Raw genomic sequence first — 71,411 nt, forward strand, 5'->3', positions numbered from 1 at the left:
ACAGATAGCTGAACATCTCACTACAGGAGGTTATTGGGTCTGTGACTCAAAAGCACCAAGACAACACTCTAGAGGAACAAGACTGAAAAATCCAAAGTATTTGCTTTCAAACCATGTTACCCCAAACCCTGCAGCACCATGCCATTTCTACAGCTTGGGGATTTTCCTATTCTTGAGGTTTTTCTATGGCACCCACCCTTTCTTTTGACTTAGTTCAAATTGTGTCTTACTGCCAACAAATCACCATGAGTTATAAAATCTCACCTGGGCATCATTTGTAATGCTGAAACATGATTTTCTTAGAATCACTGAAGAGATGTTGATTTTGCATCTTGTTTTAAGATGGCTCCATCATGACTGTCATGCATCACATACCTTTGCCCTACTTACTTGCCTACAGAATTCTTTCTCTGGCCTGTATCAAGAATGCATATGACGCATGGATACATGACTGGCATGCTCCAAGGATGTGAAAATTCTGTCACTTAGTTGAATTTCTGTTGCTTATCAAATTTGATTTTATGTTTACTGAAGAATCAAAGGACTTTTAAATGTCAGAATCTATATTTAAGAAAACCATACTCTCTCTCCTTCTCTCTGCCTTTCTCTGCCTCTGCTACCTTCTTAACTCCCCTCCCCATGCCTTAAATAAACTCTGTTCTATAAAAAAAAGAAAACCATACTCTTTAATATTATTGTGTTATCATTTCTATCTCTTATTATAAATCAATTAATTTCACAATGACACTTTGTAATCATAAAGGCTCATTTGTACTTTCAGAATAATTTACAAAATCAATGTTTTTTCTTCCTAAGTTAATGATAATGAAAATTTATTATCTTAAGTTACATAGCAAAACAGTAAAAAGGAATACAAAGAATACTTCATCCTAATTGTGAGGCACTAGCAAGAACCCCGAAACCCAGGTGACGGCTCCTGGTCCCCTGTTCATCATTGCATGACCCTATTGTCCGGAGAGAGATCTAGGGCATATGCATCAAAGGTCATGCACACAACACTGCCCCTCCCAGGCTTCCTGCCATCCTCCCAGTGAAACTGTTAAAATGTTCTTATTAATTGAATATTTTTTATTAACTGTCACTGTGAGGCATCCAATGACCAAGATAATTATTATTTCACTGAACTGTTTCCATGTTGTGACCTGGGTCTGAATATGAACATTCATAAGATTCTGATATCTGTAATTTACCTTCCCAAGTCCTAGACCAGGGAACATACAATGAAGATGAAGATAGAATATGAAACCATGCTGACTCTTATATTGGGGAAGAGTACTAGAGATCCTTGGCTTATGTTTGATTTCTGATCAACAGTCAAAAATTTCAAGGGTCAAAAGAACATGAGATGTATTGAAATTAATAAGATAAATTATTTGAAAAGCAATGAAAATTCTTTCTGAAATTAAAGTAATAAAATTAAATTCTTGAATGATGTCTTATCCTCTTCTTGTTGTAGCTGGTACTTATACTGTTTTCTTTTTATTGGACAAGTTGAAAAATCACAGGAAGGGTATGAACAACCAGCATCAAAAAGGTGTATATTTGGGGAAATTTTTAGAGAATGCATAATTGAGATCCATTCATATATATCCCCTTTAATCAATATTTTCAAATATCTGCTGTTTCCTTCACTTACTGGACAGTAGCAGAGAAGAGCTTCCAAAGTAGATATGTTAATAGGGGGTTCAGTGAAGGAACAAGATTCTCATTCCTGAGCTCTTGACAAGGCTGCTTCAAAGCAGAGGCAGTTGAGATGTGTATGGCTCATGCCCTTTAACTGCTGCCTTCCTGAGAAGAGCCACACAACCCTGGCTTCCCAAAGCCTTTCTTCCCCTGTTTCTCTGTTTACACATGCATCATTTTCTCCATCATTTGCCTGCCTGGTACAGGATGGACAAGGGATGGCCAAAGAGCTGAAGGCCAATCAAATACTCTGGAGTAAATTGTTAACAGACCTAGACTAAGATCAGCCAAGAAACATTTATCTAAAATGAGGTTTGGGGGGAATCTGTGGATTTCATTTAAATCATGTTTACTTGACAACAAAGCCTGTGGTATATTTAGTGGAAAGTGGACAACTAACTCGTTTTTGCAGTTGTGTGGACAAATCCACCAGCTGATCCAATGGCTGCCTTTCAAATGTATTAATTCTGGCTTTTGTATACACTACTCTGGCCTAATCGTGACTATTTAAGAGTTGCATGAAATAAATCATTTTATTCCTTTTCCTTGATAGATTGAGGTTTTACTTATGACTGAGTCTTGAGTATTCCTGCACTGTGGTTATTGCTGTTGTTGTGGGTATGTGCTTGGGAATGTTGAAAACAGTGAATTTTAACAGTGTTCAGTCAAATGACTGCAGGGTTTTTTCAAAAACTTTCTTCTTATTTCCTTATTGCTTAAAAAAAAAAGTACTACTTAAAACAGGGTTTTTCAAACCAAGACAGATTATTCTTAAACATATATTTCAAATTTTTCAAAAAAATGTTACATATTCCTCTCTAATATTTAAACTACATTGGATGTGCTATCGCTTGGATCTAGATGTTCCACAAAGTCATATATGGTAAAATGCCCAGTTTTTATTTTGTGACACTATCAGTAAATGTAGTATTTAAGAGCTGGGTCCACCTTGGGGACTTTCAGAGACTGAACCACCAGCCAAGTGTGGAATGGACCTAGCTCACACACAATTGCTGCAGAGGTAAGCTTAATCTTCATAAAGGTCCCCCAACAACTGGAGGTGGGACTGTCCCTGAATTTGTTGCCTGCCCATGGATTCCATTCTCCTAACTTATCTACCTTGTTTGACCTTAGTGAGAGAGTATATGCCTAGTCCAGCAGTGACTGATATGCAGGGGTGGGGAGGCGGGTAATACCCAAAGGAGGCTCCCCCTTCTAAGAGGAGAAGGGGAGAGAGAATGGGGAAGAAACTGTGAGGGTAGAACTGGGAGGTACATTGATTAGTTAATTTTTAAAAGAGAGATGTGTCTACTAAAGGTTATGGAATCGTGGAAGAGATTGTTGGTAATCTACCCTCTTCATTTTTTTTTCTTAGGACAGGTTACCTCCCCACAGTGAAAACAACAGGAGCAGGTAACTGTGAAATGCAATCTCTGAAAACCAGGAGCCAGTGCACCTTCCCTTCTTATAAGCTGATTATCTCAGGTATCTTATGATAACAACAAACAACTAACTACACAGTAGAGTTAGGATATAAACTAATGTTGGAACAGAAATTGAATCTTGACTTGGGGAGAGCTATGGTCTATTACTAGGGTTTAATTTTTAGTTAAGACTTGCTTCTTTATACTAACACTGTTGACGTAGCATGAACAAATAAGTAAATGTAGGACCAACAGATGCTCTCAATTTGAGTAATGCAACTTGTTCCTTATAATAAAGAATTTTTGGGATACCAAACAGGTGCCAGAATTCCTTAGAGAATGATTTCACACCAGCTCCTACTTTGCTATTTGACACACTCTCTAACCTATGTGTCTAACCTGTGCTGTCATTCTTTTTAGGCTTCCGAGATCTGTTATCATAGCATGTGCCACATGTTCTTCTTGCTCCTACTTGGATAACAGCTTACACATACATCGTTTCTTACGGTTTGTCATCATATCCTACTGGTCGGTGATATTACCAGGCATCTAGACAATGAGATCTAACATCAAGGATTGTTTCCTTAAAATGATGTGTCCATTCAGTGTCTGGACTGAAGATATTAGACAAAATTCTTGCTTTTGTTTCAATGAATCATAACTAAAAATTCTTAATAAGAAAACCTAATCAAGGAAACGAAAACCAAAGCTACTTTAGATCAACTTTCCTTCCAAATAATTTTAAAATATAATTACAAGTATTATTTCAACTGATACTCTTGATGTGCAAATAAGTTATAAATCATATTTTATTTACTCTTGTGGTTATATACCTGTGATCTGGGAAATAGCAACTGTGATAAGTCCAAAAGCTACACTGCTTACAGAGACTCCACGGCTCATGTCAGCATCTGGGATTCCCCACTTCCTGACTTCTACAAGGATCTGGGAAATGTTCAGTTGAACATTGTCATTATCTAGGTTCAGAAAAGTATCCTTAGAAAAGCAAACAGGAAATGATTTGTTTGGGAAAGCAACCTTTTCTTTTCCCTCAGCTGTCTATGAAGAATCAGATTGAGTAGAGAAGAGCCCTATTGCACAAGTTAGATTTGGAAAGGACAGGAAATTGTATCCTTTAAAGCAGATAAAAGTTTTCCTTCCTATAAACATATAATGATGGCCTGCTATCACTTGGGTTAACATATCGCCTAAAATAAATTGTCACCCTGAAGTCTTTCTATAATTGCCAAATGACAGAGTGCACACTACAAAAGAGTACAAGGTCAGAGTGTGTCCTCCAACTTTATGTAATATGAAACCTTCGTATTTTCATACACAGACTTTATTTTGTTGCTATGCAACTTACATGCAACAAAGTGCATGTAAATAAATTATGGATTTTACAGAGAAAGAAAAAGCCCTTTCTTCTTCTTTGAGAACAAGCCACAACTTCCTTTCATGCTATCCTAATGCACCACAGCCTTTTCAAGCTGTTTCACAAACACCAAGGTTTGGGCCAGATAAACAATCAAATGAATAACACAGCTAGGATACAGATGCAGTTTGCAAACCTCACGCTAAGGAGCATCTGTCCCACTGCATTCAGCCCTACAGGCCTGAGAACTGGGTACCTAAGCCTGGTAGTGAGGAGGAAGTTTATTTCACACCCACACTCTTCCAGATAGTAGAGTGTAAGCAAGCTTAAGCAAAGGAAATTCTGGAGATGTCTATTGGCAGCCATCCCAAACTATCCAGGCATAACTCTGTATCAGGTGGAAGAAGGATTTCGGCCCTGAGGAATACAAACAGCTATGACAAGAAGATGTTATGGAGAGGGGGGACTTAGTGATCTTGAACCAGATGTAGGCCATATCTACACAGAACATGACCATCTCAGTGTTCAAACTAAATAGCTCTTCCTGGGAAAAGCATAAACTAATAATGCATGTGCTTTAATGCAAGGCAGAAGCTGCTCCAAGGGGAGAAGGAGAACATGTAAATAACCCAGATATCAACCAATGGAAGATGATCCACTGTGGCAAAGCCTTACAGTGGATCAGTACATGCTACAGATCAATAAATCAAACTAACTGCTGATAGATTCAGCGTGAAGGAGTTCCACATGGAGTGAACAGAAGACCTCAAATACCCAAGCATATGCCATACAGTTTGCATCACATGATCTTCAACAGTTCTCATCAGCAATCCCTGGCCACAGACACCAATGATGTTTGCTTCTGAAAGGGAGGGTACTATGAGGAAGATGGAAATTTTCTATATCAGGATCTACCAGGGACCCTATGGTTGTATAAAGTGTATCCACCCACACACTTGGTCTTTACAGTTTTACATGCTTCGTGTAAGCATTTGATGCCTTAGTAAAATATAAAATAAAACAAGAAGAGTCAATTGTTAAAGAGTACCTGGCGTTTTTTGGTGGCATATGATTGGTCGCTACAGCTCACAGTCATTGAGCTGGTTGGATGAGAAGCTGCTGCACGTGGACACAGTCATCTGCTTTAACACTTTCAAGTTGTGCTGATGCAGGTTATGATTTGTAGAACACTACCCTACTATACTGTGGTTTAGATGACACAACAGTCAAGGGGGCAGCCTAATGAAACCATCTTTTCTTTCTTCCCCAAGATTTACAAAATCTGAGATATCAGATGAATATTAAACCATATGTACACACATGTATATACATAAGTGTTAAAAAACCTCCAGGGTACACCATGATTGTGTATGATGTTTGTGTTTTGTGTACTTGTTTAATAATAAACTTAATTTTTTAAAAAAAGAATCAAAAACAGAAAAGACAACCAAAATTTAATGGCAGGGCTCCTGGGAAGGGATGTGTAATGGACACACTCCATTCTCACCTCAATCATTCCTTTATCCTGTTTGTTTCTAGTGGATCTAATTCCTCTATTAAAAGGAGGAAGCAATTATATCTTTTTTGGTTTTAAAAAAGTTGTCCAACATGGAGTTTTAGACATACTCTAACTCTGAAAACATAAAAAGAAATCTGCATACCATAGTCCTGAGCTTACAAAAAATTATAGGAAATTTACACATCTGCAGCTATCCCCATGGTAATTTGAACAACCCCTTCTTGTGGAGCTTCACTTCCTGAGCTACTGTCAACATCTTAGGATGGCATCACCCAACAATGTAGCTACGATGAATATTACTCACTAACAGCAAGGGTATTTACGAATCAGTTGGGAGAACTTCTTCACTGATTAACTAGCAATGACAGTGTGATGTGAAAGAAATATGGCATTTACCCCTCACAGGAAAAGATGAAAAGATGATAGCTAACTACCCCCATTTTTTCAGAGGACATGACTGCGTGTTGTAATCTAACACACATAACTTCAAAAGGGAAACCTCTGTTTCCATTGTTATCATTTAGCAATGACCTGAGATTCAGAGGCTGGCGGAGATCAAACCACAGGACAATGAACACAATAATAAAGCAATAGCCCAGGCATCCTTTTTAAAGGTGGCATCATTCAATACTCCATGATGGTTGAAAAAGGGACTTCAGAAGCCAAGTGTAGATCCCATTGCAGAAAGCCCTCTGGGACTAAAACTAACAGTGCAGTGCTGTTAAACTCACTGTGTTTGGGGTTCCATATCCAGAAGGATTCTCATCATGTTCAGGGTTTGATGCTCTTGGCTGCTACCTTTTAAACACTAACAATTTTATCTTTGAAATTATGTCTCTTTTCTGCTTTTCTTCTTTAATTTATTTATTCCCTTTACATCCCAATATCAGGCTCCCTCTCCTTCCCACACCCCCTCACACAGGTCTTCCCTATATTCCACCCCCACTTCTCCTCTGAGAAGAGGGAGCCCCCATGGGTATCACCCCACCCTGGCACATCAAGTCACTGCAGGGTTAAGTGCAACGGCGTCATGGTAAGCCATCACTGCAGTTGTTGGGAAAATCTGCACGAAGCCCAAGCTGTACCTCTGCTACCTATGTGCAGGTGGGCCTCTAAGGCAGCCGAGGTCCAGCCCATGCTTGCTCTTTGATTGGTGGTTCAGTCTCTGGGAGCCCCCAAGGCATTCAATAAGACAAGTGGAGTGTATACTGAGCCAAGCATGGCACACTGTCCCTTCTGATACCCCTCCATGCTCCAGGAATAGGCTCTTGGCTGTTGGATCAGTCACTCTGTGCAAGTCTTGGGCATTGGTACTAGCAGAGCAAATTACAGGGAGAACCACAGTCACTTTATAGAGTCTTCAATTGGTAGAGTGCCTCCAGTAGCCCATGCCCAAGGAAGAATAACACTAAATAGATAAAATCTTTAAAAAGATAAGAAAAAGAAAACACAGACAATTAAGAAAATTACTGTGATAAAGCAAAAGGCTTTTTTTTTTTGCCTTCCTTCTGAACAAAAATTTCAAATCTTTATTCACCATGAACCCCACAAAATATATACTTGACATGGAATGTGACTATAAATGAGGAGAAGTGAGAAAAATCAAAAAAGATTCAAGGGGAATTAGGAAGTCAACACTTACTTTAAAAAATGGGAATGAAGAGACAGAGTTCAAAAATAAAAATAACTCCATGTGGTCCCAAGTGGACTAGACATATCCCTTTCAAATGCGGTGACTACCACAAAACATTCAGACATATTCAGACATGGGATATATAGCTAAAAATCCACCTTCAAAGAAATAGGGTGTTAAAAAAATGAAAAAATCTCTAGAAAAAAAATCACAAATTACCACCATCCATTTCAATTCTACCCGGTGCTATTTTCTCAACACAGCAAATCTGAACCTCATGTTTCTCTGGGCATTTCAGCATCTCAAAGCCCAGTGCACACTGTAAGAGCCACTGTCTTAAGGAAATCTAAACAGAAGACAGGTTAATAAACAATGAGGTCAGTATCTTTCACTTCAGCATGCTACCTTCAATCTCACCAGAGGATATCTTTTGTTTCCCGGCACTTTAGCCTGCCAGGGGATGACGTTGCCCAAACACATTTTCAATGTTTTCTTTTTAACAGTTAATATATTTCCAGGATGCAAGTCTATTTCTTTCTAGAAGGTTCCTAGGACACCCATTGAAAAGTCAAAAGCAATGAAGGAGAAGGGGTGGCTATTTTGTTGGAAAAGAACGACACCCTTTGTATCGAAGTGGGGAGTTACAGTCTGTGGTCACCCTCTGCACAGTGTCTCTTTGTCAAGTAATCCACACTGGAAAAAAATAATACAGATGGGAAAATATTGTGCACTGTCAGATCTTGGAAACAGCCAAAGGATTTTTCCTCACCAATGTCTTGTCGATGACTTTCACATTCTGGCACCCTGAAAAAAATAATGCGTACATTTAATATGAGATGAATGCAATAATAATCAGGCAGGTAATCGTTTTCCCAAGGAATGTAAAACTTGACAAATGTAAGGTTTATGATTCAAGGTAGGCTTGCCAAATCTTATGTGGCATGAGACCATTTTTATTACCTAAACAGTCCTTAATACAAAATGACTGGCACATATTTTTATTAACACAAAGAGTGTATTCTTTCTGCCACATTTAATAGACAGCCAGAGGCTGAAAGCTCTCGTTTAGGAGATGTCTGCAGCAAATTAAAATGTGTAGTGAGGATTCACAGAATGGCATTCTTCTCTTGAAAGTTCTGACAGGTTCGGGCTGCACAGTAGCAGGGAGACAATTCATCTAGGGAGTTGTAGCCATCAGAGTGATTTGGACTTTGTGGATCATATAAAATGAATATTGATTCACCTTCAAATGGGGAAGCTGGTAATTCACTCAAAGATTCCCCTCCCCTCAGCATAAGGTCCATTTTGAGTCAAACTCTAAGCAATCCTCAGTAAACACAACACTTACTAATTCTTTTAACAAACATTTATTGTTTGTGTGCCAGGCACCGTTTAAACACTGCAAGCCCTACAGTGAGATAAATGATGGAAAGGTCCCTGGCCATGCATTTTATATTCTAGAGAGGAACACAAAATACATAATATGTGTTGTCTTAAAAATAACTTATGTGACAGATGACTTATGAACAGTGATGGATTCTAAGGAAAGGGAATGCAAGAACAGGGACAGAAGGCTGGACTATGGGGAAGGATGAGCAACCATGGGGGTCCTTCTGTGAATGAAGAATTTACATGAAAGCATAGAGGGAGGGTAGAGGAACCTCTTTATGCAGACGCCCAGGGAGCATCGGGGATCAGGAAAGACCTGGCACACAGGCCATGATGCACGAGCTTATCTGATAGTCAAGAAACTTTAAAGACAAAAAAGACTCTTCAGTGCTGCAGCAGGGATGGCAGCAGTGACAGATGTGACTTGAAAGGGTAACAAGGGACAAGGGCCTTGTAAACTACTGTAAAGACTTTGGCATCTATGCTAAGTAAGTCAAGAGTTGTAGCCGTCCAGCCGCCAAGGGCTAACTGGGTTTACCTGAAAGGGGGGCTGGAAATGAAAAACAGGCTGGGGGTGAGAGAAGAGTGAAGCCAAGACAAGGTTCTGATCTAGGCTTCCAGTTTAATATTCAACACTGCATTTATATAGGGGACACCCGCTGAACCCATCCTTGATGTTGCAAAGCAATATCAATGCAAAATTCTATTCTTCTAAGTTCCTGTGGGAGTCTGCACCTGCAACCAGGGCAGATGACTCCACCAAGGTCAATAAGGTCCAGTGCGGCAAGTGCCCAAGGTCTGTTCAGCCTGCTCAAGGCTAGGAAAGACCTGCTGAAGGCTGGGCAGGGCCTGCTCAAGGCTGGGAAGGCCACAAAGAGTCATTGGTGGGTACTGATGACAAGAAGAACATGAGCTAAATCAATGTTTTAAATAGCCATCCTGGCTTCTGTGATCAAAGGAGACTGAGGGAAGTCAAGGAGACAAAGTTAGAGAGGCAGACCTCCAATACCCACTGCAAAAGGAAAAAAAACTGATGGTATAGCCAAGTGGTGGTGGTGCTGGAGGTGGCGAAGCGGGTCACATTCGAATTATGTTGTAATGAGCAGACCCTATGGGTGGCAAGATGTGAAAGACAAGGCAAGTGTCGGGAGTTTGGGCCAGAGCAAATGAACGTTTGACATGAGAGTGAACTGGGAGTGAGAGTTGTTGGTACAAGACATATAACAAGAGAATTGGAGACTTGGTTTTAAAAGGGTAGAGTCTGACTTCCCACTTAGTCATGTGTTAAAACTGACCGGCCAGTTGGCTCTATCTACTCATGAATTAAGCAGTGAGAAAAAAAAATGAAGCTATATTTATCTTTAAAGTACTCCTGCCCACCAAAGCATCCCTGATGGGATGGATGGAAGGCTTGAACCTGAAAGCTAAGTAACTAACACAGACCTATGCACAATGGAACACCCTCAGGTCTCCAGGCTGTAAGTATAAAGCCTACTGAATTTTCAGTGCCTGTTGTCCAGGGCTCGTGCCACGTTGGAGACTCTGGAATCTTTAGGAGGTGGGGCCTAGACAGTAGAAGTAGGCACTAAGGCCAAGCCTTACAAGGTTATATTAACTTAGCCCCTAGTTCACTTTCTGCCATGAGCTTCACAAAGCCTTCATCATGATGATGGACTGAAAGTCTATGAAATCATGACTCAAATAATTGCTTCTTCTGGTAAATTTGGTCCATCAGCTATTGTGTTACTGTGACACAAAATGCAGCGAGTGCCAAGCCTTACCACTCAGAGCCATGGCCAGCCGGAATTCTTCCTTCAGTATCTCAAGGACATCTTGAACACCTTTCTCCCCCTAAGCAAGTAAAAGATATTAAAGTATTGAGTAAACTTGTCAGGTGCTATGCATTCACTTCACTATTTAATGGTCTTATTTTATTTACTTATTCCTTTGTCTAATTACCTGGAAAGCCAAGCCCCAGATGATGGGTCTCCCCACAAAAACAGCCTTGGCTCCCAGGGCCAGAGCTTTGAGAACATCGGTTCCTTTCCTTACTCCCCCATCCAGGAAGACTTCTACCCTCCCTTCCACAGCCTCAACAATCTCTGGCAGGACATCAATCTAGGGAGAGAAGAAGGACAATGTTACACTGTGTGAAAAACTCTGCTCATTACCACGTGCAATGACTTCAAACCCACCCAACCAAGGCTACGAGAGGAAAAAGGCTTAAAGGAGGTTAAAATGAGATAAGTAGATTTAAGATTGGTGGTGGAATCAACTTCTCCTGGGAGAATACATACAAATGCTAGGAACTACAAGCTCACATGAATTTGGAATTGACTAGCTTCTATGTTTTCAAAGCCTGGCATTGATTTTTCTGTTTCTGATATTTAAATGCAAATATTGTATCTAAAAAATGACAAACATAATTCTAAAGCACTTGGTCTTAAATACTTACTTTTCTTTAAAAGTAAACGAAGTTTCTTACTGGTATACATTATTCTGCATGTTATTTCCCAGAAAGCAATGGTTAAAATTAGATGTTTTAAGCAGTGCTATAGAAAACATGCATGCTTAGTTCCTCTCTAATTTCCTCTTCAAACACACTTTACATCCAGATAAGCATTAGGTGGCTGTGAAAGCACTTTACTCACTGTGCTAGGAATATGACCATGTAAACCCTGAAGAGCCCTGTCTTAGTTGCCAATTGCCAATGGGCTTAGTTTATCATAGAAAATATAAGAACCTCACAAGAGTGAGGTGTTTGCTTTACTGTGCTTCCTGATGCTTCAGACTGCTCTAAATGTATTGCCTTTCTACCACATCAATATAGTCTTCTCCCATTAAAATAGTATACTTACCCACTACTTGACACTGGTTTTGGCTATATGATCCACTATGGCCAATCACATGTGTGCACAGAAGAGCCTGATATAGTTGTATCCTGAGAGGCTCTGCCAGTGCCTGACTAATACAGAAGTAGAGGTTCACAGCCATCCATTGGACTGAGTACAGGGTCCCCAATGAAGGAGCTAGAGAAAGGACCCAAGGAGCTGAAGGGTTTGCAGCCCCTTAGGAAAAACAACAATATGAGCTAACTAGTACCCTCAGAGCTCCCAGGGACTAAACCACCAACCAAAGAGTACACATGGTGGGACTCTTGGCTCCAGCAGCACATGTATAGCAGAGGATGGCTAAGTCAGTCATCAATGGGAGGAGAGGCCCTTGGCCCTGAAGGTTCTATGCCCCAGTGTAGGGGAATGCCAGGGCCAGTAGGCAGGAGGGGGCAGGGTTTTTGTTTTTATTTTATTTTATTTTATTTTTGAAGGGGAACTTGGGAAAGGAGATATTGTAAATAAAGAAAACATCTAATAAAAAAAAAGAAGATAGAGGAGGCCATTTCTGGGGACAGACATGAAGCTATGTTGGTATTTCTGCTTAGGTTTGTACTTCCACCATCTGTCATGAGATAAGGGTCCCCCAGGATTTGTTTTCACCAAGCTTGGGTCCCAGGATGACTACTCTGGAGACAAAGCTATCTGAGCCTCAATCAGCTGACCCTAAAACTTCCAACCCAGCCCGCAGGCTCGTCCCAAGCCAGTGTCAGAAGACCCAAGTAGCAGAATGATTCAAGGGAGCAATTGTCAGTTAAAATCACTGGGTTTGCCCCTAGAGCTACAGTAGTCAGTGATACAAGTGGATCATTAGATGTAGGTGAAAATTGGTAGAAATTATCTACATTTGTTCCAAAAAAATGTTTAGATCCAAAATGAAGTCCCAACTCCATTTACGTATGCTATGAAAGCCACCACACACTTAAACTGCACTTTTTCCAGAAATAATTGTGCTGAAATCACTCAAAGGCTTTCCTCCTTCTCCTAGAAGTTTAGTGGCTCAACTTAAATAGAGTTTTATGTAAAAGGCTGAAAACCAAACACAGCTACAATTTGGAGGAAGTGGAGGCAACCCTTGGCAAGTGGCCCCTAAATGTTTGGCAGGTAGTGTAATTTTCCCCTTTCCCTTTTGGCTTCCATGCCTTGCCAAACATGCTTCGGATCCATTTACATACGTTCCCTTACCTATACATAGTCCCCCCTTTTACATTCAGGCGAGTTACATCAACATATAAATGCTACAATTTCCAAGCCATGATGCAAGCCGTAATTAAGCATATTTCCCCATTTGAAACCAGAACCAAAGAAAAATATTAGCTAGCTTGGGTTCAATACACATTTTCAAAGTCACACAAATCAAGTCTGTTTAGGTTATTTCCAGTGCCTAACCCAGCCTAAAAGTACACTAATAAGGACACTTAAGATATGAATCCTAGAATATAAAACAGAGCCTGCATTTGTGTCTCTGTGTCTATGGACAGGTACGTCTCATCCAACACTGCACAATTCTAACTTTCCTCCCTTCCCAGAGCTGCTCTTTCACTGGGCACACATTACATAAAAAAACAAGTGATCCCTGCAGATTGAATAAATAAATTGGGCAGACAAGCCTACTAGGTACGACCGTGTTTACGCTTCCTTTTTGCCTTTCCTTCACTTCAATGAACTCCTCATAGAATTCATTGTTACTCTATTGAAAATGAACACTCAAATGACCCAACCAAAGAAGCTGAACATTTAACGGAGCTGCTGCAATTAGAGCAGAGGAGATCCGAGTCCTAGCTGCTGTGGTCAATCCTCAAACTCTTTCCTGGACCACACCCCACACCTCACCTGACGTTCCACCCAGCCCAGTCAGAAAATCACCATCCCAGAGATATAACAAGTCCCAAAATGGCTCTGAAGATTTCTGCCTCAGTCTAATTCTTGGGGGTGCTGTGCCCCTGTGGCATCCTTAGAAGCATGGTGGGGTTCAGAATTGTGTTTAGCAGTCCCCAATGGAGCAAGAGAGATTTTAACAATGTGTTACTTCTGTGTATAGGTCACAAGAACTGGATGACACTTTAGGAAACTGCCCTCTCCTGAAAACAGACCAACCTGATACACTAGGAGATGTAAGACAATGAGATTATCCTACACCAGGCTGATCTACGGCACAAGCAATTGACTCCATGCACCCAGGACTGGACCCAGCCAAGACCAGAACACAGAACCTCACAATACTCAGGCCAAAAAAGCAAACTTATAAAACTGGCACATAAACAAATGGGAGTTCTTTTAGTGAGTAAGTTCAGATTTATTTTTATACCACAAAAGCCAATTAATATATCAAGTACCTCTCAAGGATGACACATATAAAGCATACTTTTACATTTTACTTTAGCCTTTTGAGACACTCCATGCTGCAGATTCAATTTAGGGGCTCCTCTATGCTAAGCAAGCATTTTAGCATTGAGCACCACACCTCGCTCCAGGGACCCCCTTTTAAAAGAAAAAAACCCCACCTCTTAGATGGTACAGAACATGCCTAAGGACTCAATTTGAGAGTTAGCAACTTAACAGCACAAACACTTATTCAGTGCAAGTGTTTGGCAGATGAGAGATTTACCGTGGAAAAGAACATTATATCTGTAAGTCTGAAGTACTTGGGGTCTCGTTGGCATCAAAATGAAATGAAAATCTGAAGACAAATTTTTAAAAAGAGAATGTTCTATGGACTCAAACAAGCCAGGGAATAATGTGTCAAGATAACCAGAAGTCAAATTCCTACTCCAGAAATTCAAGCAGCAAGTCTTTCTCTATACAAGGGAATGCTATGAACTAGAGAAATGTACCGCTATATGGTCCAGACACATTCTTTATAGAACCAACACAATACCAGAAGCTCAGGCATAAGAATCTGAATGACTTGCTGCTCTGTCTCTCATATATGCTAGACACAAGAAAATAACTCAAACCCAAGCCACCTATTTGAAAACCCCTCCCATGATACCATGCTGCCCCTGTGCCCTGGCTTATGATGTAACCAATTCTGCAGGACAGTAAGACCTTCTATGCAGCTAGCATAGAGACTTAGACCCTACCCTCCTTTTAAGCCTTTGACTACTCACCTCAAAACCCATACACCCACCAAAGGGAGAAAACACCAATTGCCATAGACTGAGTGCTTTCATACATTTTCCTCATCATCACGGGCCTTAAATTTGCTCTAAGTACGAGGCAAAACATAATCAAGTATAACCTCTCATGGACATAGCCTGCAAAAGGGACGATTACTATTTCCCAAACAGCCTCAGAGACCACAACTCAAAAAGCCCTTTTAGATAAGTTTCCATATGTCCTAGGCCAGAAGGAAAGAAACCATGCCATTTAGATATTTTCCCCTTAAAGTCAAGTTAGATTTTATTTCAGAAGATTTATAGTTTATTTTTAGAAAACAAAGTTAATTTGTCCTGCACACAATGTCTATGTCTCTATGCACAAGTGAGGCATAAACCTGAAGAAACACTTGGAGCTGTGACCAGCTTCTGCACTCTGCTTTAAGGGGGGGGGCATCACTTTTCACCTCTTTCACCTGTGGGCAACATTTACTATCCCCTAAGCGCTGTATCTGAGGGATCAAGGGTGTATCAGATGGGGCTCGCAACCTCCAGCTTTATGATTTGAAGTCATGGGAAGCTAAGCCCATTGTGTACAGACTCGCTTTGCTGCACTCTGCTTTGGGAATGCTGTGTGAGTACCTATGCATGCTAGTCTTCCTTGCTGGCTTGGACTCCAACCCAAGTACTCTGCAAACTTCGCCACTTCATTTCCTTTAGCTTGCCATGTCTGAATCTTCTCTCTCCTTCTTCACCTCATATAACACCTAAGTGTACCTGCGCTCACAAGAAAAATGCCTTGCTTACCAGTTAACAAGGCCTCCATTCACAACTTTATAAATAGACATTTGGCTAGTTAAAAATAAATGTATTTGCTAATTTAGATAACTCTGTACCACTGAAAATCTAAGATATCGCATAGCACCACACATTTGCAATAAATGATCATACACACACACACACACACACACACACACACACACACACACACACACACACGGTAGACATGCATAGAGTGGATAAATCCCAGTGGAAACTCACAGTAGCTGGCACCCCATCCAGTTGTCGAGCCCCATGATTCGACACCAAGATCCCATCCACACCGTGTTTAACGGCTTCTCTGGCATCATCACCTGAAAAGAACAAAACACCATCCCATGAAAACAGCCTGTGGAGAAAAGGCTTGGACTTCTAATCTCCAGCATTCCAGTAAAGGGAGGAGAACCTCACTCCCACCTATTCTGTTTAGTACTTTCACCACTAAAACACACCCAGTAATTACATGTAGGATATTAGTAGTGGTTTCTTCATCCAAAATTAAGAATTAGAGCAATGTAATTATGTGGTAGAACTGTAAGTAGATAGTAAATTATCATTAATAATGAATTTGTCTTTGTAAAGACATACTCCTGTTAACTTTACTTACTTATTTATTTATTTATTTATTTATTTATTTATTATATAATGTTCTATTAGTTCTTTGATAATGCCATACAATGTATTTTGGTCATAGTCATCTCAGTCTACCAACTCCTCCCAAATCCTTCCTTACCTCCATCCCTTCCAATTTCTTCACTTCTGTCTCCCTCCCCACCTTTCTCTCTATCAGATCCAGTTTGTATTAGCTGACTATTTTCTGAGCATGGGTCCTGCTCTGGAGTATGGTCAATATATCAAGTATCACATCATTAAATAAAACTTACTATAACTGTTAGTGATATAATTTAAGATTGATTTGTTTGTGTGTGTGTGTGTGTGTGTGTGTGTGTGCTTGCATGAGTTAATGTGCACCATGTCAATATGGTAACCCAGAGAGATCAGAAGAGAGTGCTGTTGACTCTCCTGGAAGTAGGGTTACCAGGATTGAACTCAAGTTCTCTGTAAGAGCAGTAAGCACTGAGCCATCTCTCTAGCCCATATTAGCCATTTTAAATTAATAAAATTATATCATTTTTCCATTTAGCATAACTATTATCCTACAATATGAAAAATAAAATAGCATGTATGTGATGAGCAGTATAAAAGCAGCCACCAATGAATGTATTCTAAACCATATTTAATACACTGATGTTTTAATTTTAGTAACTATATTATCTTTACTATATAGTTACATTTTGCTCAATGGAATACATTATAAACATGATATTAAAATTATAAGATAATTCACAAATTGTGCTTCAAATATATTGATTTCTTAAAATCTAATTTTTAAATAGATTAAATTTTTAACTGTTAAAATGATTGTTAAATTTTACTTTCTAAACTACTATTTCTAGGATGCCCCTATTTTCTTAGCTCTTAATTGTAATATTAGGTAAAACTAATTTGATATTGTCTTGAAAATCAGATTTTGAAGAGCTCAGCAGGAAGATACATAAAATGCACAAATCTATCAACCCAGTAATAGAGATCAAAGGCAGACTTAATTAAGAATAATTATAAACAATGTGCAACAATTTGTAATTCTGATTATTTTAATTTTTTGTGCTACATCATTTTCCACTTTATGTCATGGAATACTAAAATTGAACTCTTTTAAGAATGATAGTGGTACTATTATTTTTAAATTCTGGGTGCATATTGATGTTCCACCAACATGCTAGGGTCTGAGCGCCTCTGTCCTCTCCAAATTCTTCTGAAACCTTAGGGTGGTACTTTGAATATGCTTGTCCCAGGACATGGCGCTATTAGGAAGTATGGCCTTGTTGGAGTAGGTGTGGCCTTCTTAAAAGAACTTTATCACTGTAGGGTTGAGCTTTGAGATCCTCCTCCCAGCCACATGGGAGTCAGTCTTCTCCTGTTATTTTTGATCAAGGTGTAGAACTTTAGGCTCCTCCAGCCCCACATTTGCCTGAATGCTGCCACGCTCCTTCCTTGATAATAATGGACTGAATCTCTGAGCCTACAAACCAGGTGCAATTAAATGTTGTCCTTAAGAGTTGCCTTAGTCATGGTATCTCCACACAGCAATGGAAACTAAGACACTTAGTGTCTGATATGATAGTATTTCCAGATGGAATCTCTGATAGGTAATTATGATTGGATACATTCATGAAAGTGAAGCATAATAACAAGATTTTTTGTTTACTTTATTTACTCTTTGAGGGAGGTTGCAAGGGCAAAGGGCAAATACAAAGGGATGGGGAGAGGAGTAAGATTGGGGCACATAATGTGAAATTCACAAAACATCAACTAAACGAGAGAGAGAGAGAGAGAGAGAGAGAGAGAGAGAGAGAGAGAGAGACAGAGACAGAGACAGAGACAGAGAGACAGAGAGACAGAGAGAGGGAGAGAGAGGGAGAGAGAGAGGGAAGGAGGGAGGGAGGAAGAGAAGGAGAAAGGGAGGGAGAGAGGGAAAGATTTTCCTTATAAGAAAAAGCTCTGCTTTCTTGTCTCTTTGAAGAAAGAGAGGAGGTGAGCCCTCACCAGAAACCATCTATGCTAAGCCTTGGCTCCAATCTTCTGGAAACATGAGAAAAATTTCTATTGTATACAGCATTTTGTTGAGCCTAATACTATTACCACTGTGACTATTGTTACTACTAGTGGGTATTTGAGACTCCAACTTAAGAATTGCTACGACCTGGAGAATCATCTTCCCAAAAGTGGAAATCAAGGGTGGGGGGAGCCATGTAACAATAACAAGGGATCACCCCTAAAAGAATTGTATATGAAGAACAATAAAGGGATTCAGCAAGTTGTATTTATAAATTTATTTATAACATGCATGTGTGTATGTCTATGTCATCTGTGTATTGGCTAGTTTTATGTCAACATGAAAAAAAGCTAGCTTTGTACAAAAATAAGGAACCTCAATTGAAAAAAAAAAATACCTCTACCAAATTGACATGTAGCTAAGCCTCTAGAGCATTTTCTTGATTGATGATTGATGTGGGAGGTCCCAGCCTTTTGTGGGTAGTGATATCCCTCAACAACTGGTTCCACGGTATATAAGAAAACAGGGTAAGCAAGATTTAGGGAGCAAGGCAGTAAGCGGCATCCCTCCATGGCCTCTGCATCAGTTCCTACCTCCTGTTTTCTGCCCTGTCTTCCTTTCATGATCTTCATGATGAACTGTGATATAGAACTGTAGGTTGAATTAAAGCCTTTACACCCCAAGTTGCTTTTTGGTCATGATGTTTTATAACAGCAATAGAAACCCTAACTAAAATTGTGTGTGTGTGTGTGTGTGTGTGTGTGTGTGTGTGTGTGTGTGTATGTGTATGTGTATGTGTAACATTACTAATTAAAGAAAAAGAGACCATGAATTTGAAAAAGTATTCAGGTATTTGGAGAGAGAAGAAGGGGAAATTATGTAAATATGGTACAAATATATGAAATAGAAAAAGAAGAATTGCTTTTCTATCCAGTAGCTTTTAAAAGAATAAAATAAAATTAGCAAGTATAAGCTCTGATTGACAGCCCCAAAGATATTTTATAAAGAGAAATGGTCTGTTTTCTTTTCATATGAGAGACTGGTTTATATGTATTACTTTGATGGAAGGAACTTAAGAATTCTAACCATTTGACATTGCTAGATTGGTCCTCTCAACATAACTGGTGCATTATTTACTATGGCAGATTATTGGCACTGATAGAAACTGTCAATCTTTTGGATATAAAAAGGAAAAGACTTGATCTGTTCATAATTTAATTTCTTTAGCTATATTGTTTTCAATTTTTTAAAAGAAATTTGTTAAATTTGTGGAGGAAAGGGGATGGCAAGATGGCTTCCAACATCAACCATTCCTACTTTGCATTTTATTGTTGCTTCATGTTTGGACTTACAGACTTTGGTACATGACTTGACTTACACATAATTTTAATTGTCTTTCTTTTGTTCCAGCTATTATGAGACTTCAATATCAAAGTCTCAAACCTTTCCATTATTCCAGCTAACCCCTCTGTGTTACCTCCTCTCATCCTTGACAGCTGCCCAGAGCCCTCTGCCTTCTTACTTTGCTCTTCATTGGTTTCTCTCTGTCCTTGCTGCCTATTCTGTTTCCTCTTATAAATCTCTTACAAACAGAAGAATGTAATCTCTCATTTGGTTTATGATATTGTTTGTAGTATGCTCATGAATAGCTGCCCAAAAAACAGTTCAATGAGAAACAAACTGGCAACCTCTGACTGATCCCTTTGTTTGTGTGCTTCCCTAGATCAGCTATAACACACTCAAGGTTGGGCAATTGTTTTTCCATAGAACCTTACAGATTTCTCTCCTTGTTTGATGGAAACCATCATTGACCTGAAGACAGATGACAGTCTTGCCTGTAGTCCTTCCTAATATACTCTTTTCTTGATTTTTCTCACTTTATATCCATTTTATTTTCCTGCCATATCATCTATGATAAAGTATGATTTTTTCTTAGTCTAATGACTTACATCATGAAAATTTAGATGTCTTTAACAATGTCTACCTGTCCTTTCTCTGTGTATTTTCTATCTAAAAAGTATGTCAGTTAGATATTTGGTATTTTAAACCCATCTGTGTATCTGACGTCTACTTGGCTATAATGTTCTATTGGTCTTATTTTCATTGTTATTTTGTTTATTTAGGGAAATGTCACTGACTTTTGTTCAACTGCTCAATAATTTCATGTTCATTTTAGTTTTAATGTTTCATACCTCTTTCTTATGCTCTACTTTTCCTCTTAAGCAATTAAGAAGTCAGGATGAGCACATAGCTCAACATATAAAGCATTTGCTATACAAGACTGAGGACCAGAGTTCCCAGGACCCATGTAAATGCCAGATAGATATGGTGGCCCCCCTTAGTCCCAGGGAGGTGATAATCATAAGGCTTTCCCAGTAAGATACCTAGACTAGCTGGATCTAAGTGTGTATGTATGTGGTTCAGTAGAACTTTGTGTGGTAGTGAAAATGTTCTCACAAATATGGCCATTTAATGCTAGAGAAAGGACCGTCTATCTAGCAAATGGTACTGGGGACATTGGGTATCCATAACAGAAGAACAAAATTAGATCCATATATCCTTCCCCGCATGCAGTAAATAATTCAAAGAGAATAAAAGAGAAAAGAATAAAAGAAAAAGTTAAAACCAGGAATACTAAACTGCTATAAAGAAAAACAGAAAAACTACTTCAGAATTTAGAAACAGATAAAGATTTGGTGAAAAAAGACTTCAATTCCTCATGAAAAAGCCCAGGAATTAACAAGTGCTAGTACATGAAATTATCAAGTTTTTATACAACAAAGTAAACTACCAACCAAGGAGGGGAAAACTCATAGAATGGGAGAAAATATTTGTCAGCTATACTTCAAGCAGCATGTTAATATCTATAATATGCATTTTTTAAAAACTGACAATTTTAAGTACCATGAGCTGGAAAGATGGCACACCCCATTTGAGAGCACTGGCTGTTCCTCCAGAGGACCTAGGTTGGATTCCCAGTGCCCACTAACAATTGCCTATGATTTCAGTTCCAGGAGATCTGACCCTTCTTCTTGCGTCTACATGAGGTACTGTATGCATATATAATGCATGTGGTAGACAAACATACATACAGGTAAAACACCCATACATATAAAACACAAATCCCATATATATAAAATACAAATTTAACTATAAATGCATAATTATTTTTAAAAAGTTCCACACAAACAAAACTACCAGTCAGTATAGGCTATTAAAAGGAAGTTGCCTTTCTCAAGAGAACACAAATGCTCAATAAATATTTTAAGTTGTTCAAAACCTTTAGTCTACAGGGAAATGCAAATAAATATTACATGGTAAGTCCATCTTACTCCAGTCAACCAGACTATCATCAAGAAAACAAAGGACAGCTAGTACTGAAGAGGATGTGAGGGAACAGAAACACTTGTTTGCTGCTGGGGTGAGGTTGGGGGTGAAAACAAACACAGACCCATGGAGGGCAAGAGTGACTTCCTGAAAACCAAAAAGGGAACAAATGGAACCACCAGGTGACCCTGCTAAACCACTCAGACCCATCCCCAAAGGGCTCAACACACTCACACAGATAGTTACACATCCATGTTGATTGCTACTGTATTCATAGGAGCTGAGAAATGGGATCAACCTAGCTGCTTGTCCACTTGTGAGTGGATAATGAAAAGGCGGTTCATATACACAATGGAATTTTATTCAACCACAGAGAATAATGTAATTTTCATGAAAATGGATGGATTCTAAAACTATTCTTAACTAAGCACAGTGATGTAGACTCACGAAGACAGACATGTGTGTTCTCTCTTAAATGCAGATACTGGCTTCTGTGTTCACATATATGTAACTGTCCATGTGGGTTTAGGTAACAAAAATAGAAAGAAAAGCAAGCATAAGAGCAGGAAATGGAAGAGCTGAGGAAGAGAAGGAAAAAATAGGACATGTACTATGTAAACAGAAAGGAGGGTGGTAGTCATACAAGGATAGAAAGGAGGCCAGGGTGTGGGGGACAAAATTGGGTTAGAGACTTAGCCAAACAGGTACAAATTAGGTTCTAAAATCCTATAATGGAACTCAATACCTTGCATGCTAACTAAAAATTAAAATAGAAAAGAACTGAAATGTGGCTTCCTGACTCCGTAACTGAAGTTTTAGTTTAATCTTTATTTATTTATATAGCCACCTGTGATTGGCAGATGCCACCACGCTTGACGTTGTAGCCATATGGAGATATGGTATGGCATGGTGTTTAAAGTATTGATGTAGCCAAAAATACATTTTGACATGCTGCAGATGCCTCTGGCTGTCTAGATATCAAACCAAACGTATATAAAACATATAACTAAGACTCTTTAAGTCCAGAGCTGAGCATATGGACAGTCCCCAATTTGCCTTCAAGTAGCCCATCCACTACGTGAGCAGAGAATCCCTTGCCTTCTCTGGGCCAATGTCTTAAACCACTTAGTAAGAACAATGATCCACATTATAAGGGCTTGTGGAGTGAAGAAGTTGGGTGTTCAGAAAGTGCCCAACATGCTGGACCCTCAGATACAAAGGAACTGCTGTGTCTATTTCTTAGGATGAGAAGGAGAAGGTGCTACTCCATTGAACAGATAGAGAAAGCTGGTCAAGACTCGCTTAATGTATGTTTTGAAACAAGGAAGTCATAGGTTAGTCATGATAAGCTTAGAGAGGCTCTTCCATTTGAAGAAATGACATTTCTAAAAAAAAATTATGTCATCCAGATCATTGAGAGTCGCTTTCCATGTTCTCTAGGCACTGTGGGGCTGTTGGGCAAATGACAGAATGGCTTGTTATGATGGAATTATGAGTGTGTGAGACAGGAAGAAACACGGTCAGATAAAAGGGTTTCTTATTTGTTGACTGCTTATAAAACCTGCTCATGAGTTTGTGTTTTAATTTTTAATTTAATTATTTATTTTATAACTCAGACCAAAAAGCTTCTTAAAGGCTCACAATGTTCTGGCTTGGCAAAATATTTACAAATCATTGACATTTTCACTAATCCTCAGAGAACATGATGTGGCCTTCCAGTTTTGTGCTTTTGTCCTTAAGTCAATTGAGTCTTTAAAAAAGGACAATCATGAGAGGGTAGTACACTGCGTGCTGTCATGCCATGCATCGCTTTATGTATTTAAACTACCAAAGACAAGTTTAAATCCCATAGAGCTAACCTCAAACACAGGGGACTCAGTAACTTGCATAAGTTTAAGAACTAAAATATTTTGCAAATGCATCAATACTTTTGAAATTAACCCAGGGATAAAGAAGTAATATGTGTTAAGAATTTTCTAACCTAGTATATGTGAAAAGCTCTAATTAGAGAAGTGTTTCTTCAAAGCAAGAAACTCCTAATGAAAGTGAAAAAGAACAGTTTAAAAAAAAAAAGAGAAAGGAAACTCCAAGAAGCACTATGAATTTGCTCATAGATTCTATTGGTTTGTTAGTCTGAGTTTAAGTGAAGACAAAATCCTGTCTGAGGCTCATGGCTGGAATATGGTTAATGTTCTCCCAGGGCACATTTTAACCACAACAACAGATTACATCTCTCATTCCAATTTGCATTTGTGAAAATGCAATTCTCAAAATGGTAGTAAGGGTGGATGCTTCTAGAACTTCCCAGCTACCCAAGGTTTCACATTCCCAAACCATAATCTCTGTTCTGCTAAAAAGAAATCAAAAAGGAAAGGACAGAAAAGGAGGGGAGGGGGCAAGAGGGGAGGGAAGGGGAGGAAATGACCTCAGTCCACCCACGTGACTTCTAGGTGAAAGCGTGTGAATTGATGAGAACTGGGCTTCTCAGAACTACCTTAGCTTTTCCTGTAGCTCAGGCTGAGCATATGTGTTACTTGATACACTTGTCACGAAGATGATTTCTGTTTAATAAATATGTGGAATAAACAGTTACAGGCAAACTAAACAGTATAAACTTTACATGTATGAATAACTTCCTTTCCACCCCTACTCTCTTCATGTTGCCTTTTGAGCTTTCTCTGATTAAATAGACTCATTGTTTTCACTAAGCATTTTTCCTAGTAAACACTGTATCTATTATATGCTAAATATTGTGAAAGCCTGGAGAAATTAGCCAGATGACTCATTTGCATAAGAAGAGATGTAGGGTTGCTGGATAGATAGAGTAGGGGCAGTCCAAGGTACAGTGATTACAAGCTACAGATCTAGATGTGCAAGTGGCTTTCAACTGACCACTTGTTATCAAACTTAAGTTAGTAGATTTGCTTGATTATGCCCCAGGATAAAGTTGTATGGAATGTTATAAGTTTAGAATCCAAAACTGTGATGCTAGTTAAGTGAAAAGATTTCAGAAATGTCCTTGTTACTTCATCTGTACCCTGTCTAATTGAGTCAATCTGAGAACTAGAGTAAAATTTCATTCATCTTTATGTATTTAAACCAGTTCCTCTAGAATCAATTGTATTAATCTTCTAATCCCTTGCACATGTCAAGTCTCTCACTAGCATTATTCAAAGTTTATACACAATCAACCCACGAGATAGCTGTATTCCCTAATTTCAGAATGGTGACTGTATATGGTGTTAGGGCCATTGCAGAAGGCAGGAATGAATTAGGATGCTAATTACTCATTAAGTCTACATTCTTTAGTTTGAGTACATGTTAACTAAGTTGTTACCTACAGCTGCTTTATTCTACTAATATTTCAGTCTGGAATAGTCTGGCATTTTGATTAGATTGCAAAACTTATCCCATCAATTTTCACCCTGAAATAAGATTACTTGACTACCTTTAAAATTGCCTGATACCAATTTATATCTACTGCAGTCTACTTTATAGATTCCTATCTCACCATTAGCATCTTTATTTTACTATACTCCAACACTTGTCCATATATTTGTCTCCTGTAAAAACATTTAAAATTATGCTCAAGGCCATTAAGTTGTTATATTTCAAAAGTTAGTGCAGAGCCAGGTTAATAAATGCATAACTAAGTGGATGAATGAATGGCGCAGAACTTCCAGGTTGAATTTCTTTGCTTATAGCTCTAAAAATTAGGAGTAACAGTCATCTCTGAGAATGTAAATGCACTTCAAGCAGTATGTGATGCAGGATGCACACTGAGGTATAGAATCCATAGTAATTCTGTTACTACAGTGCTCAACGGGGAAGAGTATAACTTTTTCTTTTTAATTCAAAAGCAAACATTAACACTGAGCTTTGTTTAAACACTTCTCCATTACTCTAGAGTAGTGGTGGACTTATTTTCTTCCTTTAACTTTTACGAGCTTCACTTCTGTATACACTAGGTGACAGGATCAAAGTAGATGACATGCCCAGAGCATTAGAATAAGGACACATGACTTGAATAGGGAACATGACTTTTCTTGCAGAAGACCCAAGTTTGGTTCCCAGGACCTATAGAGGCTCACAAGTGCCTATAACCCAGTTCTATAAGATCTGATTCCCCTCTCTGACCTCCGAAGGCTCTATGCACATGTAGAACATATATAGACACAAAGGCATGTGTTCAAGTTAAATCTGTATCTTTAGATTCTTCCCACTCTCATCGCAAAGTTTATTACTCAAACTCCTTACTTTAAACTTATTTTTGGTAGTTTCTCTAGGACCATATCTTTTTAAGAGGTGTTTAAAGTATTTTTAAAGGTAAGAAGACATTTCCAGGGATGAACACACTACGGAACAGTCATTATCATTTTTGTAGTTACCAGATGAACTTAAATAAATACAAATGGCAAATTCAGAGCTGGATTTCTTAATACCCACAGCTTAATAACTTGGAATTTTACAACCTTCTACCATTATCCAAAGAGAGACTCTGTAGAATATGACACATTCAAAAATTAGTCAAAAATTAGTCATGGGAAGGCAGACAATAAAAAGCAAAGGGTTCTCCTGAAATAGTTGTGATGACCACAGTGCTATCCTTGGGGCTTCTCTTCTGAGATTAACTACGATTGCCTTCAGATAAAGCAATAAGCTCATGATGCTCTGTTTAGGTTCTGTCAAGCTCTGTGACTCAGTAACAGCTCCAAAATAAGGCAATGACCTTCCCATATTTCAGAAAAAAATTACTTCCCATTTAGTGGGAGTCCAACTCTGTTACAGAATATTGCCCATAAATCAAGAGAGCTACTAAAACCAAAGGAGTGAATTAGATGCCTAGAAAGATTACACTGACTACTCTTGCATAAGGTCCAGGTTTGGTTGCTAGTACCTATAGTGGCTTTCAAGTGCCTATAAGACATTTCCATAATATCTGATGCCCTTCTCTGACCTTTCAAGGTTCTATGCATACTTAGTGTACATATTGACATGAAGGTATATGGACATACATAAATGTTTTGAGAGAGACATCTTTCAATTTACAATATCATTTGTTTTATCAGATTATAGGACATCTGCCATGACTTTATCCATAAATGATTGTAAAAATCAGTGTGCAGCAAAGTAGAGAAATGACAAACCTCTCAAAATGCCCTTTACGACAATAGGCAGTGATGTCAATCGTCTGAGCCATTTAATATCATCCCAGCTGAGGGATGGGTCTATAGCCTGTGCCACATATTCAGCAAGTCCACTGTTGTCTCCAAAATTCCCCTTAGGAGAAAACGCCAAATCATTGGTTTCAAAGTTTTTCATCCTAGAATAGATCATAGGAATTAGAGACAGTTTATATCTGACTTGATACATAGAATAGGAATTAGAGACAGCTTATATCTGACTTGATACATAGAATAGGAATTAGAGACAGCTTATATTTGACTTGGTGAAAATAAGAAAGAAAAAAAGAAAAGTCCCCCTTTCTGAAATGTCCTCAGTCACTTACTGGTTAGTTGTCTGCAATTTTTCTAGGTTGATGTAGGAGTGTGTTCTAACTGTGATCATCCAGTGATTTCAACTAGTCACCTAGAGTTTACTTTATGTAAGTGTGTTTTATTCAGACAAATCAATTTTGATTATCAATATGTGGCCATATCCAAATGTTTCCTGTTTCAATCAGTTTACAGCTACAGACAATAGACTGGATGCTATTTTCAGCCAGCCATGCAAATTCAGCATAATAGAAACCATTTGCTTTATGGTTTACAAAGGCCTTTTATATACTCATATTTGCACATTTCTCCTTTTGAAAATCTCTTAGAAGGTAACATTGAATCACCACAATTCCTGTTTTATACAGAAAATAGTAACTCACAAGCAGACTGAGGTGACCAAGAATAAAACTAGTTCAGGACATTATTGGGGATCTGGCCTGGATTATTTGATTGCTAACTATATATTCTTGTCTTAGATGTGTTGTAATTTGATGGGGATCAGAAAGTGTCCCTCCCCCACATCCTCTCTGGTTGCCTGGTTACTGACTTAAACTCTGATCTCCCAGAGAACCTTGAAAAGACCCTGGCTTTCAAGCGATCACCAACCATCATTCTTTCTTTTGTGTGTGAGTGTGTGTGTGGGTGTGGGTGGGTGGGTGGGTGGGTGGGTGGGTGGGTGTGTCTTAGTACCAGACTTTCATTACCACCCAGCAAACTGGAAGTGCCATCTCCTGCACCTCTGGGTAGACTCACTCTGATATGTATTATGCATATGATCCCAGAATAGTCTCGCTGGATTAGGTGCTTCAGTTGCCCACAGTTTAATCGGTCTTCACAAAATTCTCCCTTTTTTTGACTTCTCTATATACCAACAATCTTCACTTTCCAAAATACACTTGGCCAGTGGCTATTTTGTCCCCAGGGAGTCAGTTTCGATATGCTACTGCTGAGATGTCAACTTCTCCTAGTTTAACTTGTTGATCTAGTTGACCAAGTGGTTCTCTAACTCATGACTAAGACTCTACTAATGGATCCCCTATGCTTGATATCCTTTCCCTTGCTCTAGCATGCCCTTCTTAGACATATTTGGACAGTGTCCCTTAACTCAAGACAAAGGTCACTCTACTTGCAGTTCTGATCATACCCCATGGATGATTGGCAATGCAGATGTGCAAATGGCCCCTCATGCAGCTTAGCAGTCTACAATATCCCAATTTATTTGCAAACTAATCTCATGAAAGACTTCTCTTGAATGGCTGAAACTCAGCTTGCTCTCCTACATATGTTAACTGAGCTGTTAGCCACTCTTATGTGACAACACAACTGTTGGATTCGTCCCAGCTCATTTTCCCCTCCACCATCTCTGCCACTGAATGTAGAAAAGATCCTAGAGCCGTAATTAAAACTTCATGCCTGCAGATGGAAGTATCTAAGAAGTTTCTATTTTCAAATCATTTGTAGATCTTCTTTTCATACAAAACTGGTTGATACTTAGTTTACATTTTGGGACATTTTAGCTAAAATGACTAATGGAGTAGTTAGGGACCACAGACCACCCCATGGACATTAATTTTCAGTTCCAAACAACCCTAACCAAGCCATTGCATCATGGCAGTTTCCTCTGCAGGACTGAACATACTTCTGAAGATTCATGGGTAGAAAGACATAAAGCACCCACAAATACTTGACGCCCATCTAGTTATTGGCTTTTGATGAAATGCCTGAGCTTTTCCATTTGTCAAAGCACTTAGGGTTATACAGTGTGTCACAGGCCTAGGTCTTCTGTGGTCTCCTTAATGTGCATTGAATTAAGCTTTCTGTTCAATAAGTGTATTCTTGGGAGAAAAACTTACCCCATTACGTCAATGATACTAAACTCCAAACATAAATAATATTGTTAAAAGAAAAAAAGCACAATCTATCCCATCATCAGACAAGGAGGGAAAAAAAGAAACCATCTGCCGTGTCCCTGCCCCCACTCCAAACGGGCAGCAGGGCTTCTGCAGGGGTGGGTAAAAGGGTGAGATGGATAGGAAAAAACAGAAACATGGATAAAATTATATAAATAACTGTTGTTATTCTTGGACCGTGCAATGCAGATCAACACTTGAATGAATGTTGCCTTACAGAAATCTCAGGGCACAATGAAGCCTTGTTGTTACTCTAAACTTTGTTCAAAGCCAGAAGCCAAGAAAAAGTTTTCAGATATCTTGACAGAGAACTGCGACGGAGTGTTTTACTGATGGCTCTGAAAGAAACTGCCAGGAATGCTATTTTTATTCAGATTGTGACATATATGTGTGCATATATATGTATATAATATATTATATAATTATTAATATATATGTGTGTATATATATACATATGTATATGTATATATATATATATATATATTTCTTAAACCTTAAAGCGTCTTCTGGCATTTTTTTGGTAAGGAATGAAAAACACAACATCAAAATATTAACATATCTATTTAGAACTTAATTTTCAGAATCCTGAGCTGTTAAATACTGCAAAGAGATCAATTTTCTTCCTTGTAAAGGAATTGTTATGCCTGGAGTGGCTCTTAGTATAGTTTTTAATCTAACATAAAAATTGGCTTTAATAAGTCAGTATCAAGCAACAGTAAAAATTACTAAAGTTAAATATGTTTAAAGAAACTCATAGTTTAATAAGTGAACATTGATGGTAACTTATGATCTATAAATATTAATAATATAATACTAAGGAAAAAGCCACATCTCTGTACTGAAAACTCCCAAAGTAAAGTAAAACAAAATAAAAATCAGCTAAGTTTGCAATTTCATCAGATTGCAAAGAGGAAGAGAAGTTCCCAATTCCCAGGAGATGAGGACAGGCAGTCAGCCTTTCTTCTGTGTATAGGAAAGCGCAATGTTCAGAGCATTCCCTGGTCACTTCCTCCTCAGTGTGGCCGAGTGGTGTGAAAACAGACCAGGGCCATAAAATTGGAGTTCCAGTCTTACTCAACTTTTTCCTAGTTATCGTATATTGGGGAAATCCCATATGTATTAGTAAATTTCATAATGCTGATTAAACAATTACATGCCAAGTATCTACTACTATCTGCCACTGTTTTAGATATTTAGTAAATGCCAGTAAATAAGAGAGTAAAAGATCTCCATCTGTCACAGAAACAATCAACGTATAAATTGTCGAGTTCATTGGAATGTAAGTACAGTGCAAAATAAAGGGGGACAACGGGGTAGAATAGGAGGGAAAACAACCGGCAGAGAGGCTCAAATACACATGTTAAGTGTGGCAACAAGTGCAGAACTCATTGTAAAGTTACTATATAAATGAACTCAATACCTTTTGTTACATTTATTTTGTCATTGCTGCTTTAACAAATAACCACAGATGGAGCGATTTACAATGTTGCAAAGTTAAGGGCTGATGGTATGGCTTAGCTGTGAAGAACACTGCCTATTTTTCCAAGATCCATCTTCCCTTCCCAGCACTTACGTGCCATCTCACAACCATCTATAACACCAGTTCCAAGGGACCCAGTATCTGCTTCTGATATCGGCGGGACACCGCACTGCACAGATACACATGCAAGCAAAGCTCTCATACACATAAAAATAAATTGTAATGTTATTTATGTATTATCTTTGCAAGGGTTAGAAAGACCACAATGGTTTTCCGCGAGCTCAACTTAAGGTGTATAGTGGTGTCCAGTCTCTCTGTCTAGACAAGAATAAGATCACTCCATCTGTCCTCACAGTGGACAGCCCAGCTTCTCTGGACCACGTGGTTCCAAACTCTGCTTTCAACATCATAACTCCTCCTCTCCCCAACTTGAACATCTCTTCCTAAGAAAAACTCTTCATTGCGTATAATGTCTAATGTGATGAAACAGGACCGTCTCCCATCTCAAGACCCTTAACTCAATCCCTTCTGCCAAGCTCATTTTTCCATGGAAAGTATCAGGTTCCAGGGATCATGAGTGGATGAACACCTTTTCCCTCGGTGTGTATCCCTAACAATGATTCGCTCTTGTCACTTTTCCTTAAACTGTCTGATACTGCGGAGGGAGAGGAAGAGACAATCTTAACCCAAGTAATAAATTACATCCGTGGAGCATGGGCAAAGCAAAATGCCTCTGCCTCACAGGCTCCGGAATCCGCGTGGTAAACAGGCTCTATTTCTGCTTCTTCCAGAGAGGAGGACTTCCCTTCTGTCTCCCACTTGCATGGTTTGTAAAGAGCACACACGCATATGTTTTGCATATAGACCAAGTGGCTATTACCAACCCTCTGAACTCTCTCTGCTCCCGGGTGCCAAGAGTCAGGGCCCTCCCCTCCACCCGGGCAGAGGAAGTAGCAAGGGCTGGAAGGAGCCAGGCTTAGCGACTCATTCTCCCCTGGATTTCCTGTCTCCCTCCCTTGCCAAACCTCACTTCTGAAAAGCAGGCTTCACCTTCTATGAGTCAGGTCAGTGCAAAAAGAAACTGATTTCATATCGTGCTGTTCACAGATGAATTGGGGGTGGGGGTGAACGAAGCCTCAAGCGGAAGGCTTGACCTCCAGTTTGTGTGTTCTGTCTTCTAACAGAGTGTGGATCACTGAGGTGCTACTGAGCAGGAGCCACCGGCTGCCTTGATGCCTTCAGGACAAGCCCTGCCAGTGTGAGGCTCAGATGGGGTGTGCCCAGCTGCAGGATGTTTTACGTGTTCCCCATAACCTGGATGTGTTGCTCGTGATTTGATCATCTTCAGAACAGAGCTGTGACAAGCTGGGCCACTCCTGTGAACACTAACAGCTGAAAAGAGTCTTTGTTTCATGGCTCTCCACATCATCTGGGCAGAAGTCCAGGGGCAAAGGAAAAGGGGGAGGGGGGGCCTGTGGCTCATCATGCAGTCACCCTGCGTTGAGAAGCAAGGGGTCCCAGCCAGGATATACAACAGTACTCTCCCGCCCACAGGACTAGATACCTATGCGTTTGCTACATACAGCAGGAAGCACAGAGAAAACTCCATGGTTGCTTCTATCACCATCACAGTAGTCAAGAGTGATGTCATTAGGAAAAGAGGAAATGGAACATTCCCTCACAAAGGACTAAAGGGAAATACGAGTGTTTCCTGGGGAAAACTGTGGCAGTGTAAAACTAATTATTTTAGAAAGTCTGTAAAAAGTAGGCAGTCAAAATAAAGAAGGTGACTATAGATTGCACAGCGGAGAAGTTGGAAGTTGTTTGCTCCCTATATCATATCTAGGTAGTCTATTCATCAGATCTGTGGGCTAGCCTTACTACCAAGTCTTTCATTAGCTTACTTGAGGTACCACATACAGAAATAATATCCCCAAAACCTGTCTGGGAGTGACAAGCATTCCCACTAATTACATCACCAGTTGACACACAGCACAATAGCAAAATCTTATGTGTGGTACTTTAAAGTCTCTTAAGTATGTTGGTGGCTATGGCAAATAACAGTTTTGTGGTCCTTACACAAGGTTGGGTACTCCTGTCCATAATGCATATGAAGTTGCATTTCCAGGAATCTGTCTTCTTTATGGGAAAACCTGACTTGAGCTTTGCTTCTGTTCATTTTTTAATTCTTTCAGATGGTAAACAGAGGATGCTTATACGTAGCTTCCTTTGTCTTTATTCCTTTGCATTTCTTCTGTCTTTAAAGCCCTTGTGGTTCCAAACACAAACAAAATGTTGACAGAGTGAGCAGTGGCCCCTGTGGAATGACCCTAGACTCCCTGGAAGGCATCCACAGTCACCCAACATCAAATAGCATTCACTAACACAAAGGTTTGATGTCTGTTTAGATATATATAGTCCCAAGGAATGTCACACATCTATGACAAGTGGTATGAAAAATGCAAAAGAGGCCCTTTTGGTATAAAATATGGAAAGAGAAAGCTCTGGGGAAAGATGCTCGAGCTGAAGGAACCTGGAGCCCTTTCTCACTGAGCTCCACTGAGGCCCTGGCTTTGACTCAAGTTCCTAAAATGCTACAAAGGAAGGGACAGTTCAAAGTCAATAAAAAGTTGGATGTCCTGATGAATTATCAATTCAACTTTAGATTATTTGATGCATGGTTTTTGCCAACATGAATGAGTGAGTGAATGAATGAATCTTGATCCATTCATGAACCACATGAAAGAGGAAGAGAATGAAGAAGATAAAGGATTAAAGTCATGGCTTCTTCTCCCTCCAAGTCTTTGTCCTTTCTTCAGTCTTCCTTTCCCTATCTGCTCCTACTTCAACTAAAACTAAACAATGAATGTGAGTCTTTGATTTCCACCAAGAAATATGGCACCAGGGTCACAAAAATAAAACTGTGACCTATGTAAAACATATCTGTAGGCTGTTTCATATTTCCCAAGAACTTAATGCACTTTGGCTTTTACAAATATACAATAATTCCTCCTATTGGAATAGCTCAAATGTGTGGCATCCCCAAGCAGATATATGGCAGTACTTTCTCTAAATCACAGAGCCAATCATTTTCAGTTGAGATCCTTTTAATGATAAGGTTAACATTTTTATGGCTAATGTCTCTCTCTATATATATATATCTAGTACTTTGTGGTATCTACTTGCAAACTAAAGTAAATAAATAAATAAATAAATAAATAAATAAATAAATAAATAAAAGATTCTGGAGGTGGCCCATAAAAGGAAAAGAGAAACTCCACTTTGAGTCTTTGAGGTCATACTGACCTGAGTTGTGGCGGCAGCTTGAACCTGTTCCGCACATCATCAAAGCGATTGCCCAGGTAAGGGGTGTCCACTGTCACAAATATGGCTTTGTAACCCATCTGCTCAGCTCGCTTCACTAGCTGCCTGCTGACCTCACGGTCTTTGTAGATGTATAGTTGCATCCAGCGAAGTGCCTCCGGGCCAGCCTCTGCCACTTCTTCTATTGAAGAAGTGGCCCAAGAACTCAACATCATGCCAGTTCCCAAGGTCTGACAGGCTGTAATGAAACAGAGAAAATTGAGGTAGACCTGCTACAGCTCCTCCTCCTAAGACTAGTGTTTCATTCAAGGGGAAGCCCTCTGCAAATACAACCTGTCAACATGAAATCAAATCTTTAAGCATAAACATATAAAACATGCATTGAATTTCACTCTGTGTTTATTATATCATTTGAAGAAGAAGAAGTAAATAACCAAGGATGTACTATGGCTGAAGGTGGAAACCCTAAAAGCAATCTAAATGACTATCTTAGGGTGCTAGTTATAGTATATATAATTAATATATAAAATACACACAATGATTAAGGATTGTATTGTTGTGAAGGATAATTTTATGTGTCAGCTTTTCTAGGGCATAGTGCCCAGATATTTGGTCAAATAAATCTGAATGTTACCATGAAGGTATTTTTAGTTGAAATTAGCATTTAAAATAATAGTAGAATTAAGCAAAGCAAATATCCTGCTGTTGTATGGCCTCAACTATAAAATACAACTAATCTCTCCCAAGGAAAGAAAGGAAATTCTCCCAGCTGTCTGCCTTTGAACTTGACTTTAATGTCACCTTTCATCAATTAACTAGCCTTCTGCTTAGTCTGCTGATTTGGAGTTTAGGTGCCACCATGATTGTGTAACCCAAGTCCTAGAAATAAGTCTCTTTCTTAAATAGTGATATAGAGATTAAAAGATAGATAGATAGATAGATAGATAGATAGATAGATAGATAGATAATAGAACAAAAGGAAGGAGAAAGAAAGAAAGAAAGAAAGAAAGAAAGAAAGAAAGAAAGAAAGAAAGAAAGGGAGGGAGGAAGAAAGAAAGAGAGAGAGAAAGGGAAGGAGGGAGGGAGGGAGGAAGGAAGGAAGGAAGGAAGGAAAGAAGGAAAATGATAGAAAGATAGAGAGATAGATGATACTGTTATCTATATTAGGAGATAGATCTTACTGACCCCATCTCTCTGGAGAACTCTACTTGCTATAATTATAAAATACTTATAGGGCTAGAGAGATGGCTCAGCAGTTAAGAGCACTAGCTGCCCATCCAGAGGTCCTGAGTCGATTCCCAGCAACCACACTCTGTATAGCATGAAAACATCAAATCAGCCTCTCCCACTAAACTCTTACACCTATTAGGGAAGAAATCCCATCACCCATGTTCTTTTAAGTCTTCGATCTGTAATGAGTTCTGATGCCCTCTTCTGGTGTGTCTAGAGACAGCTACAATGAGACTTAAAATAAATAAATCTTTTAAAATGTACTTATAGGTGCATCTTAATACAATAAAGATATGTAGATAGACTCCTTAAAAAGTCAAAAAAGCATTTATTACATGTTTCCATATTTGTACAAATTATAACTCACCTAAACAAACTAAACATTAATGAGTTATAAAACCATGGTGAGTTCAGGTTTTCCTTCATATATATATACATATCTATATGTATATATATGTGTGTATATATATATATACACACACATATATATACATATATATATGTGTATGTATATATATACACTAAATATATATATAAATATATACATACATATATATACACACACACTAAATGCCTGAGATGAAGTACTTTTTTCCCATTCCCTTCTTCCTCTTGCTCTCGCTCCACCCCCCTCCCTCCTCCCTCCCCATGCTCTCTCTGGCCCTGGCTCTTTCCTGGACCCCTTTTTATATTTCTGATTTTCTTTTTTAAGTGTTTACTAAGACACATTCTACCTTTCTGCCCCCTTTAAAAGTGTGTGTTAGCGTCAGGACATCCAAAACCTGTGGTGATGCATGGGCAGGTCCACAGACCTGTTGCCAGGGCAACAGCCACCATATTCCCAGGATCCATTGGGCTCCTCTCACCTTTACTTGTGGCCATACGTCACAACCCATATATATATACTGGGAACATTCCTCCATCTTCCTCTCTCTCCCCCTCCTCTCTATCTGTGCCACTACCCCCTCTCTCCCTCTCAATTAAACCTCTTACATGTGGAACTGTTTGGGCCTAGTGTTGTATGTTCTGACGTGACCCGCCATTCTAACACATCAGTGTATGCCTTAGAGATCAAATGCAGATTCATTCTTTTGAGCAAGGTAGCAATCAGTGAGAACATTGCCTTGGAAGACTTAAAAGAACATGTGTGATGGGATCTCCTCCCTAAAAGGTAGCAAGAGTCTACTGGAGGAGAAGCCTGATTTGGTATTTGGATGCTATATAGAAAAATCCACGAACTGAGCATAAACATCCACAGCCATTCATGAAAGGCCACCTTGTGTCAAGTGGGAGCGAATGTATTTGTCCAAGTGACACTCACAAGACAATAGGCGGAATTAAGCAGGATGGTGTTTATGACGTTTCTCTGAGAGGTTCAAGAGCTTCCACACTCAAACTTTAATCGGCAACCAGATTTCCTGGAGAGCTTACAAAAGGGGGGCCTCATTGTCCAACCAACAGTTTCTTACTCCATTGGTCCCCGTTATACCCCAAGAATTCGACTCTTCCAGATTTGCTGCTGCCATCTATGCTGAACTGCACTAGAATACTAAAATGTTAGCATCAGTTTAGGATATTAGAAGCCTAAATTCGAGTGCTTTTAAGATGGTTTTGGTTTTTGAAACATGGACCTTATTTTTCCAATACCTTTGATGGTATCTTCATCTCAAACAAAATATGTGAGCTGAAGTGCACCATGCCTTTTGACCGTGTTCATCCCAGGAGCTTGTTTGAGAATTTCTATAATAGTATAATAGGTTCTCAAGGCTTGCAAATCACTGTCCATAAGAAACACATTTTGCTAGATAACAATACATCTGGATCCTTGTCTGATTTTCATTAAATTTAGCAATGTGGAAACAACACCAGAGGGCATTGAGTGCTTGAGTCAGAACTTCTAGCTATCACATTACCACAAAAAAATAAATAAATAAACAAAATAAAAAAGATGTCCTGAAGATGTGACCTAACTAAGGTCATATAGAATTGGGCAGCAAAGACAGACAAAACTTCAATGTGCCTATTTGTCTAGGACAGTTATCCATGATTGTCTCGGATAGCTAAGCACAGATAAAAGTATTTCTTCCCAAAAGGATCAGCAAAGAAGATATTCAGATAATTGGGGACCTTCATGGAGTTAACAGTGCACTCAGGCACAGCTCTGCCAGTGGTGACATGGATGTCTTCAAGGATTCTCATTTCATAGAGGTTGTGACAATGTTAAAAACCAATGCACAAGTCATACCAACACCAAGCCTCCCAATTTGCTCAGGGTGTCCGCATTCTCGAACACCTTTCCATAATCACTTAAGTTTAGATGTCTGTAGACAATAGAGTAGTCCATGCCTCCATTGCTCCCACCTGCTCTGGAGCTGCCCATCCTCCTCTAATGTTTTCAAACTTACTTTGCCCTCAAGCACTGGAGATCAAACCCAGGTCATAGGAGTCTTGAATGCTGTCACTGGGCAATGGTCCCAAGCAGCATGCTTAGTTTTCCACAACTAACATCATAGGGGCTGAAATTTGGAGGTGAGGACCATAAATTCTAAGTTACAGTTTTTTCTGGTGGCAAGGATTTAACAAATGCTGGTGATTTAATAAGAGCCTACTGGCTGTATCAGGTTCCTGTCATCCAGCACTTGCTGACATCTACAATAGTGTCTGGGTTTGATGATTGAGTATGGGAAGGATTCCCAGGTGGAGCAGTCTCTGGATTGTCCTTCTTTCAGTCTCCGCTCCATAGTTTGTCTCTGCAACTCCTTTGATGGGTATTTTGTTCCCCCTCCTAAGAAGGAACAAAGCCAGGGGAGGAAACAGGATTTGTTTTTTGTTTTTGTTTTTGTTTTGTTTTGTTTTTCGGAGGGGTAACCAAGAGAGGAAATATCATTTGAAATGTAAAAAAAGAAAATATCTAATAAAAAAAAAAAGATCCTACTGGCAACACAGGGAATAGCAGAAACTGAGCACGTTGAATCATCTCTGCTGAGACAAAGCTATCACAAACAGGAAAGAATACGGGAGACATCTTAGAAGGACCCTTGCTTCCTGAACAAACATTACTGACTGCTCTGATTCCTGTGCGTGACTTGTCCTACACAAAGAAAATTACTAATGCAGTTTAGCTGTTATTTTTCAACATATTTTTACCTTAGAACAAACTGAAGGCCCATTTAGAGATAGAACTGGAAATGTGTCTATTCAAGTAAGAGCAGATCCAAAAATGACATTTTAACACCTCAGTGTATTGAAACATACCCAAATGTGATCACTCTTATTCAGTCCTTGGGAAAGCTAAGGTATGAAGTTTTCAATTTTAAGAAGAGCCTGGATTTCCTGTTGCAACAAAGTAGGTTTAGGGCCAGCCTCAGTTACACCTGACCTCAGAAAAGAAAATTAATGTACTTCCATTCTAATAGGTAGGTAACCATAGCTGCGAAGCAACTGTTCTGTACTTCAAATGTACCAAAGTATTTCATCACGCCTTCAGATCCTCCCCTCACCAATGGTTCCTTGGAACTCTTAAAGACCAGTGACCTCTATAATACCGGGCACACCCTGCAGCATCAATGCTGGTTACAACACAAGATGGTGGTATATAAGCATCCCTTTTCATGGGTTAAAGTCCTTTGCTGTACTAAATATTAAGTATTTCACATATCACCTTCACCTGAGAGATAAACCCTTCTAGTTCACTGGGCATTTTTGGAGATAAAGATTTCTTGGTTTTTCAAGACAGGGTTTCTCTGTATAGCCCTGACTGTCCTGGACCTCACTCTGTAGACTAGGCTGGCCTCGAACTCAGAAATCCACCTGTCTCTGCCTTCTAAGTGCTGGGATTAAAGGTGTGTGCCACCACTGCCTGGCAAGATTATACTTTTTAATTTTTTTAAAGTACCTGAGCATGGACAAGCTTCGTCCCAAAGTTCTAGTGAGAAAAATCCTCTGGTGACATGTGTACATAGATATGTTCATCCTGTTATTCCCAAGAGCTTTTGAATCTCCCTGTGAGGTCTGAATCTGTGACCTGCTTCTCTCAAAAGTAGATTTAATTCTACAAAGGATAGGCTTCAGCTTTCCTCTTTATCCCCAGATGGTGGCTGTTCATCCCTCGACTGTAAGGTGATTTTCCATTTCCACAATGCCACTGCCTGCTGAACAGAGCTCTCAGATGAAGTACTGTTGCTCTGAGAGCACAGCCTGGCTCTTTCCAGGGGTGCAGATTTCTGATACTGGTCCAGGGTTGAAGATTCATGGTGGTCAATGCATCCTAATGATAACATATCCAGAGCTAGGGAGAAGGTTTAATGGGTAAAACACTTGCAAGCAAGCCTCATGACCCGAGTTAATCCCCCAAACCCACATAAAGGTAGAGGGAAAAAAACAACTCTACATATTTACCCTCTTACTGACATGCACACACACACACACACACACGCACACACGCACAATGATAGTAATACTAATAAATTTAATATAACATATGCAGAAGAATACACTGCCAAGTAAATGGGAATCCTATGTAGCCTCTCGGGACTTTGGTTTCTTATTTTTACTGCCTCTTTTTATCACCCTGAAAGTATAACTTCAAGAATAAAAGCCGAAAATCTCAGAGGAAAGTTCTTTGTTTCCTTGGTCTTGTTGTGCATCCGAGTCTGGCCTGGGATTTGGTATGTATTTTAGGTTGGCCTTGAACAAAAGACCCTCTTGTCACTATGTCACTACTTCCTAATTGCTGGGATTTCAGATTTGTGGCACTAATTGTGCAGCTAACCTTTTGGAAGTGGAAACTTAAGGGTTCTTTGGAAAGCTGGGTGGATGGTGTCTTGCTGGGGCAAACATGTAAAGGAATATTTAGCATGGGTGGCTAAGGCTGACCACTGAAGGTTTTTTTGTTTGTTTGTTTGTTTTGTTTTTTTTCTTTTTGAAGCAGACACAGGAGAAAGGATGCTTTGCTAATGCAAGCACATGAAAGAACACATGGTGAGAGAATCTTCACAAACAACATACATGTATTGGTCTGCCTTACACTGAGTAGTTGAGCTCCATTTGTCCTGACTCCATAAAAAGAAACACACCAAAAAACTTTCTGGTGGTATGCTATGCTTGCTGCATGCAGTTTCCTGCCACTTCCACAGATTCAGACTGATTTGCCAAGTGATGTCAGCTGAGATAGATGTACATGCTGGAGGACACGTGATGTTTAGAGGGAGTATAAAAAAGGACTCGACAGAGTGTGACAGGGATGGAGGGTTGGGGGAGTGAGAGGTGGTGGGGTGGGGCAGGGGCTGACCTAGGCTTGCTTATAGAGCAAGGTGTGCAATGCCTTGTTGGTTTCAAGTCTTTGCTGATCTTCACTTCGATGAGAGAGACATGAGAACTTCTGGCATTCCTGCTGGTCCCTCTGGCTGGCCTGTGTTGAGGCTGAGGCATGGCTGTCTCTGTTAGGTAGTGCCACCACTGCGGATTCGTGTTTGCTATCCCAACTCTACCGAATTGGACTGCTGATATATTCGTGAAGTATTTGCCAGTGGATCAAGCTGCTGCTAATATCTGAGAACTAAACTGCCAATTTCCAGACAACACAGATGGGAGTTGCTCCAAAAAAAAACTTTCTAAACAGGTTCACATCCCTCATATCCTTCCTTCTCCACTACTTCAGTTGGGTGGTGGGCTAAAAGGGAGGTTAAACCATTTAGAACCATCATTAAAAGTAAAGCATTGAAAAAACTTAAGTAACAACTTTTATTTTAAAAATTTACTTGTTTTTAATTTACACCCATGAGCACGTGTGTGTGTGTGTGTGTGTGTGTGTGTGTGTGTTGTGATAATTGTAGATAAGTTGGGATTTGCCATATTGTTGCTTGAGAACTGAATCTGAGTTCTCTGCAAGAGTAACAAGTGATTTGAACCACTAAGAATCTTTCTAGCTCCCAACTAAACTTTTGAAGTGTGTGTTCCTTCCTTCTCTATTGTGCAGTAGCAGTCATATGCTATACCATTGCTCTGAGGAAAACTAGGACACTCATACATCAGCAAAAGAGACAACAGTGAGGTCTCATGCACGAGGGTACTGAAAACAAAGAGATAGATAGGTAGGTAGATAGGTAGATGGGTGGATGGATGGATGGATGGATGGATGGATGGATGGATAGGTAGATGGATGGATAGATGGATGGATAGATAGATAGATAGATAGATAGATAGATAGATAGATAGATAGATAGATAGATAGATAGATAGAGATAGATAGACAGACAGACAGACAGATAGTTTGGAGATAATGCTGATGCCTTACAGTAGAAACAGGTGATAACAGGCTGAGCATCCAAGACTTGGCAATAGCCCCAGCTTTCTGTCCAGGAGGTACATTCCTCTTGCAATATAATTCTAAGCCAGTTGCCCTGCCTACTTTAGAGCATCACTCAACTGTTATTTAAATTAAGACAAGTCTATGAATATTACCTCTGAATGCTGAGCTCACATGACTGAGATGAGTTAGGTGCAGTAATTTCTACAGCAATATGGAAAAGGAAAACCAAGAGCACTGTCAAATTTTTCATATTTTATCAGAGACATACTTCTTAACATCATCTTAGGGTAAATTTCCCCATAGTCAGCAATGTTTTTTTTACATATATCTATGAATTTTAATTGACAAGTGGTAATTGTGTGTATAATGGTGATACAATGTGATCTTTTGACTTATATGCTCATAGTAAAAGATAATCAATTATGCTAGTAACATATGCAACTAATTTTGTGATGAAAACATCAAAAATCTGTTCTTCAAGGTTGGATATGTAGCTTGGTAGACACTTGAATAGTATGTATAATAAGGCTTTGAGTTCAACCCATTGCACTAAAATTAAGTTTAAAAATCCTATTCTTTCAGCAAATTTTGAAATATATATATCAGTATTCAGAGTGATTTCATGCAGCCCAATAGCTTCCCAATGGCTATTCCTCTAGTCTATACTAGACTTGATTAACTCCTTCATTTCCCATTCTCATCCTGAACTCTGTCTTCTCATTTCTATTACATCATCCTAGACTCTGACTGACATCCTCCTTTCTCCATCCTCATCCCCCAATCACAGCTTCTAGTTCCTATCACTTTACTCTACAGTCCTATAATATTTCATTGTGCATGCTTCCACATCACATTTTCTTTATTTGTTCATCCATTAATGGGATCTTAGGTTCTTTCATATTGGCTATTTTGAATAATGCTGAACTGAACATGAGATTGTAACTGTATATTTAGCATGCTAGTTTCAATTCCCTTAAATATTTCAAAGTGAGATGGCTGGGTCACACTGTAATCTTATTTTTGAGTTTTCAAGGTATTTCAATGACCTGCAATGTCTTAGCACAGTGAAGAAAACAGTTAACAAGAGAAGAGACTGCCAGTAAACTGGAAGAAAACATGGACAAACCATATGCCTGACAACGGGCCATTATCAAACAGATATGAGAAACTCAAACCTACTAGCAAATAAACAGATGACATACCAGGCTGTGGAGTAATGATAGCAGTACTCAGCTCTCAGGTCCACTCAAATACTGTGTCTTTACTAAAGTTAAATCACATACACTAGTGTGGGACTACACATGAGGTGAGCAGTATAACTCACCGAGCCACCATCCAATGAAGTATTAAGTGCATCCTTACTCTGGGCCATCTGTAACTGCCTGCATAAGAATTGATCTAATATAAATTCTCAAGTCCAATGTACAGTGGCTTATATAACTAGAAACAAGTTAATAGCTCAACAAAACCGTATACCTGCTGAGGTCTGCCTTATGGCTGAGCAATGCCATTGGGCCCCTGGATTGGGGGGCAGGTTTCTTTATTTCAACCCTTAATGAAAACTTTTCCTTACCTATTCATGTCTTACTCTTTTTTCATGGAGGAGTTAAACTGCATTAGAGTGACTAGACTCAGTTCATTTAACCATCACTAGATGTATTTCGTAAGCCGGCTTATCCATCATTTCCTCAGCTTCCTAGATTTCAGGTTAGAAGGATACATTCAGGACTGAATCCAAATTTAAATGTCCAAAGATGGAAAGGAAGAAAGAGTGGTTACCCAAAGCTGGGAAATTCCAATTTACCAATTATAAATTAGCTTCCAAATGTATAATGTCAAGTCCTGGAGTCTTATGATAGGGTATCGGGTAAGGAAATATAACAAAAGCTCATCGTGCTTATACTTGACATGAGAAAAAAAAAAACAAACTGATGGACCTGAAGATATTCATCCACAGTCACACCATTGAAGTTATGACTATTTTTCATAACATTAATTCGTGAAAGACCCTCCCATACTCTGACTGGGGTGCAAACATTGAACAATTTGAAATACCCTGCTTTCAAATGCTTTATTTGACCATTATCTCTCTTTTATGGGAAAGGAGACTTGAGTTTTCAAAGTTACATCTTTTAAAGTAAAAGAGAGAAAGAAAGAAGCAAGGAGAAAAGTCTAATTTGTTCAAAAGGTCTAAAACATTGTAAGATGCATTTGATTAAAATGCTCCTACAAAACTTAGTCACCAAAACATCTGCGCTGAAAACGAATTTTGTCATCTGCACAGGAAGTCCTTGTGTAATGGGGAAAATATGCAGTGACAGAGTACCAAGCCACTGTGTGCTCTAAATTCAAGGTCTGTCATGCTAAAGTACTTGCAAAAACATACACCTCAATGTCCGTTTGCGTGCGTCAGCCTTTCATCTAGCAAGGACTAAGAACATGACCAACGTTGCAAGAGTGTCTCAAAGTATTATTAGGCTTCTCTGGAAAAATAGAGTTCTGAGAAAATTAACTAAGTGAATTGTAAATTATGCTCAAAACTCTTCAGAAATAGTCAAATAAACCTTAATATTTAAGGACTATAATCAATTTAACTACTTTCAACAAAGGTGAGGAAAACAGGCTTAATCTTAATCTTACAATTCCTTTAACATGAGTCGTGCTCCAAATCGGAGCAGTACATCCTCCAGGATCACGCTAGCCTGACACTGAACTTTGAGATTTTTTTTTTTTGGTTACCATAGAGAAGTGTGTATAAAGACCCATCAGTCCTACTGACTCCTTAGACCTGCCTGTCTTGTTCCAGCCCATCACTAAGGCATAATACTATGTTACACCTCACCTGCTTCGTCATTCTCCTGGGCTAACTGATTGGTATGGTCCTGATATAACTGGCAGATAATGAGAAGGAGACCACCCTGCTGTCAGATACTTCCTAATGATAAATGACTTTGAAGATCACCGAGGCGATCCCTGGTGACTTCAATCAACTCTCACAACTTAACTCCCTTAGTGTTGGGACACACTACAATCCAGTTGCTCACTGTCACAATCCAACATCCCCTGAGAAGTCACAAAAGCAATGGCATGCTCCATGCTCATCACAAAGCTACTCAATTGCTTACATTTTTGTAGCCAATCTTTAATATCCTACCATTTGATGATGGTTCTAATTATAATACAGCTGGATTCTAATTTTTAATAGTCATTTTTGATGAACAAATTTTGTTTTCTGAAATGTCACTTTGATTCTGAACTTTCAGAAAAGAAATGGAATTTTAGCTTTTGTGAATTTTTAGATATGAAATTGTTATTTAATTATAGATTCTCCCTAACTTACAACAGGTCAGTTTATGGTTTTCTAGTTCATAGCAGAGAGAAAACAATATGCATTCAGTAAGACCCGTACTTCAAACTTTGAACCTTATTATTTTCCCAGTCCAGCAATAGTCCAAATTCTTCTTTCTTGCTTGCCATGTTGATCAGTAGCTGTGAGCTTCAATTTCCAGTCACCAAGAGAAAGACAAGGCAAACAACCAAGGTGAACTGCTAAGTCACAGGGTTCCGCAAATTCAGTGCATTCGATGAATTTTATCTGAATAACATGTTCAACTTAAAATGGGTTTATCAGGATACCATCTATTGTTAAGTCAGGGACAACTACAAGCAATAGAGTACTATAGACTTTCATATAGTGTGTGTGTGTGTGTGTGTGTGTGTGTGTGTGTGTGTGTACATAGGAAATGTGCTCTGCCCATTACTTTTGTTTGCTGGAAAAGTAGAACAAACCATAAAAATGAGCTAAAATTGCTTGAAGTAAGGAAATTGTTTTTAAAGCATGGACTGGCTATTTTTATATTTTTAATTTAGTTGTTGGCATGTTTTTTTTTTTTAACCAAAATAAGATATTCCCTTCTGAAGAGTTAGCTAACATAATGTGGAGAAAGTGTGAGGTGATCTATTCCCTTTTGTTCCTAATTTGTTTCTTCTTAGTAAAAATGGACAAAATATTGGGCAGAGAGATACCTAGATTAAACCCTCTGTCCACCACTGACTATTCCTTGCTCACACCTCCCTTCAGGCCCATTTTGAAGAGCAATGGCAGAGACGGAATATCCAAACATTACTCCCAGGACACCAAACACCCTCCACTTTCGGAAAAGTAAAAAATGTCTTTTTGAGCAAGCCCACTGCTTTGCCTGGATTGGGTAAAACTGAGAACAATGTGGTTCTTTTTCTGATAGGAATGTTGAAATGTATATATCTCCCTGGTCACCTAGAATAACACATAAATATATAAATCAATAAAACTTTCAAAACTGCATCATTTTGAGTTGGAAGCAAAGGAAATGACAATGTTTTCCTGCTGAGTGCTCTTTCCATCAGTGTTAAGGCTGACCACTTAATCTCGGAAAATCCAGAAAATTCAACAGCTAGAACACTCTCCTCCACTGCGATCTGTTCTCTGGAGTGTATAGCTCTTTGTGTCTCGCCCTTCCACCTGCACCTTAATAGGTGGCCAATCGCAGCTGAATCCCAAACTTCACTTTGGAATGTTTTAGGCTCAAAAAGAAAGTGTTCAGATTTAACGGTTTTATGGTCCATCAAATCCTGTTCGGTAGCCTCTAATTGCATCCAGAGGAGGGGATTTCTTTAGAAACTTCTTTTTGACAGTTTAATAAGAATTTGCTAATATGCTGAGCATTCCTGGAACACATTAAACGGTGGTGAATTTCTCTATATAAGGTCCCAGCACTCCCTCATGTGGTCTTTGTACACATAACAAGCTAGAAATATAAGTATAAATACTTTCATTTGTTATTATTTCCCCATGTTTAAAGCCAATAAATAAATAGTCTTATGCAACTCCATGGAAGATGTTAAAGTTCGATTATGGTCACTATGCATACCATGAGAGAGCTTCCTTGGTAACATCTGTAACATAGCAACAAGCATTGGAGAAATCAGACTTGGGGCTAAAGGGGTGGATCAGTTATTAACAGCTAGGATGACCATGAAAAAGACAAGGGAAACCAGAGTGGTCTGCCCAGCTTGCAATACAGAAACTGTATCTAACTATAGCACCTGTTTTAGCAGCTAAGAAGATTGATAGTCACTGTTTGACGGCGCCTTTAATATGTGAAATACAGAAGTGGTTTCTTCCTTGAAGAATAAAGACAAAATTGATAAATAAAAAGGAGAGAGGAAGCTAAAGTCTCTTAGTTATAGACATTTACCATTCACTAAATATTAGAACAATTTCCAGTTGTGGAGGTAGAATAATTAAGGTTAAATAATGTTCTGCACCAAATCTTTTAATCACAGCCTAATGCCAAAACAAAAAACAAAAACAAAAAACAAACAAAAAATGTGGTGTTCCCAGCCACCACACCCCCCTCACACACACACACTTCATAAAAGTTTTAGAAACTGTAGTTTCTGTTGATGCATAATTGAAGACTACCAAGTATTTCATAATGGCTTTCTTTTTCTTTGGCTTATTTCTTCTCAAAATTCAAAGAGTAAAACTGCTATGGTTTGGATTAATGTTGCTAGACTGGCACATAGGGCTTGCCTTTGGCCTCTTGGTCCAATTAATGATATTGGAAAATATTGGTGGTTGATCAGAATTTCACAGTCAGCATCGAATAATGGAATAACAACATTGAACAAAATGTTTAATGTCACCCAGCCTCAGTTTCCATCTTAGTAGAGTTAAAGATCAGACCTTAGGAATTTAGGTGAATGTGTTTTAGGATAGTGTTAAGCAATAAATGAGATAAATTTAAAAATTTGAGACACACCAATGGTTCAATAAATCTCAGTTTTCTTTCCACCAGCTTTGAAGTATATAATTTTCTCAATTTCTGAAATATTTACCAAATATTTATCTGTGTCTTCGCCAAGATTCAAAGACAAATGTGCTTCCACTCCTATTCCATATCCCAGGGATGCAGTGTGAGAAACAACCACAAGTGCACACAGGTGCTCTCCAACTGCTGCCTTAAAACACTTCTAAAAAGGGGGAACCCCGGGAAAATGTTTGAGGCCAACTATATACTTTGAGTTGTCTTTGGTAGTTGGTGAAATTTTAAATGTGATTTATTCAGAACCATTTTTTTTAAAAGTGTAAAAATTATTTACTCTTCTGCATTTTTGTGTTCTGTCTTCGTTGGTTTCTTTCTCTGGTTTTGTGTCTCCGTCTTATGGTGATATGATTACTTTGTTTTGCTAGTAGCCTTCCCTACCTGCTACCAACTCACTGCCGTCCCCAGCCCCCATCTCCTGATGCTGAGGTTGCAAGCATGAGCCGCCAGGCTGAGGTGGTTTTGTTTTGCAGTTTTCTCACAGGCAGGTTTTCCCCGTCGTGTGTTGTTTAACAGTAAAAAGTTTTTCCTAAAGAACTTTTTTTTTAATTACTAAATTCACAACAGCAGGCATGCTCAGTGATGAGTAAGTTTCTAAGGTCCTTTAGAACAGCCCCAAGCCCCTTGGGACATGGTATGCAAAACCCTGGGCTTCCTTAAGCAGTTCACTTTCTCAGAGACCCTAGAAAGTGCAAAGGAGCAGAGGCCCTAAGCGGCAAAACCAGTCGGTGGTGAATTTGCACATAAATCGGTTGTCCTTGCTGAACAGCCAGGGACAGTTGTAACCCACAAAAGTATTTGCTTTGGCCCACACGCTGTTGACCCAAATAGCATTTTAAAGAATTTTGATTTATTTGCCAACATATAAAAACAAGAAATTGTACATAAAAATATGAGATTGCTGGCTTCTTTTGAGATATTTGAAGAGCTGGCAGCCTCTCCTCACTCCCTCAGGAAAAGTCAGCCTAAGCAAGCTCACGACTGCCCCCTTTGGGATCAAACAGGCAATCACCGCCTTCACTACCGAGCGCAGACTCTTTCCTTACCACCTCTACTTTATGGACATTAAACATCTCAAACTCAGCCTTTAGAAGTAATTCTTGAGGTCCTAGCATTAAGTGTAAGTCAAAAGTATTAGTTTTAAAAAAAGTAGTTTTCACTATCATAAGACATGAGTAGACCGTGCTTTCCTGAAAGAGGTTAGATATGCAAGAGGAAGATTTGGGGAGCCTGGGGGTCTGGGGAGAAAGTGAGCGAGTGGCATGCTCCACCGCTGTCAGCTTTTCTAGCATTTATTTCATGATTCCACACTAGAATGCCTGGAATGTAGAGCTCTTGCTTACATCCAGTGACTAGCTGTTCACTAAAATGTAAAGGAGTCCCTGAGTCTTACAAGTATACTTGTATGCATCGTCATTGCATCTCAAAATTAATAATAAAATGTGTCGTGCATTCTACAACCATCAGACAATGGGAAAACATGGAATCTTATTTGTGGGTCTAGGTCATGCCTATTTGTGCCGACCGTGGTGACAGGACAAAGTAAAGGGCTTTTGAGTCAGATTCTAAGAACAACTCTGGAAATCACCCAGGTGTCATGGCCATATCTAGAACTGTCAAGAGAACATGCTAATTTCACAGGTCAGATCTTTCCCTGTGATGCGAATGACCCTCATTTATTCTCATTTGCCAGATTGTTAGGGACACTTTGTCCTGAGATCACAAACTAACCGCTGTCCTTTGAACTTGGCCCCAACTTCACTTAGGCTGTGTCCCTGGAAACATAAAATTTAGGGGCCAGATAATTAAGAGATTGTCAAAATACTTCCCTGATAACTTGAACAGAGTTTACAGTACTTTCAAGTATCAGATCTAGATTGTCTAGTTCTTCCTGGGGATAATGGATTAAATCAATTAATAGATTCTTGATTCTGTGATAGTTTCCTGCATTTCAGAGAGTAATCTTCTAAACATGAAGGTTGCTCCATTCTTGCTTAAACTTACTTGTGGCTAACTACATCCTTCACCAAGCTATTATCTCGGTCCACATTTCTCCAGAAGCCAACAGCGGCAGGAAGAAGTAATGAATTCAAATACCCCAGTCACCACAGGATCCCCTCAAGGGCCCCTCCTCTTCCTGCCAAAGAATCTCATTATCTCACACATAAATGCACAAACCTTGGCCAAATCCACAGACCATGCCCACATGCATGAACCAAGCAACACCCTTTGCTCTGAGCTGATTAATTCTAATATTAAAGAAAGCAACAGCAACGCGTCGTAGATGATCGTGAGAACACAGATGGAAACAGAAGAATGAGGAGGTCCTTGAGGGAGCTCCCTGGTAAACAGCTGCATTATAATCTGAGATGCTCTGGCTCAGATGTTTTTGGATTCTTGAAGACATGGATATCTGAACCCTATTTCTTACACCTTTTCCACTTCATTCACAGGTAGATTGTATGTGTCACTGTCCCAGAGTACTGCTTTGTACACACCTAAAGCTATAAACGCATGGCTTCGGATGCTATAACTCCTTCAGAGCATTTTCAAAGCAGCACATGGTAGTTAGGGGGCACTGTTCTGGAGACACACTGCTGGGCTCTGGACACTTCCTGTCACTTACAAATCATGTAGCCCTGAGCAAGTGATTCATCTCATACGTGCCTCAGTTTCTCATGTGTAAAGTAGGCTTAGTAATATAGCTGCTTCTCTGGGCTTTCTGAGAATACGAAATTTGACAGCTGGCAAGTGCCTAGAAGGTGGTAAATAAGTCTGAAGGGTAAGAGCTAATGGGCACTTAATATCAGCTCCTGGTAAGTGCCAGGAAACATGACATTTGATGAATGGTCCTCCCTAACAGATTCTTAATAAGCATTTTCATTTTACTCCAGCCCATCCTCACCAGAATCACGGGCTTTGGACCCATAGGGAGGATGTTAGAGAGTACAGCATGCCATCACTGGTTATGAAAGCAGTTCTCTGAAACTCTAGCAATTTATCCACAAAACTGGGCAGTGATGCCAAGTTCTCTGGCTCTGCAGTGACTTACCAAGGAGAGCTCTACCCACTGATCTACTTGCTTCCTTCTGTTCTGTCTTCTGAGTTGTTTTCTGGTTTTGTCTCCTCTTTCAAATCTATCTTCCACTGTTTGCTTCTTGAACAATAATTCAAATATAGTTTATAAGGATGGGCTAAAACCAAGAAGTAATCTCCTACTCACCACTTTGAAAAAAAGTTGAACTAGAGAACAAAAGAAAAAGAAGGAAGGATAGATTTTAAAAGAGACAAAAGACAGAGATCCTAGTCAATTTCTGTACCATTTTCAAAATTTTGTTTCTTTTGATATGCTTGCCATTTTTTCCATGGTTTCTTTAATTAGAAGTCAATTCTTCAAATGAAGTTAAAATCATGGGAATTCTTGTACAAATCGTTTTCCAAGAAAGAAAGAAACAAACAAAGAAACAAAGAAAGAAAGCTACAGCATCATGTAGAATTCCCATCTAAAATCTTTGATAGAGTACCACATTATTTCTTAGATTCCTTGCTTTCCATTCTTCTGATCCATGTTGGAAACTGAACACTTCTCCTAAATCATACCAGACATCACGACCTTAAAATAATAATCTCACCCTCAGAAAATAAGATTCATGGTAATGACTTATATTCCTTTGCATATTAGTGGAGCATTTCCCTTTGTTGACTCTTGTCTCCATTCATGAATTTCTGATTTTCTTACTTTTGTCTTTGTATCGTTTTCTTCTTCGAGGGTTATTGACATTGAGTGAACATTATTCCTTTGCAGTCTCTTATTTTCTCAACTAATTTTCAATTCCTCTAAAAAAAATTACAATATCCTATGGAATATTTCTTTTTGATATTTATGACAATTTTGGTACATTCAAGCTTAAATCTAACATGCCCATCTCTCCACTTTTGTTTTGTTTCCCTAAGTTTCTTTAAATAAACCCATCCCTCTACACTCGTTTAGTCCAATCTCCCACCTCCCACCACCTCTATCCCAGGGGCTGTGTGTTTCTCAATTACCAAAACTAAGCCCCTGGGGCTCTGAGCACACTCAGCTGCATGTAGCTCTCCAGCATTAAGGATCCTGCCAGCCTCTGACCTCTGCTTATGCAGTACAACCTTTATGTGTCAAAGGAAAATTTTGATATTCTTGGCAGAGTTCTGTGGGAGTCATTTTAATGAAGAAGGTAGAACCATTTGATTCTTAATTCTCAGAATTAAAAAGCTTTAAAATAGAACTGAGTTCATGCTCTTTTGGCCCTTCATTTCTTGCCTACCTGGCATCAAAAGATGTCAGCTAGGATTCCCCAGGCACACTTCTTCATCTGTAAAGCAGAATGTGCAGAGGTCTGTGTATAGCCTTCCACATACTCAGTGTTGCTAGGGAACTAGGAAGTTAATCGATTAGCCATGAAGAGAAATTTCTTTGTAGTCTTTTCCCTTTCCTCTTCTCTCCTTCCTGGGGCAGTGGGAAACGCTCTTCTGGGAAAAGAATCCACCCATAAAACAGAATCAAGTTCCAATCCCATAGAAGAAAACAGAGTCAACCAGGTCTCTGCCTTTGTTCTTTCAGTATGCAAATCATTTGTTTGGAGTAACCCCACCACTACTACTCAAGACCTATGATCTTGGGCAAGCTAGTTCTCAGATCTCCATTTTTAGAGACCTTGACATTACTACTTATAAAATAACAAGCATTAGCTGAGAACTACTCTGCGTTAGGTGTTTATATGTATAATTTTTGTGGACCGCTCCCTCTGCCCAGGAACCGAATTAACAACTACTAGTTTGATCTCTGTTTCGCAGAGGAAACCCAAGCACATACAGACAATCTTGCCCTGAACCAAAAGCTAGAAAGTTGATGGTAAACCAAGGGTGGGTAGGTGGGGGAACACTCTCATAGAAGCAGGGGGAGGGGAGATGGGATAGAGGGTTCAGGGGGGACTAGGAAAGGGAATTACATTTGTAATGCAAATAAAGAAAATATTTGATTAAAAATATGTATATGAAAATTGAAAAATATAAAGAAAAAAACAAAAAAACAAACAAACAAAGAATGTAATTGTTTTAAATAAAAGCATCCTGGGAGGGGTGTTAGAGAAGCCTTTATTTGTCTCTCTTTCGTACCTCGGACAGTGGCCAGCTCCCCATCCACGTGAGCCATGCACTGCATGGCAGTAGCCCCAACACATATTGGCATGCTGACTCTCTGTCCTAAAACAGAAGTTGACAGATCGATATCAGCAACGTTACGAAGCATCCGTGGATAGAGCTTCCATCTGGAATTTAAAATAATATTGATATCAATAGATGCAATTTTAGAATTTCAAAGGTGTGACCAAAACTTTAACATATTTTATTTTAAAAGAGAAAATAATATTTTTTGTTCACTAGGCCAAATCCTTTCCTTGCATAGTGAAAATTTCTCCCTACCCCAAACCTCTGACCAAGATTGAACTGTATTTTCCATCCTCATACTTCTGCTTTTTAAGAATTTCATACGATGGATTCAAACAGTCAACAGTCTTTTGAGCCTGACGTGGTGTCTTTGATAGCCACCTGTGCTGGAGCATGTATCACCATCTTGTACCATTGGGCTGATCCATTTCACCTCCTGGAGGGAACCTGAGTTGCTTATTCACTACCAGGGTACACTTAGGATATTTCCATTTTGTATCGATGATAAACAAAGTCACTATGAACATCCATTTCTAGGCTTTGGGTGAATGTAGATCTTGTTTTCCTTTCCCCAGATCTGGATGGTGATATACAAAGTCCTAGAGGTTATATTCAGACAGGAGAAGGTATGGATCTTCCTTCTATAAGAGAGAGGAGCTCAAAGCAATTGCTTTTAAAATTATGAATATTTTCTTCAAAGATATTGACTAAATGCTGTGTCCACTGACAAATGAAAGTAAGAGAATAGTTGAACCTTTGTTTACTTGTTTTGTTAGTTGAACCCTTTCTTCGGAATAATTAATAGAAACTAAATTTTTAATTCTTGAAAATTATTGTAAATGATTTTTTTCTATGATTCCTCAAAGTCAGAACAGAAGTTATTAACCCAAATTGTATCCAAAAATCTTATCGAAGACTAACTTATCTTTCCTATGAGCAGAATGTATATTTCCTATTTGCTCAGTGTCCTCATTGCAGGCAGACGGAGACGGGGCATTATTAAAATAAATGCTTTGTTTAAACACACATACAAGCCTAACCAGCAGTCCTGTATGTTGATTTTCTAGATTTAACTCTAATTCTGATGAGGTTGGGATTGTTCTAGCAAATATAGTGAAGAATGACTTCATATTGGAGAAATGAGGGGAAAGGCCTTCACTGAATAAAACCTGTCTCTGGGGAAGGGAAAGGAAGAGGAGCAGCAGTAGCAACAGCAGCAGCAGCAGCAGCAGCAGCAGCAGCAGTTCTACCTGGAGGACCTGCTTGAAGTCTGCAATCTAACATTTCTCACACAGGAAACTAAAACAAGCCACCCCTGAACGAGGTGATAAACAAGTTTAGCATATGGGTTCCTAAGATGGTCGGTCGGTTGGTTGTTTGGTTGGATTCCCCTAAGCTGTTCCTTGACCATCATAATTGTCATCATTTTCCATCACACCACATTCTGTTCCTGGAAATCTGTTCCACACCATGGACTCTTACAGCTTGATGCTTTGATCTCCAATGTGAAGAGGGAGAGGCAGAAGTCATGGAGGGAGTTTTCATGATCAGTCATCACTACGAGTGTTGTTAGAATGAGAGGAAGGGATTTTAAAAGTAGAGACAGACACGCCAGCTTGGAAAGGCGTGAATATGAATATTTACGTATGACTAAAAGAAGAATGGAAGAATTTATGAGGACACACCACACTGTGGGACATCAGCTCTCTCTCTCTCTCCCTCTCTCTCTCTCTCTTTTTCTCTTTCTTGCTCGCTCATTCGCTCTCCGCCCCCCTATGTGTGTGTGTGATCCAGCACATGTGTATGTGCATGTGCATATGTAAAAGGTACATTTATAAATGTTACCCATTTACAAACCAAGGATCCTTCTGTCAATAAACAACAGGCTTATACTCGTCCACTTGGTGGCGCAGTCACCTTAAAAATTACATGCTCACACTTCCCATGAATACATTTTCTGTTTCAAATATTACAGAGGCTCTCCAACCCCTATATTTCTGGGCAAAATTAGGTAAAACGAGTGAAACCGGGAAATGTACATCTTGCAAAGTATCCTCCAGGTTTTGGTGTTTTACAAATAACAATAACCTTATGAGATAGTTTCAAAGAATTTTTGACTCTCACCCAAAACTACCCCAGATTTAAATGGCTATCACCTCAATTATACAATAAATAACTCTTTTTCATAATCTTATGTTGCATTCACTGCTATCTACTTTGGGAAGAGCCTGTGAAGACGGAGAGAACAGCTGGATCACTGAGTAACAAACCTTTTTAAAAAAACAAAATGAACAAAGGAAGTTACAACCCGACTTTCAGCCTACGTTTCACATAGACCAAAGGCCTAGGTTCTAAATAATCAAAAACTCAAGAGAGACACATGTTCCCTCAGACATAACCACTCCCTGAAAGATCACAAATTCCATAGTACTGAAGCCTTATGCCCACTTATGACACAGCAAACAACCCGGTTTCCTCATCTTAAATTTTCCCTCCACAAATTTAAAGCAAATGATTGAAAATGCTCTTTCTTCCCTTTTTTCATGAATCAACGGAGAGCTGTTGTGACAGTTCTGCTTATGTAATACTGAAAACACCACTAGCGAGTTTGTAATGTTTCCCAAATAACAAACTGAGGCTTCCATAGCTTTTGTCTACCAGAGAGTTGGCCTTAAACTTTCCATTTGACAGTGTCAATCAAGATGCAGCAGGAAGGGGGCAGCTTCTACATCTGAAGTCATGATCCTGCCAAATAATCAAACTGTGGAGAAAGTTTCCATAAGGAATACCTTCAGGAAAAGCCATAGTGTGTGACAAACCTGGGTGGGGAGGCTCCTTTACATCAGTGTGTAAAAGAAATGGTATAGTACACTTTTTTCAAATTAGCCCCAGTCTGGTCAGGCCATTCAAAATGAAGCACCTTGGCATTCTGAACTTCGCCTTTTTCTTACATATTTGCAACAGAGAATTTCATTCTTCTGGGTGGTTCAATTTATTCATCCTTTCATGATATTTCTGGTCATGAAAATACTAGTCCCAAGTCAAACCAAGAAACATTTTCATCTAGTTGTGGGTCACACAAGTAGCCCAAGTTTCCAGAACTCTAAAATGTGCTTGTCAGATCTACATGCTGATGGGCAGTACTAGTGAGGATGCTTCCAGATACTGGTGGGAAGAAAGGGGGATGAACTTCACAAATGCCTTTGAAACGCCCTGACATTTGTTATGCCTCTGATTGTTTTGTAGCCTTTATTTGAAACAAAATGAGAAGCCTCAGGGTGACTTCCTTCCTACTGTCAAGCCAATGCTACCAGAGTCAACAGAAATTCTCTTATTTTCACAAAGGATTATGCATCTTGGAGAGAACCAATCACAAGGCAAGGGAGCAATTGAGATGTCAGAGAGAGGATCACACCTGATATTTGTTGGAGTACAAACACTAAGAACCAGTTGTCCTTTGAAGAATTTTGCTCAATGCCTTTTTATTTCTTTAAAGAAACAAAAGAATAATCAAGTTCCATGAAAGATATGACACTTGTCTTTCCCAATTGCATTATCTGTGTCATGGAGATAAATTAGTCCACACTCAGGATGGTATTCTATTGGGAGTGCTATGGAATTCACAGAAGCCATGAGACTCTTCTGGTTGGTTAAAATTTGGACACCAAGTCTTCTATGCCTCAGAAAGTTTCCAGAATTTCTAGGGTCAGCAAGGCACTCTGTCTTACTGTTCTTTTCTCCTTTTCTTATGGTAGCTGTTGGGGAGGGTGTATTATACCATCTCCACCCATTAGATTATGGAAGCTAAGTCAATGTGTAGTTGCTGAAATGCAAGTTTCTGTTGGTAGGAATTTTCTATCTGTATCCTTGTTGCAATCAGCTTGTCGCAATCTTGCCTGTGAAACAGTTCAAAGTGTAATTCAATCACTTCTCCTGCATGTTGGCACATTCCTGTAGCACTCAGGAAGCAGAGTTGGGAGGATGATTGAAGTCCCAGGTCAGCCTGCTGTGAATGGCCAGATTGATATGACATGGAGTTATTTAATGGAACTGTAAATAAGTTCATAACTTGGACCATATGAGCTGAGGTGTCTAAAAGGGTAGAGAAGACTGTGTAGAAATGGAATTGATGACCACCAGCAGCAGTGCTCAGTTACAGCCCTATACATCAGTCAAGGGCATGGAAGTCATTTGCTATAAAAGCCCAGTAAAGATAAGATGTTGCTTAAGGAGAGCACTCAGGAAATCTATTTACCTGGGGAACACAGTGGCATAACCCGAAGAAGGAACAGTTACAAGTGCAGGAAATGTTGAAGAAGACAATAATTAATATAATAATAATAATAATAATAATAATAATAATAATAATAATAATAGTTTGGTAAAGTTCAGAACTCTAAGCTCCAGTATCATTCACCAACTCCCCATCTACAACTTCCCCAGCATTTTTGTGGTCAGGAAGGATTCAGAGAAAGCCTGATCAAGGACTTCAGAGGTTGGGAAGACATCTGCCCTTCATGCTATGCCCACCCATGCTCCACTACCAACCTGTGTGTAACATGGCCACTGCCAACAAGAGAATGCCTTGATTAAAATGATTTCATTTCTCCTAATAAAAAATATAAAGGCAATTCTGAGTGTTTTTTCTCCATATCAAAGAAGAAATAGCCCTGGATATTTTCTGTCTGTTTCCATTTAATGGATGACCATAAATGGAGAACCCTGCTGCCCAGTGCCATCACTCAGGAATACAGTGGAAGAGAAATGAGTGAGATGTGGGAAAACTCCCTCAGCTACTTGGCTAAGAAAAAAAAGAAGAAGAAAGAAAACATACCCATTTAAAGTTATGATATTTTCTGTTTTTACCACAAAAAAGAAAGTACCTACTATCTTGTGTTTGAAATATGAAACCTGGGGAAAATAATGTGAGAAGAGAGATGAAGCACTTTACAGGAGATGTGAGACAGCAAAGGTGAAAGATAGATGCTACACTAACTTATTGCAATCTGAAGCGAAAGTGTAGGCAACCCATAATCAAAATGAATGATAATGGAGAAAGCAGGGATGGGAACAAGGGAAGCAATAATCTTATGGGTTCAACTAGATAGGGTGGCTGTTGCATTTAAAGCTGTCCTAGTCTATCAACACAGGCATTCTCTGTCGCACTCTAATACAAAACAAATGGGGAAATCAACATTTATGACAATTTGTATGTATAGTTAAATTAATTACTACCACAGTTCAAGAAAAGATATTGCTTGCTTTTGCCACCAATCCACCAATCTTTAAGACATCAAGATTTCTCACATGCTGTAAATGTTCTACTCTATTAAGCACAAATCCAGGCAATCATTTTTACACCATCTCATAAAACTACATTTCATTCTCATGCAATGTTTTTGTGTGATATAAAAACACAAGTTTAAGTAACAAGGTTTCTCACCTAGAAAATGCTCTGATATTGTCAGCCAAAGTCTCCTGATCATTTGCCCCGGACTTGTAATAGTCATAGACTGACTTCTGAAGCACTGATCGGGCATGCTGTTCATAATCACTAATGCAGACCAGTCGAGGCAACATCGTGGCAGGGTACGACAACCTTAGATACTCTGGAGGGTTTTCATGGATTGCTTCCTATGCCCAGACAATTCCGTTATTTGTCAATTATTAATAGACTTTTGCCAAAGTTCATATTTAATTCTCTCTTGCTTACATCAAATGAGTAAACATTGTACGCCTAGACTTTGACATTTCATTTCCAGACTAGACACCCAATATACTGAAAGCACACAGAGGTAGAGCTGGGGAGGTAGCAGGAATGGGTAGGGTTGGTCACATTGACAAAGCAGGGGAATGAGTCAAAAGCTAAGGGCCTCACCTGAAGGCATTATTGGTTCACTTCTACATCAGGCTGGGTCTTCCAACAGTCCATACCTTTGTACTCTGCCTTGGCACACACAAGGAGTTCCCTCCTCATTTCTCTTCTACACTTCTATAATGCCCATGCCATACAAAAATAACAAAAAAAGGTTATAGGGTAAATTCATTATCCAGTGACTGCAGAACTTCTCTATAATATAAATTTGCTCAATAATAAATATTTGGCTTTAATACAGAGAGTGCTATAGCTAAATCTACGATTTTTGAGTTTTTTGTTTGTTTGTTTGAGTTTCTTTTTGTTTTTTATTTTTATTGTTCTTGGAGTGGTTAAGGGCAGTACCATACTAAAAGACTTTGTAGTCAATATAAAAATTCCTCCTTGTTGTGGAATACCTGGGGAATATTTGGGTGAGCAATGCATAGATAGAAAAGCAATAGAGTTGACCCGAGCCAGACCTGGATTTTAACCTAATAGACTAAACTGCGAGCTACTCTGCATCTGTTCAACAGTTAAATTCCAAATGCATAAGCCTGAAAGAACTTTCTCTCTTGAACTTGAAGCTTTACTTTCCAATACAAGTGGTACACTAAGTACCATGGAATCATTGGGTGCTTTGCACCTCTGCAAAGAAGTTACAGGGAGTGAAGCATAAGCTGCAATAATTTCTCTCTCAGGTAAAGTTACTCTTCAGTCTGTGTCTTGTATTCCAGGCTCCAGGTGCTTACATTTGCTGACTGATCTCCACTGAACACTTGTCTGGCAGTGCTATTTTGACAAAACCAAAATTAAGAATTATTAATACCAAATATATGGGGAGATGTAAAGGATATCTCATTAAAGAAGATACAGTACACAGAAGGAGTTGTTTTTTAATATGAGATAACCATTTTTAATTCGTATGTGAAATGCTCAATCCCCAGATGACTTTATGAGAGGTTCTGGAAATTTTGGGAGGAGGAGCCTAACAAGAAGGAATCATGGAGGAAAGGTCCTCTATACCCTCTTGTAGCAACTGTCCTCTCCTCTCTACGTACTGAAAGACTGAACTTAGAAATTTGGAAAAAGCATGTTCATGGAAATGCATTAATGTGTAACCTTTACTTAAAGAAGGCATAGGAAGTCTCTGTCACGAGCCAGGAAGGTGGACCGGTCAGTTCCAGGAACAGGATAGCGGTCAGCTATTAAGAAGATAACATTGCCCAGAATAAGGAACAGGACAGCACAGCGGTCAGTCATTAAGAAGATAGTGTTGACCAAACCACATTCCTCTAGACAATGAGTGTGCAGGATGACTTCCTTGTGACCTGACTCAGCCAGGTAGTGGGTTCCTTTAGAATTTTCCATTGTTCTCTTGTTATGTTTCCCTGGTAACCCTTTCAACCCCTTAGTTTGTGGTTTTTTTCCCTTTAAATACCACTTACTCCTCGTGATCGTGGTCGAACCCCTCTGGCCTGCCAGGCTATGAGTTCGACCCCAGATCTGGAATAAACCTCATGTGATTGCAGCAAGATCCGTCTCTCATGAGTTATTGGGTGGTCATGTTATCCCAAGACTTGAGTGAGGGTCTCCCCAGCTATGGGGGTCTTTCATTTGGGGGCGTCTGGGATTTACGACCACCCTGGACTCTCTAAAGACCGCTTGGAAGTGAGTTCTTAGTTGTGTTCTGTCTGTCTGTCTGAGTTCTCATAATGTGTCTGTGAACTGCCCATGTGTTTGCAATCTGTGAATGTGTAGCTGGCAAATTTGTAGCTGGCTTCCCGAGATGGCAGGGTTTATTTTTAGAGGTTATTTCCAGTCAGCAACTCCCTGCCCTCCGTGAGGGAGGAAGGGGGCTGGTCGACAGACGTGTCAGGACCACTGACTAGTACCCTGGGAGACGTCCCAGTGGAAATTGGGGATCCTTGGGGATGCCCAGGAGGAACCCCACGGGAAGCCTGGGGAGAAACATTAGCGCTCGAGAGGAGTGTGGGTCTGTTCTCCCAGACATCAAACCTGTTCGATTGGCTCTGCTTGGGCCACTCTTGTTGTGTTACTCTTTGTCTGATTTTCTGTGTCGTGTTTGTGATTTTTGTCGCCCTTGTGACTGTGATGGGACAGACGGTAACTCTGACGTTGGCTCACTGGACAGAGGTGAGGGACATGTCAGTTCAGGTAAACTAAGGACCTCGGTAAATTTCCAGCTGTCAGTTTTTCTGAAGTAAGGTTGTCACTCGCGATTGAGACGAGTCTTTTTGTGTGTATTTTGTGACCAGTCCATCTCAGCAGTCGTGGCAGGCACGGGCCGAGCAACTCTGTGATTTGGCTTTGATTACCTGTGTACCTGATGTTTGTTACTGAGCCCAGTTGTCTTTCTCCATGTCATGGACCTAAAAAGGTAGATGTCTGTGTGGTGACTGATTTTGTGTGTGTGTTTGGACCTTGGATTGATGACTTACACCCCCTGACTGATGGACGGTGTTGGAGCTGGGGCCACTGCCGCTGGGTCTTTGGGCTGCTCTTGGGGGAACCGGGAATAAAAAATGGTGTCAGCAGGAATCCCGTGGTCCTGGGTTTCCTGAGAGGGCAGTCAGAAACATGGAATCAGCCCCACAGCTGCCAAAGCATTGGAGGTAGGGGCGGGGTCTCAGGTGCTGCAGTTCCAGTTCTTTCCAGGCCAGATCCAGATCCCTGGCCTTTTCCCCATCCAAGCTGGCTGCCTGAATGGCGACCCCAGCCTCAACCCCAGACACAAGGGCTCTAGTAGAAGCTGAGGCAGAAAGGTTATGTCTGTGGAGCTGGCTCTGGGGAAGGCCCAGCAGCCAATCCGCTGCACCACGCCATGCAGGCTGCTGGAGACGAAATTAAGACCTGCTTCCTCCATACCATCTCTGACCTGCCGCTCAGCTACATGTGACCCCAGGCTCAGCCTAGCAATGCTACACCCAGGTATCCCATGAACTTTTCCAAGGGGGCCCCAACAGGGGCCGTCTTGTGGCATTTTTTGTCTTTGGGGCTGTCTTATGTGCTATCATAGCAATAGAGCCATTGGTGGGACAAGTGCAGGATTAAATGTTGGTCTACCTGGAGACAGGCCTGGCTAACTGGGTCTATAGCAGTGGGAACTGGGCAGAATCCACAGCTCTATACTGGGACGGGACCCTGGAGGAGGCACGTCTGAGGGAGGGACAGCTGCTGCTTTGAAGCCCAAGGCAGGTACCTAGGCTCCGCTAACATGGGTTCCAAGGTGAGGCGCGGCCAGAGAGCAGGGCACAGCAGTCAGGGACCCATGAACAACAAAGTAGGTTTTTACAAAATAGATAAATTGGGTTAAAATATCATCTTTATCATCTCGTTCAAAAATTATTGAACTGGTATCTTGTAAATTGTGGTAATTGAATATTACAACCTTGGGAGTTATGCTTTGCTTACCATGTAGTGGGCGCTGTTTAGACAAATGATTGTTGTTCTGCGTTTCATCATTAAAGAAGAAATGGTTAAAACTTTGATTTAGCTTAACTTATTTAAAAGACAGTCTTAATTTGTACAGCAGAGACTGATAAACCATTGTGCTGCAGCCGGGAGTTAAGCACAGTTGAAAAAGAGCTGACTGAGTGTCTGCACGAGCCGCTCTTAAAGGAGACAACAGCTATTTGCATGTAATATTGGTAACAAAGAATTAGCTTAAAATTGGTAACTCGGGGTTGGAATCATGTTAAGCAACAACACCTGGCATGAGCCGACCCAGGAATATTTTATGTAATTCTTACCCCTTATAAATTTAGTGAGGCCAAGAATGAGGCCTGGACCAGAGATAAGATTTAAAACAATGTCTTTGATGTATTCAAAATTGCACTGTCATGCATTCATATGTAAGAATTGGCAGCTAAGCTTTGTAATGTGACAGTAATGCTTTGATTTTAAAGAAAATGGAATGTTTAAAACTGGGTTTTGTTTAAATTATGGTAATACCTTAACATTACAAGAATTTAAAAAGGTGAGACTTTAGTAAAGTAGAGACAAGTGATGAGCAGTCTGGAGACAAAGAGTTTGCCTTGAAAATAAAAAGTAAATAGAAAAATAAACCAAATTCTATCAAAACATGGTAGTAATGCTAAACTGCTAGCACCTTTGCCCTTAGAGTAAACAAGCTTAAGAAGAAAACCTGGAACAGCTATGGCTGTTGCTGGGAGGAGGCTGTTTTACACATACTATTGTCTGTCTCACTGAGCCAGTGGGAGGGAGATGCCTTCCCTGTTGATCCCTCCTCAAATGCACCCGTCCAATGGTGCACTCATAGCATTTAGAAAAATAAGAAATTTTATCTTGTCATTTATATCAGAAATGGAGACAGACTTTTTCTTATTTGGAGACTTTGAGGCACTGGGAACCCAAATACCACCCAGATAGATTTCTGTGTATTGATGATTAAGGGTTTTGTTTTTGTGTTTTTGAAAAAAGATGATTGGAGTATTTACACGTTCCAGAAAACTAGACTCCAGAGAATCAAACAAAAAATTATATCTTAATGATACTGAAAATTTGTCTTGAGATTCATGTATTACAGAAATATATATCCTTGGTGAATTTCCTTGTCCTGACATGCTAAACTGGCCTGCTTGAACTCCTGGTGTCCTGGACTTCAGCCTGATCCAAGACACAGACATCAGAAGACTAATAAAATTCTGTTTTTCCTGCCCCACCCCTCTTTTATATCTACGCCCCCATTCAGCTTGAAGAAGTTATGATGAGTCGTCTACCCGGTTCCCTGGGCTTTGGGGCGAGAGAGGGTTATTAATGGTTATATTTGAAATAGGGGAGAAATAGCCAGATTTAATTGTATAGCTATAGAAAGCCTTATGGTTTGTTACTGAGTTAAATTCATATGTTCCTATTTGGTACAAAATCAATGTTAAAATGACCTTCTGATAATATTTGCCCTGTACTGAAAGTGATTTAACTAGTGTATAGATAATTTAAACTAGAAACATTGTGTGACTAGAATTTAGTCAGGTATTTGAGTATTTCTTCAGATACACAGCTTATTCTCAGAAAGTTTGCTTTAATGTTTATATTATTAGTTTTGAGTTTTGTATCCTATATTTGCAGTAGTGATTGGTAAAAGTTGAGGTTTGGGTTATAAACCATTTACATCTTAAATTGGTATGCAAGAAATCAGAGCTAGAAATGAGTAAGAGCTTTTAAATTGAGAATTTATTGTTAAGATTGAGTATACAATGGTATTCTTATTGACTGTGAAGTGTAGCTAATACAGTTCTGTTGTACATACTTCAAGACCAAAAGATGAAGTTTTCTATATTCACTTAAGCAATTTCTGGTTTCAGTATTTCCCTGGTAGACAAGGCTTAGAACCAGTCTTTTTTTTTTTTTTTTTACTGCTATTATAGACAGATCTGAGATGTCTAAACCTGTGAGTTTAGAGCCAAATTAGCAAATTCATGGCTCTGAATTTATTATTAGGGTGATTTCAAGAAAAAGAACTGAGAGTAGTTCATAGACAAGATTACTTTACATAGATAGTTGGTTTTCAAAAACATCAGAAATCCACAGAATATGACATTTGATATTATTTATTCATCTGGCTAGAGACCTGTCTGTGCCTGGCAGTACCCCTTTCTCAGACTCAAAGAAGAAACTGAGCATCATTTGAGCTGCTCCAGCTGTGGCAAGACAGCCACTAGGCAAAAGTTGCCTCTTCATCTGCAGACGATACTGTCCAAAAAAGGACACACAGGCCTAGGACAGATTATATTTGCCGAGACAGAGTAGGCCAGTCCTTAAAGTTCCTGTCCTCAGACATTCACGGGCCAGAAGGCTGAAGATTGATGCTCCAACATTTTGAAGGGCTGTCCAGGTGTCCAGCAGTCTCTTATTAATTGTCAATATTTCTGGAAGCTATGTTAAGCTTCCCCATATATTCTATTATTCAGTCATTCCTGGATTTCTGGTGGAGTTGAAAGATTATGAAAGTTAGAAGAGATGCAGGATAAGTCATTAAGAAAACTAGTACATGTGGCTGAGAAAGTGTTTTAAATGGAGAAAGAAAAAGGAAAGTTACAAAAAGACTGTGAAAGGGCATAGTAAAGAGATAGAATGTTTAAAAGAGAATCTTTGAAGATGGAATCTAGTGTGAGAGTAAGAATAAGAGGCTAAAGAGCTGGAGATAAGGACAGGAAAGAAGAGAAGCTAGGAAGCTTGAGAGCTAGTAAGGTAGTGCCTGGCAATAGAAGAGAGTTAAGGAGTTCCCCTGGCAGTTATGTTGGAACCGTGCTTAGGGACTGCAGGAGCAGGTACAGGAACTTCTGCTATGGTAGTGCAGCATAAGGCTTATAGAGAATTAAGAGCTGTCATTGATTTAAATATAGGAGAATGTTGCTTTTATGTAAACCATTCAGGAGTCATTAGAGACTCCATGAGTAAGCTCAGAGAAAGACTAAATAACCATAGGCCCATGCGAGCTTAATAGATTAGTTGCCTTTGTTAGAGAAGGAATAAGTGCTGTCCGGATATTAATGCTACGCCAACAATATTCTATCTTGCAAGGCCAGGAAAATTTAGAATTTGATATTTAGTCCTATGATTAGAACTATTTCATAGAAAAAGTGGGGAATGAAAGACTGAATTTAGAAATTTGGAAAAAGCATGTTAATGGAAATGCATTAATGTATAACCTTTACTTAAAGAAGGCATAAGAAGTCTCTGTCATGAGCCAGGAAGGTGGACTGGTCAGTTCCAGGAACAGGATAGCGGTCAGCTATTAAGAAGATAACATTGCCCAGAATAAGGAACAGGACAGCACAGCGGTCAGTCATTAAGAAGATAGCGTTGACCAAACCACATTCCTCTAGACAATGAGTGTGCAGAATGACTTCCTTGTGATCTGGCTCAACTAGGTAGTGGGTTCCTTTAGAATTTTCCATTGTTCTCTTGTTATGTTTCCTTGGTAACCCTTTCAACCCCTTAGTTTGTGGTTTTTTTCCCTGTAAATACCACTTACTCCTCGTGATCGTGGTCGAACCCCTCTGGCCTGCGAGGCTATGAGTTCGACCCCAGATCTGGAATAAACCTCATGTGATTGCAGCAAGATCCGTCTCTCATGAGTTACTGGGTGGTCATGTTATCCCAAGACTTGAGTGAGGGTCTCCCCAGCTATGGGGGTCTTTCAGTACTTCCTGCCAGAAATGACTAGCTCTTCTCTGTTACCTGTCATTGTGATGTCCTGACCAAATGCATGAGCAAAGAAACCATGGCCAGAATAAACAACTTTTCCTTTTGAGGTGTTAGCAACGGCAATTCTTTTTACAGCAAGGAGAAAGCAATACAACAGATATTGAGCAAACATCCCCCCATTCACATCTTCTACTTTATGGACTGAATTTTTTAAAAAAAAAAAAATGCTTTCTTAATCCCAATTACATCAGCATGAATCTTGAAAGTACAAGAAAGAGCCTGCACTTCCTTGGCTTCTAGAAGGCTGTTGCTGTTCTGCACTCAAGTCAATCTGTTCAAATAGTTATTTGCTTAGTTCAAGTTATTTTCTACACTCTCATGAGGATTGCCACCCAACAACAATCTTTATGTAGCCAGACTCTTAGAAGAACTGTCTTAGCTCATGCTTTATAAACTCCATTGACTGAATGGGATACAGGGTAGAATCAACATATTTTACACTTGGTTAAAAAAAAAAAATCTCTAAATATATTTTGTAGATGGGAAAGCGTCTAAAGGAGAAATATCTATTACCCAGATTTCATTGTGTGATCTACAGCTTAGTTTGGACCTGAAAGCACAGGAGACCTGAAAGCATGGAGCCTTGTCAACTGACATGCAAAATCCCTGAAATGATAGTCACTGAGAGCAGCAGGAGACCAATTACTAGTTGCTAGTTCAAACAAAAGAAACTAATAGTTGAGAAGAATGGATCCATGATAATAGACTGAGAAAAATGGAAATGAAACCAGTAATGAATATAAGCTTGAAACTGTTTGGGCAAAAGAGTTTTGATTGCATCAAAGGAGATTTGTTTGGTTTATCAATGATTTATGTTTGGATTGATACATAGGCATACTGCAGTGTCTCCCAATGGTTCAGGCTTCAGGATAAATAACATATGAAAACTGCAATTGTATGGGTCAGTTTCCAAGAACCCTCACCAAAGAATAAAAACAGCGTGATAAAAACTTTAAATTATTCAATTTAAAATTACTATAAGAATTTACCAACTGTGTTGCTTTGATGAGCAAGCACCCCAGTCTGGCAGTTAGCAGGGTTGTTATGAAAGTTGATCAAAAGAGTTTTAATGGCCCCAGTTTGACAATTAACAGGATCATTAAGAAAGTCGATCAGAGTCTTGGCTGCTGCTCAGAACAGATTCAAAAATTGCAAATTAAACAACCTTTTCTTTATGCAGCCTGACCTTTGCAACAACTGCTGAAAATTATTATTTGTACCTTACAAATGACATAATCAGGATGGTGAGGTGGTTTGCCACTGTTTAATAATCTTTAAGCAGATCAAATTTTAGTGATACCAAAGAAGGGAAATCGGGGCCAGAGATTTTCAAAGTATGATTCTGGACCAAGGGCTGAGCATCCTCTGGAATGGGATACAAGATGAGCATTTGCATCTTCGGGCTCAGTCTCTGATGATACACTTGGTACAGCTAACTGGACTGTACCAAGCCACGCCTGTGATTGTGACTCACAATACTGTTTGAGAACCAGGGTTTGGGCAAGAAAGTGAATAAAGGAAGAGACTTGAATTTTAAAATCAACTAACCAACCAACCTTCCATTTTTCTTCAGTACTATTGCAAGCCATTGGTGGATTTAGAGTGATGTATTAAAAAGTAATTTCATTAATCTCTTGGTTTCTAGGAATGAAAGGGGTTGAGGTTTAAAAACAGACTTTGCTAATTCATGACAACCACACTGTCTAAATATTGCACTTTTTTTTCCAGAGACAGTCTGTAAAACTTCCATGGAAAACCTGAACAACAGGATGCTTAGAAGAGAATGGGCAAAGCACATTTGGTTTTTACTCAGGTGGCTAGAGGTGTGTGCAGCTACAGCAACCCTGATCTCAAATCTGAGAATCAGGATGATGCCCTTGCAAATGTTCAAGTCCTCTTACTCAACAGTGGCCAAACACTGGAGCTTCAAGTCTTCGTTTTTTAATACTGAGCTTAATAAAACTTAATTTACTTTTCATCCACTTTGTGGAACAATAAAACTTTCAATAATACTATCCCAACATCTCCCAACCCCTTTGATAGATCCCAAGCAACAAGACTGTCTTTAGGAATACTTACATGCTTCTAAATCTCCAGGAAAATATAAGCCTGAGCTCAAGGGAACCAATGAGAATGCTACATCCTCTTGGTGCTTTCATCCAAGATGCAGTTTAGACTCTTGTTGGGAGAATATCCGGTTTCCCGTTTTTACCCTTGGAAGAAACATTTTATTGAAATAATAGGTGGGATTTGAGGGACAAATCAGACATTTCCACCATCTTTGGCACCAAAAGAGACTGAGTATTCCAACCCTCTAGCTCTAAAGGTAAGCAAGAACTCCAGGCACCACAGATTGCAGAAGACAGTCCTTTCCAGGTAAAAAGTACGTTTCCATGACTACCCACGACTACTCTACAACTACTTTGGCATTTCTTTTTACATGCTTGTGGCCTTCATTCTCTATCTTTGTGAAACCTTTGAGCCATTTTTCATAATAAATGTTTTTACACTTTACTGGCAGGCTTTTAAAATGCATTTTTTAGTACAAAGCATTTTCTGTTAGGTATGTATATTTTCACTAAACTCTTTATAATTTCTTGATATTTTTTAAGTGTGTGTGTGTGTGTGTGTGTGTGTGTTTGTGTGTGTGTGTGTGTGCATATGTAGACAGTTTCCACAGAGGCCAGAAGAGGCAAGTTCATCTCCTAGAGCTGAGGTACAGTTGTGAGCAGCCACTTGACATGGGCACTGGAAACTAAATATGACCCTTTTACAGAAATCCCCAGTCCTTTGTGAAATTCTTGACTTGCTTTCACACCTAATTCTGCTTCAGTCAGGTTCTAACATTCATCTTAGAGAACTTGTGATGCTCAGTCTCCCTATTTTCCCAGCCTTCACAATTCTCCTTCTCTCCATCCCCTCTTTCTCTTATGGTTCCCCAGTTTACCCCTCTTCCCTTCTTTTCTTCCATTTATTGTTTCTTCACTTCTGTCCATGTCTTAGATTTCCCCTTTTCCTTCCTTTTGTACTCCTATTCCTTTAGTTTCCCCTCTCTTCTTCCTTTTAACTTTCTCTCCCTTCTGCCACCATCTTCTGTCACACCCAAGTCTTAGACAGGCAGTTTACCTCTATCTTTGTAGCACACTTTCTGCACCTTTTAAAAAGGTCATAAGGTAAAATTTTAACAGGAGATCTGTGCTTTCCTATGAGGTGCTGGTTCTCAGCTGAGGCTAAAGGGTATGTAAATGTTGACAAGTTTCTGTAGACCGTTTTCTCTCTTGTCCTCTGAACAGCAGAACTTGGCAGACAGTTTCCTGGAGAGGGTGTGGAGGTTCAGTGACTTGAGCTTGCTCTACATTGAGCTGATAAGCACTGAGTAATTTTATTCTTTTAGATACTGGTGTGTGTTTTTTTTCCCCTGTGTTTCTTCCTCTTTTATTTGATAATATGCTTTCACAGAATCATAATATATTTATAAAATACAGGTAAGTTTGCTGGTCAAAATTCTAAAACTGAATATGTCACCAAACATTTATTTACAAAAGCCACTGACGTACCCAGGGAATTGAGCTGGAGAACCTGGATGGCCATGTTTAGGTCAGCACAGAGTTTGTAGATCAACTTCTGACTTCTGAGTTGTGACTGCTCTAGTAGAGTGTTTTTAATGAGTTTAGGTTATTCATTTTGGTTTTGAAATTAATAATTACATAAATTCTCCCTTCTTTTCTCTCCTCCAACTCCCTCTTATCAATTCCTCATGCTCTCTTTTAAATTCATGACTCTGTTCGCTGATTGTTGCTCTGTACATATATGTACATATATATCTATATATATTCCTAAGTACATAAATACACCCTGCTCATTCTGAATAATGTTATTTGTATGCATGTTTTCAGGGCCGACTATTTGGTATTAGATAACCAGTTGGCATGCTCTTCTCTTAGAAAGACTACTTCTCCCCCTCTCAGCATTCCTTAGATGCCTAAGTGGATGAGTTTGTCTGCCTGTGCCCCAAGACCTTATTAGTTTTCTTTTCTTTTGTTTTATCTTTTCTTTCCCACTGTCTATCATCTAGTGTGTGAAATGAGCCATTATCCATGATGCACTGTCCTTTCACCATGAATATTGTCCTTCTGGTCTCCAATTTTCAAATGGGATTTTCTATGCTGCCCACACACCGGTATGGCTATAAACACCAACATGCTTTCTGCTTGGGGCTCAGCAGGTACCTATAAGAATATCCAGCCTTCTACCTGTCTGACAGGCTTTCCTTGATCTTTTAAATTTGGTGTTTCTGCTTTGACTTACAAGAATGTCCAATATTTTCTTGACACTTTGGGAAAACGTAAAATATGCTCTTCAGTAAAAGGCTTTTTAATCAGATTAGTCCAGGTACTTCTAATTAAAGGGCCTTTAAGTATAGGCCTTTTATCACACAGAAATTCGAATTTTTAATATGCTCAAATAAAACTATGCTATTGCTAATGTGTTGAGCTCTTTAAACTTATTTTTCATAATCCTCCAGAGATGGAGTTGGAGAGATGGTTCAGCAGTTAAGAGCACTTATTACTCTTACAGGGGACTGGAGTTTGGTTTCTAGTACCCAAACTGGACAGCTCACAACTACCTTATAACTTCCGATTCAGGGATCTGAAGCCCTTTTTCTGATTTCATGAACATATGCACATCAATATAATGAATATCTCCTTAATAACCACCCCACACACAGATCTTGCAGCATTCTCCCATGTCCATCTATGGACTACACTAGTTATGATTGTGCTTCAATAAACAAAGTGAACCAAATATTTAACCAATAAATCTTCTCAGATCCTTACTTCAAGAAAATAATGTATTCTGGCTCCTTGGTAGTTGGGACCAAGCTGGTTCTGAGCCATGCAAACAACTCTGGGCTACAAACTGTCAGGGTTTGTGACTGTTAAACTGGGGCTAGAGCACAAAATCGCCAAGACAATACCTTTCCTATCTCTCTTCCTTTTCCTTGGAAGAGCCTGCAGCTTTGGCCTAATGGTAGCTGTTTTGCCTGCCTAACATGAACAGTCCCCAGCATAGATACCTGAGACATAGTATGTCTACAGCTATAGTGCTGCCATCCCCAGTCACACAGTAAGTACACTGTAGTCTTCCAGACAGATGGTATAGGAAATCAATTCCACTTATTTTTTACAAGTAAATTTTAGACATTTGGACATTTTAGACAGAACATTTCATCTTATATATATAAATGATCTTCACGTTTTAGTCCACATAAACCCCCTTACACATTCCCAGTAAGTAACAGCTAAAAGACTAAGATCCATGTCACATGCCAAGTACACACCCCTGCTTTCCTTTCTTAAGCGTGTTCACACTACCTAGGGACCTCACTCCAAGCACTAGGCCATCCTGGCCTCCTATAGCAGGCTCACACAGAACTCCTGGGAATTTTGATTCAGGAAAAAAAAAATCCCAAACAGCTTCCTACACCAAGTAGAGGACTCCAACCTCCCCTGTTAGGCCCACCTATAACACCTGGAACTTTCTACACAAGCCCTACAGAAGAAATTCAACCTCAACCCTACTTAGGGCCCTCTCCTGTACACTTTAAAAAATTCTACTGGAAACAGAAAAGCAAGAGAGAAAAGAGAGAGAGAGAGAGAGAGAGAGAGAGAGAGAGAGAGAG

General features: G+C 39.4%; 1 protein-coding gene and 1 long non-coding RNA gene across 6 annotated transcripts; one reads left to right on the forward strand and one right to left on the reverse strand.

Annotated features, from left to right (window-relative positions):
• Window positions 1-8,143: 8,143 nt before the first annotated feature.
• On the reverse strand, window positions 8,144-60,572 carry Hao1 (hydroxyacid oxidase 1). Of its 5 annotated transcripts, none has more exons than XM_031373667.1 (10): window positions 60,494-60,572; window positions 58,499-58,612; window positions 58,064-58,254; window positions 52,570-52,721; window positions 33,991-34,246; window positions 26,944-27,119; window positions 16,075-16,166; window positions 11,004-11,162; window positions 10,826-10,895; window positions 8,144-8,459 (listed from the first exon to the last, which is right to left on the reverse strand). In XM_031373667.1, exons 3-10 carry the CDS (start codon window positions 58,198-58,200, stop codon window positions 8,389-8,391), a joined length of 1,113 nt encoding a protein of 370 aa, XP_031229527.1. In that variant the 5' UTR covers window positions 58,201-58,254; window positions 58,499-58,612; window positions 60,494-60,572; the 3' UTR covers window positions 8,144-8,388. The 5 variants fall into 5 exon arrangements, with proteins under 5 accessions (XP_031229527.1, XP_031229526.1, XP_031229531.1 ...); XM_031373666.1 differs by lacking the exon at window positions 60,494-60,572 and adding an exon at window positions 59,603-59,652; XM_031373671.1 differs by lacking the exon at window positions 60,494-60,572 and adding an exon at window positions 59,597-59,647.
• A 6,239-nt stretch (window positions 60,573-66,811) lies between these two features.
• On the forward strand, window positions 66,812-67,743 carry LOC116090995. Its single transcript, XR_004118884.1, has 2 exons — window positions 66,812-67,345; window positions 67,457-67,743. It is a non-coding gene; the product is annotated as an uncharacterized LOC116090995 (long non-coding RNA).
• The last annotated feature ends 3,668 nt before the right edge of the window (window positions 67,744-71,411 follow it).

Source organism: Mastomys coucha, unplaced genomic scaffold (assembly GCF_008632895.1).
Source record: "Mastomys coucha isolate ucsf_1 unplaced genomic scaffold, UCSF_Mcou_1 pScaffold15, whole genome shotgun sequence".
Taxonomy (NCBI): Eukaryota; Metazoa; Chordata; class Mammalia; order Rodentia; family Muridae; genus Mastomys; species Mastomys coucha.

What these genes read in the sequence shown, in the direction of transcription:
- Hao1 (XM_031373667.1), bottom strand. Translation starts at nt 58,200, where the DNA reads ATGTTGCCTCGACTGGTCTGCATTAGTGATTATGAACAGCATGCCCGA. An exon ending in GGAGCTGGCCACTGTCCGAG is followed by an intron (nt 34,247 to 52,569) that starts GTACGAAAGAGA and finishes GTTTCATTACAG; the next exon opens with CCTGTCAGACCTTGGGAACT. An exon ending in TGGATGGGGTGCCAGCTACT is followed by an intron (nt 11,163 to 16,074) that starts GTGAGTTTCCAC and finishes TTCTCTCCCTAG; the next exon opens with ATTGATGTCCTGCCAGAGAT.